This window comes from Ipomoea nil, unplaced genomic scaffold, assembly GCF_001879475.1.
Source record: "Ipomoea nil cultivar Tokyo-kokei standard unplaced genomic scaffold, Asagao_1.1 scaffold0100, whole genome shotgun sequence".
Lineage (NCBI taxonomy): Eukaryota > Viridiplantae > Streptophyta > Magnoliopsida > Solanales > Convolvulaceae > Ipomoea > Ipomoea nil.
In genome coordinates this window covers 208,545-280,633 of record NW_017616528.1, presented here as the reverse complement: position 1 = coordinate 280,633, position 72,089 = coordinate 208,545, and positions in this window count along the sequence as shown.

Here is a 72,089-nt window from a genome sequence, read left to right as displayed (position 1 = left end):
TTCGAAGGAACCACTCATTGTGGTCATTCAATGATGTCGGGCTATGGAAGTTAGTGGTGAGTTTCTCTATCCTGTTTAGTCTACTGTCTATTACTCAGTTCAGTTATCTAATATATCTATGGCTTTTTTTTTTTTTTTTTTTTTTTTTTTTTTTTTTTTTTAAATTTTATGACTGCCACAAATTACTACAGGTAAAAGATTACACAACAACAATATATGATAAAATTCAACTATAAAACACAAGTCAAGGAGATAAATTCTATAGGCTTTCCTAAGAAAATGTTTCACTTAAAGAGTTTCCTTTCTTTAAAAGACCCTGCCAATGTTATTGATAAGGAACTTATTGGTACTATCTCTAAATTTTCTAAGATTTTTAATCTCTCACTAAACAGAACTGCTAACATCTTAGTCTATTTACTTCTAACTTTGCAGATGTTATTGGTCGTGTGGTTGAGATCTATAATCCTATGGAAAAGATTATAGCTGGAAAGGCAACACGACTTATTGTATTTCAAATTGCAGACAAAGCGTAAGTTTTAAATAAATTTACTTTGGTTCAATTACCCCAAGTACTGTATTTAGTTTTAATGTACTGATTGTATCACAGTGATAACATCCTAACCTGCACACTGTGGAATGAACATGTATCTTCTATTATCCCGTACTACAATAGTTATTCGAAGGAACCACTCATTGTAGTCATTCAATGCTGTCGGGCTAAGAAGGTTAGTGGTGAGTTTCTCTATCCTGTTTAGTCTATTGTCTATTACTTAGTTCAGTTACCTAATATATCTATGTCTTTTTTTTTAAATGAGGTGAGAATCACCAGCTCATACGGGTTTGAAATTAAAGATTTCATGGCTGCCACGAACTACAACCTGTACAAGATTACACAACAACAGTATATGATAAAATTCAAATTTAAAACACAAGTCAAGGAGATAAATTTTGTAGGCTTTCCTTTGAAAATGTTTCGCTTAAAGAATTTCATTTCTTTAAAAGACCCTGCCGATGTTAATGATAAGGAACTTATTGGTACTATCTCTAAATTTTCTAAGATTTTTAATCTCTCACTAAACTGAACTGCTAACATCTCAGTCTATTTACTTCTAACTTTGCAGATGTTATTGGTCGTGTGGTTGAGATCTATAATCCTATGGAAAAGATTATAGCTGGAAAGACAACACGACTTATTGACTTTCAAATTGCAGACAAAGCGTAAGTTTTAAATAAATTTACTTTGGTTCAATTACCCCAATTACTGTATTTAGTTTTTAATGTACTGATTGTATCAAAGTGATCACACCCTGACCTGCACACTGTGGAATGAACATGTATCTTCTCTTATCCCGTACTACAATAGTGATTCGAAGGAACCACTCATTGTGGTCATTCAATGCTGTCGGGCGAAGGAAGTTAGTGGTGAGTTTCTCTATCCTGTATAGTCTACTGTCTATTACTCAGTTCAGTTACCTAATATATCTATGGCTTTTTTTTTTGTTTTTTTTTTTTTTTTTGTTTTTTTAGGTGAGGTGAGAATCACCAGCTCATACGGGTTTGAAATTAAAAATTTCATGGCTGCCAAAAATTACTACATGTACAAGATTACACAACAACAGTATATGATAAAATTCAAATTTAAAACACAAGTCAAGGAGATAAATTTTGTAGGCTTTCCTTTGAAAATGTTTCGCTTAAAGAATTTCATTTCTTTAAAAGACCCTGCCGATGTTAATGATAAGGAACTTATTGGTACTATCTCTAAATTTTCTAAGATTTTTAATCTCTCACTAAACTGAACTGCTAACATCTCAGTCTATTTATTTCAAAGTTTGCAGATGATATTGGTCGTGTGGTTGAGATCTGTAATCCTGTGGAAAAGATTATAGCTGGAAAGGCAACACGACTTATTGACTTTCAAATTGCAGACAAAGCGTAAGTTTTAAATAAATTTACTTTGGTTTAATTACCCCAATTACTGTATTTAGTTTTTAATGCACTGATTGTATCAAAGTGATAACACCCTGACCTTCACACTGTGGAATGAACATGTATCTTCTCTTATCCCGTACTACAATAGTGATTCGAAGGAACCACTCATTGTGGTCATTCAATGATGTCGGGCTAAGGAAGTTAGTGGTGAGTTTCTCTATCCTGTTTAGTCTACTGTCTATTACTCAGTTCAGTTATCTAATATATCTATGGCTTTTTTTTTTTTTTTTTTTAGGAGAGGTGAGAATCACCAGCTTATACGGGTTTGAAATTAAAAATTTCATGACTGCCACAAATTACTACAGGTAAAAGATTACACAACAATAGTATATTATAAAAATTTAAAATTTGAGTTAATTTCAGCAATGGTCCTCCGACTATAGTGATTTTCCAAAATTAGTCCCCGACTTTTAATTTGGACACTTTAGGTCCCTTGACTTTTAATTTCTTTCCAATTGAGGTCCTTTCGTTAGAATACGGTTCATTAGATTTTAAATGAAGGGGTAAACTCGTCTTTTCACCTGCCTATGGATTATTCTTCGTATTTTCCCCTTCGTATTTCGTTGTTATACCTTGTAAACATCTCAATAATAGAGGAACGCACACACGCGTAGTCAGCAAATTGGGAACAACGAGGAACATTTTAGGGTTTCAGCTAAGATTATCTTCATATATATCGCGTATACAATGGAGAAATACTAAGAATAATACATAGGCAGGTGAAATGATGAGTTTACCCCTTCATTTAAAATTCAATTAACCGTATTCTGACGAAAGGACCTCAATTGGAAAGAAATTGAAAGTCAAGGGACTTAAGGTGTCCAAATTAAAAGTCAAGGACTAATTTTGGAAAATCAATATAGTCAGAGGACCATTGCTGGAATTAACTCTTCAAATTTAAAACACAAGTCAAGAAGAAAAATTTTGTAGGCTTTCCTTTGAAAATGTTTCGCATAAAATGTTTCCTTTCATTAAAAGACCCTGCCGATGTTAATGATAAGGAACTTATTGGAACTATCTCTAAATTTTCTAAGATTTTTTAAACTCTCACTAAACTCAAATGCTAACATCTCAGTCTATTTATTTCTAACTTTTCAGATGTTATTGGTCGTGTGGTTGAGATCTATAATCCTGTGGAAAAGATTATAGCTAGAAAGGCAACACGACTTATTGACTTTCAAATTGCAGACAAAGCGTAAGTTTTAAATAAATTTACTTTGGTTCAATTACCCCAATTACTGTATTTAGTTTTTAATGTACTGATTGTATCACAGTGATAACACCCTGACCTGCACACTGTGGAATGAACATGTATCTTCTCTTATCCTGTACTACAATAGTGATTCAAAGGAACCACTCATTGTAGTCATTAATTGTTGTCGGGCTAAGGTAGTTAGTGGTGAGTTTCTCTATCCTGTTTAGTCTACTCTCGATTACTCAGTTCAGTTACCTAATATATCTATGGCTTTTTTTTTTTTTTAGGTGAGGTGAGAATCACCAGCTCATACGGGTTTGAAATTAAAAATTTCATGGCTGCCACAATTTGCTACATGTACAAGATTACACAACAAGAGTATATGATAAAATTCAAATTTAAAACACATGTCAAGGAGATAAATTTTGTTGGCTTTCCTTTGAAAATGTTTCGCTTAAAAAGTTTCCTTTCTTTAAAAGACCCTGCCGATGTTAATGATAAGGAACTTATTGGTACTATCTCTAAATTTTCTAAGATTTTTTAAACTCTCACTAAACTCAACTGCTAACATCTCAGTCTATTTATTTCTAACTTTTCAGATGTTATTGGTCGTGTGGTTGAGATCTATAATCCTGTGGAAAAGATTATAGCTGGAAAGGCAACACGACTTATTGACTTTCAAATTGCAGACAAAGCGTAAGTTTTAAATAAATTTACTTTGGTTCAATTACCCCAATTACTGTATTTAGTTTTTAATGTACTGATTGTATCACAGTGATAACACCCTGACCTGCAAACTGTGGAATGAACATGTATCTTCTCTTATCCCGTACTACAATAGTGATTCAAAGGAACAACTCATTGTAGTCATTCAATGCTGTCGGGCTGAGGTAGTTAGTGGTGAGTTTCTCTATCCTGTTTAGTCTACTGTCTATTACTCAGTTCAGTTACCTAATATATCTATGGCTTTTTTTTAGGTGAGGTGAGAATCACCAGCTCATACGGGTTTGAAATTAAAAATTTCATGGCTGCCACAATTTGCTACATGTACAAGATTACACAACAAGAGTATATGATAAAATTCAAATTTAAAACACATGTCAAGGAGATAAATTTTGTAGGCTTTCCTTTGAAAATGTTTCGCTTAAAGAGTTTCTTTTCTTTAAAAGACCCTGCCGATGTTAATGACACGGAACTTATTGGTACTATCTCTAAATTTTCTAAGATTTTTAATCTCTCACTAAACTGAACTGCTAACATCTTAGTCTATTTATTTCTGACATTGCAGATGTTATTGGTCGTGTGAGATCTATAATCCTGTGGAAAAGATTATAGCTGGAAAGGCAACACGACTTATTGACTTTCAAATTGCAAACAAAGCGTAAGTTTTAAATAAATTTACTTTGGTTCAATTACCCCAATTACTGTATTTAGTTTTTAATGTACTGATTGTATCACAGTGATAACACCCTGACCTGCACACTGTGGAATGAACATGTATCTTCTCTTATCCCGTACTACAACAGTGATTTGAAGGAACCACTCATTGTAGTCATTCAATGCTGTCGGGCTAAGGTAGTTAGTGGTGAGTTTCTCTATCCTGTTTAGTCTACTGTCTATTACTCAGTTCAGTTACCTAATATATCTATGGATTTTTTTTTTTTGGGTGAGGTGAGAATCACCAGCTCATACGGGTTTGAAATTAAAAATTTCATGGCTGCCACAATTTACTACATGTACAAGATTACACAACAACAGTATATCATAAAATTCAAATTTAAAACACATGTCAAGGAGATAAATTTTGTATGCTTTCCTTTGAAAATGTTTCGCTTAAAGAGTTTCTTTTCTTTAAAAGACCCTGCCGATGTTAATGACAAGGAACTTATTGGTACTATCTCTAAATTTTCTAAGATTTTTAATCTCTCACTAAACTGAACTGCTAACATCTCAGTCTATTTATTTCTAACTTTGCAGATGTTATTGGTCGTGTGAGATCAATAATCCGGTGGAAAAGACTATAGCTGGAATGGCGACACGACTTATTGACTTTCAAATTGCAGACAAAGCGTAAGTTTTAAATAAATTTACTTTGGTTAAATTACCCCAATTACTGTATTTAGTTTTTAATGTACTGATTGTATCACTATGTTTAACACCCTGACCTGGACAGTGTGGAATGAACATGTATATTCTATTATCCCGTACTACAATAGTAATTCGAAGGAACCACTCATTGTAGTCATTCAATGCTGTCGGGCTTAGTTGGTTAGTGGTGGGTTTCTCTATCCTGTTTAGTCTACTGTCTATTACTCAGTTCAGTTACCTAATATATCTATGTTTTTTTTTTTTTTTTTTTTTTTTTTTTTTTTTTTGGGTGAGGTGAGAATTACCAGCTCATAAGGGTTTGAAATTAAAAATTTCATGGCTGCCACAAATTACTACCTGTACAAGATTACAAAACACCAATATATTATAAAATTTAACTATAAAACACAAGTCATGAGGATAAATTCTATAGGCTTTCCTTTGAAAACGTTTCGCTTAAAGAGTTTCCTTTCTTTAAAAGACCCTGCCGATGTTAATGACAAGGAACTTATTGGTACTATCTCTAAATTTTCAATGATTTTTAATCGCTCACTAAACTGAACTGCTAACATCTCAGTCTATTTATTTCTAACTTTGCATATGTTATTGGTCGTGTGGTTGAGATCTATAATCCTTTGGAAAAGATTATAGCTGGAAAGGCAACACGACTTATAGACTTTCAAATTTCAGACAAAGCGTAAGTTTTAAATAAATTTACTTTGTTTCAATTACCCCAATTACTGTATTTAGTTTTTAATGTACTGATTGTATCACAGTGATAACACCCTGACCTGCACACTGTGAAATGTACATGTATCTTCTCTTATCCCGTACTACAATAGTGATTCGAATGAACCACTCATTGTAGTCATTCCATGCTGTCGGGCTAAGGTGGTTAGTGGTGAGTTTCTATATCCTGTTTAGTCTACTGTCAATTACTCAGTTCAGTTACCTAATATATCTATGGCTTTTTTTTTTTTTTTTTTTTTTTTTTTTTGGTGAAGTGAGAATCACCAGCTCATACGGGTTTGAAATTAAAAATTTCGTAGCTGCCACAAATTACTACCTGTACAAGATTACACAACACCAATATATGATAAAATTCAACTATAAAACACAAGTCAAGGAGATAAATTCTATAGGCTTTCTTTTGAAAATGTTTCGCTTAAAGAGTTTCTTTTCTTTAAAAGACCCTGCCGATGTTAACGACAAGGAACTTATTGGTACTATCTCTAAATTTTCTAAGATTTTTAATCTCTCACTAAACTGATCTGCTAACATCTCAATCTATTTATTTCTATCTTTGCAGATGTTATTGGTCGTGTGGTTGAGATCTATAATCCTGTGGAAAAGATTGTAGCTGGAAAGGCAACACGACTTTTTGACTTTCAAATTGCAGACAAAGCGTAAGTTTTAAATAAATTTACTTTGGTTCAATTACCCCAATTACTGTATTTAGTTTTTAATGCACTGATTGTATCAAAGTGATAACACCCTGACCTTCACACTGTGGAATGGACATGTATCTTCTCTTATCCCGTACTACAATAGTGATTCGAAGGAACCACTCATTGTGGTCATTCAATGATGTCGGGCTAAGGAAGTTAGTGGTGAGTTTCTCTATCCTGTTTAGTCTACTGTCTATTACTCAGTTCAGTTATCTAATATATCTATGGCTTTTTTTTTTGTTTTTTTTTTTAGGAGAGGTGAGAATCACCAGCTCATACGGGTTTGAAATTAAAAATTTCATGGCTACCACAATTTACTACATGTACAAGATTACACAACAACAGTATATGATAAAATTCAAATTTAAAACACATGTCAAGGAGATAAATTTTGTAGGCTTTCTTTTGAAAATGTTTCGCTTAAAGAGTTTCTTTTCTTTAAAAGACCCTGTCGATGTTAATGACAAGGAACTTATTGGTACTATCTCTAAATTTTCTAAGATTTTTAATCTCTCACTAAACTGAACTGCTAACATCTCAGTCTATTTATTTCTAACATTGCAAATGTTATTGGTCGTGTGAGATCTATAATCCGGTGGAAAAGACTATAGCTGGAAAGACAACACGACTTATTGACTTTCAAATTGCAGACAAAGCGTAAGTTTTAAATAAATTTACTTTGGTTCAATTACCCCAATTACTGTATTTAGTTTTTAATGTACTGATTGTATCACAGTGATAACACCCTGACATGCACATTGTGGAATGAACATGTATATTCTCTTATCCCTTACTACAATAGTGATTCGAATGAACCACTCATTGTAGTCATTCAATGCTGTCGGGCTAAGGTGGTTAGTGGTGAGTTTCTCTATCCTGTTTAGTCTACTGTCTATTACTCAGTTCATTTACCTAATATATCTATGGATTTTTTTTATTGGGTGAGGTAAGAATCACCAACTCATACGGGTTTGAAATTAAAAATTTCATGACTGCCACAAATTACTACCTGTACAAGATTACACAATACCAGTATATGATAAAATTCAACTATAAAACACAAGTCAAGGAGATAAATTCTATAGGCTTTCCCTTGAAAATGTTTCGCTTAATGAGTTTCCTTTCTTTAAAAGACCCTGCCGATGTTAATGACAAGGAACTTATTGGTACTATCTCTAAATTTTCTAAGATTTTTAATATCTCAGTCTATTTATTTCTAACTTTGCAGATGTTATTGGTCGCGTGGTTGAGATCTATAATTATAGTTGGAAAGGCAACACGACTTATTGACTTTCAAATTGCAGACAGTGCGTAAGTTTTAAATAAATTTACTTTGGTTCAATTACCCCAATTACTGTATTTAGTTTTTAATGTACTGATTGTATCACAGTGATAACACCCTGACTTGCACACTGTGGAATGAACATGTATCTTCTCTTATCCCGTACTACAATAGTGATTTGAAGGAACCACTCATTGTAGTCATTCAGTGCTGTCGGGCTAAGGTGGTTAGCGGTAAGTTTCTCTATCCTGTTTAGTCTACTGTCTATTACCCAGTTTAGTTACCTAATATATCTTTGGCTTTTTTTATTTTATTTTATTTTATTTTATTTTTTAGGTGAGGTGAGAATCACTCGCTCATACGGTGCTACCAAGCTTTGGTTCAATGAGGATTTTGCTGAATTCCTAGAGTTCAAGTCAAAGTAAGTAAACCTAATTTAAGTCTTATTAAATTTTAAACATAGAAAGAATTAATCAGATAAAAAATGCACTCATCTACTGTAAACTTTAAAATTTTTTTGAAGGTTAAAATCTGAAAATACTCCCATGAGAAGTCTTAGTACTGGCACTCTTCACTCACAGTCTACAGGCATTAGTGAATTTAAAAATGCTTCTGTCATTGTCACTACCTGCTATGATCTTAAGAAGATTCAAGAGGTAAGAAAAAAAATGTAGTATTTGTTCATACTTAAATTATACCTCACTTTCTCTATTTCTTTTACACCTTAATTAATCTATGTGTATACTATAGGATGGGGAATACTATGTTGCTGTAGAGATTTAGTTGATGATGACAATGAATAAAAAATTTGATCATCATTTTTTCTACCCATTATAGGTTAGGCCTATAATAGGTTTTTTTGCAGGTAAAGAAGGCACAAACAACAACTTGCATTTTTGTATATGGAGAGGAAACAACAACTTGCATTTTTGTAGTTTTATAGCAAGTTCAAATAGACAATATTCAGAACTGTCATTTGTCCTGTGTTGACATCTAAATCATTATTTTGGACTGTGATTTTGGGCCTAAGTGACAAATTAGGTCAAAGTTTGAACTATTGGTTTCTATGGGACAGTTTTATATTACCTATCTTGCATTTTTCTCGATTTTTTCTTCTGGTATAGTCTCAAGAAAGATGGTGAGGCAATGGAATAAACAAAGATTCAAAAAACATGCTGAAAAGACATCATGTGTACAGATTCTACATAGGATTACTATTTAGAGACAATGTGTAACTACTGCTAATTAATTGCTCTTGACAATGTAGATAACGAAATTATTCAATAAGAGCATTGTACCTTTTTGGTAGATTTAAGGACATTCCACATTCCACAGTTTAATGAAATAAGTTTGGGACACCTTAAACTCAACTTAAGTTGTGAAAACGAGTTGAATCCTCCAAATTTGGAAAATAATTTCATTAAGTCAGACTGATATTACAATAAAGAAAACCATTAAAAATTAAAATGATAATAACTGCTTAGTCAGAATAATACCTGCCTAAGAGAAGACACTTTCTAATTATCTTCGATTATTGAGATGAATTTAAACATAGAAAATTGGTAATTAATTAGATGAAATACAAACTATATTAACACTACAGTAAAGTAGATCTTATAACTTACAACTATTGAATTCAAAACAACATAGTACCTTAAGTTGTTTGCCTTCACCATTGTTCACTTCAATTGCAACATATATCCACCACTAGCAGAAAAAACAGACAACCTGTATAATAAAATCACAAATCAAGTAACTACACTATAGTATGATAGTTAAATTGAATGCCACACATGCTACTTTGCAAATTTGCATTTGAGTTAAGAACATCTTTAAAAAATAGCATAACCTAATGTTTACAATGTTAACTAACAAAGTGTGAGCTTTTTATTTTTATTTTTATTTTTTAAAACTGAGGACGTATATTGAATTCAAAAAATTCTGTACAAAGGTGACCCAAAAGTGACCACCCAAACAAGTATGTACAAGCTTAGAGCCAAAAAGTGGCTCTAAGCAACTCAAAACCTCAAAAAAAAAAAGGCCAAAAGGCTAAACAAAGAGGCCAAATTAGGCCTAAATAATCTGAAAATCTTTACCCCAAATGGCCATGATAAAAACACAGGCCATGCAGCCTTAAGCTTCATCAAAATCACCATAGGATCACCAAGCTTGGTGGTCCCCCTTTAAAACTCAACTAATTAACTCCCAGAATAAAATTTCAGGCCATTCGGCCATAAGCTATGGCCTTAAGGTCCCATGACATTTCACAAACAACCACAAACACCCAACTTCTTCAAGACCCCAATAATAGCCATGATCAAGATCAGTGTAGCCACATTCCAGCTCCAAATTCAGCTCCACAGATCAGCTGCAACCCTCTTGCAGACCAATCTGCAGTTGCAGTGCCCAGAAACTTGGAGCTGCTAAAGTACACAACAAATATATAAAACCTGAATCTATTTTGGTAAAATGACAACTCAGGAATAGAGAAATCTGCTAAATTTTTAGTGTTCATACATAATTAGTGAACAGAACTCATTCAATATGTCAACAGAAGTTAAGACTATTTACAACATACTGTTAAAATACTACGATGGCATGTGAATTGACCAAAGCAATCATTAGTATGCAAAAAAACACGGCTATTTCCACTGACAGAAATAAATAACACAAGCATATTAATGCATTATAGAATATAGTATGATGCCAATTTGAGAGTTGGAAGTGAATGCAACCAAACAAATTAAACTAAGCATTGCTTAGCAAATTTAAGAATTAAAGACAACTTTATTTTGCATAATACAATTAACTCAAACACATTGAATCTCATATAAATGATTTCAAATTTATATTGGTCCCACAATCAGGAACCAGCACTCAGTATGTAACAAACTTAAGCTGTAATCTCATCTTAAATTGCATAACAATTTAAAATTATAAACCGAAATATATAAAGAAAGTTTAACAAAGACAGAATAAAGTCAATAGATATATTTAGCACTAACATACATCATTACATAAAAGAAATAACAGTATTTAGAAGGAAGAGTGCAAAATTAGTTTGAAATAATATATTTTTTAAAATTAAATAAAAGTTTTCAGCAGCTATCATTACAGCTACAAAAAATCCTTCAGTTCCAATGAAAATCTCAAAAGCCCAAACGTTATAAATATGCTAAAATTAACACAAGTACTTGCAATTATTCTACTAAATTCAAATGGGCTAAAACAAGTTTAAAAACTCTTATAGCACAGCCAAATGAAGAATTGAATGATATTTTTTAACATTCAACATTGCAATGAAGAAAATTACAAAGGAAACAAAATGCAGAAAATAAAGGTAAATTCGTAAACTAATCTCTTAGCCTTCATATTAGCCTTCGTTGTCTTCTACATGCTTGCTTAGGTATCATTGTCTGCTCTCCCATTAAATTATGCAATTTACGCCCTATCAAAAAACATGGAAAAAAGACATTAGAGGTTTAAAATTCTCTGAATAATATAAGTATTGGAGCATTTAGAACATGTACATTAGCCATTAAACAAAGATTTAGTTAGGGGTTTCTAAATTAACAGTGTAAGGACATATATTTCGTACTGAAAATAAGCATATATTAGCATTTCACAATCAGGAATGCAATGTGTATAAATCTTAGAAATAAATATGCAGACCTTAGATCTATGAAAATAAAAGCAACAATTGTTGGTGATAATGAACCAAAATCGATTTAATATCGCAAAATAATATCTATATACACACACACAAAAGTATATAAAATATTATTCGATATATGTATCCGAAATATATATATATATATATATATATGTATATATATATATACATACACACACACACACAAATATATATAAAACGGACCCAAAGGTTATATATACATATATATCTACGAAAAAGATATACCAATATATATCAACCAAAAATTGAAACTAATAATCCTCAGATTATAAATCCAATCCACTGACAAAACCAAATATGGAGAACGGATTTTTGCTTAGAAGCATAATCCAAACCGAAAGAAGAAGAAGATTGGCTCGTGTATGGGTATAGAGTTTTTAGCGCGAGTCAAGAGATCACTCTTTCCTTAAAACCTTATTTGCCACCTCCCAAAAGTGTTAGGAGCGTTGTGGCCTAGGTTTCCCAGGATAAAACGTGCTACGGTTCGACATTTGAGCACCCAAACGAGCAAACCCGGCGAACTAGAGCAAAAACCTTGAACACAGTTAGGCAAAGAAAGGAGTAGAAGTAGAGGTTTTGGAGCTGGAAAAATGTGCAAGTGTGTATCTCTCTTGTTGTGTTCTTGTTTCACTGTGTGTCAAAAAATCTGTTGTGCTACTCCCTTCTTATATAGGGTTATGGAATTTAATAGCATTAAACAAGGTCATTACACTTGGCTTTGTAACATCTGAAACAGCAAACTGTTACATGGATTTAAATTCAAACTTGAAATTGGAATTAATTCCGTAGTTCCACGTTCAGCCTCTCCCAGTTTCGGCCCAAGGCCGAAACTTCCGGCCATCCAAACCGCAAGAAGAAGAAGATTGGCTCGTGTTTGGGTATAGTGTTTTTAGCGCGAGTTAAGAGATCAGTCTTTCTATTTGTTTTGTACCACAAAATAGCTACTTAAAAGAGTTAATTCCACTTTTGGTCCTACATTTATTGGGCATTGGACACATTTTGACCGGTTTAATTAATTTACCCACATTGAACCCAGACTTTCCTAAAGGTGGATAATTTAGGTCCATCGTTACATTAGCTGTTAGATAGCCGTGAAGTCGAAGGGCATTTACGTCCTTTCAAGTTTTATGGGTGAGGATGGCAAAGGCCCCACTTTTGTCATCTTACACGGGAGACTTTGACTTTTCTCATTTCTCTTGCGACGAAAACCTAGGAAGGGGAATGGTGGATCGGAGCTTATCAGTGTCAGGGATGGACTTCTTCGCATCCTTGCCGGAAGGCTTCATATCCGACATCATTTCGCTCACGTCGGCAGTCGATGCCGCAAGATTATCGGTGATCTCGAAGGTATTCAAGGCGGCGGTCGAGTCGGACTCTGTTTGGGGCAGATTTCTTCCGCAAGATCTGAACGATATCCTCTTAAGATCGAGGTCTCCGGTGGTGTTTTCCAACAAGAAAGAGCTTTACTTCACCCTCTGCAACTCTCCCATTCTCCTCGACGACGGAAGTAAACTGGTGCGCCGCCCTTTTTCTTTCCCCCCCATTAATTTCATTTATAATTATCACCATATCTTGACTGGAATGTGAATTATATATATATATATATATATATATATATATATATATATATTTATATATGAATATGAATCAAACAGAGCTTTTCACTTGATAAAAGGAGTGGGAAGAAGTGCTTCGTGATAGCAACAAGAGAGCTGGATATTACACTTGGGATGGCGATTGATGTTGGGAGTAAGTTTGGTTCCGGCAGCCATATTAGCGGTCGGCGTTCTCTCCATGCCGGAGTCGTCGCGGTGGCTGGTGATGCAGGGCCGCCTCCGAGACACCAAGAAAGTTTTGGACAAAACTTCTGATTCCTTGGAAGAATCCAACAGAGATTAGCGGATATTAAAGAAGCGGCGGGCATTCCGGCGGACTGCAAAGACGACGTCGTGGAAATCAAGAAGGAGATGAGCGGCGGCAAGGGGGTTTGGAAGGAGCTTTTCGTCCATCCGACCCCGAAAATCCTGCACATTCTGTTGGCCGGCATCCTGCACATTTGTTAATTCTTGAAATAAAAGTCAACAAATGAAGGCTATGGAAGACTAACACTTGAAAGGACGTAAATGCCCTTTGACTTCACGGCTATCTAACAGCTAATGTAACGATGGACCTAAATTGTCCACCTTTAGAAAAGTCTGGGTTCAATGTGGGTAAATTAATTAAACCGGTCAAAATGTGTCCAATGCCCAATAAATGTAGGACCAAAAGTGGAATTAACTCCTACTTAAAATGTCATTTTAATGCTATATTTCCAAAAACAACGTCTAAAAATTGAAGTGCATGCATATTTTTAAAAAACTAATAAGCTTAATCAAGAAAAGTTGAAGTAATTTGAAACAGCTATGAGGTTTGGAGATGATGAATACAATGAGACATAAAAAAAACCCTAAATTAAATGTAGAAATTAAAATTATACTAACATGTAACTATGAACTGAGCTTTAGTTTAGTAAGATTTCCACCTCAAAGTGAGAGAGTCAGAGAGATAGCAACAGGAATGTCCATAAATGAAGAAGATCGAGATGAAGTTGTGATAGACGGAGGATAAGGATCTATACCCTTATTCCTCATCAGTTCTAGGTTGTAAGAGCGAGAGATGAAGCCGAGACGTAGAGAGGAGAAGGGTCTAGACCCATCTTCCTCATGTGTTCTAGATTATGGGATAGAGAGAGGGCTACGAAGAACGACAGAAATGAAATGGGGTGGCTGAGATCTGTTGAGACAGAGAAAGGATAAGGGACCCCTTCATCCTCATCTCGTTATTTTTTTTAAATAAATAAACAATATATATATATATATATATATATATATATATATATATATATATATAATGTTAATTTATATAATAAATATAGATAAATATTTAAATCTATATTCAACTATAGTGCTAGATGTTTTATACTCCGGTATAATGTATAAACTTTAGCTATAAGGATCTTTTATTACATGTACCTTACTTACGAAAATAATGCACTTTTAATATATTAAAAATGTTCCTGATATTCATGATCCACACAATTGTGTGTACCATGGTCCCCCCAATAATTTGCCTTATAATGTTGCCCTTATTTTTAGCACTTACAAAATTAGGTTGTACAATAGTCTAATTAATTTTGTTATGTGTACTATATTAATAAGATTGTTACTTATGTTATTTTGTTTTAAATTATAATGTTATTTTGTATATCGTAGAGAATTTAGAAAATTCATCATCAACAAATAATGATGCTCAAGGTACAGAGCAAAGTATTGCAAGTATTCGTAGAAGATTTTCTATTGGAGGGTGTTTTACTCAAAATATTACACCAATAACTAACATCACTAACGGTAAAACTCCTACAATTTAGCGATATACATTTTATGTGTCTTTAAATATCCATAACAACATATTGCTTAACTGGTAACTTTTTATACTCATATCTTATATAATTTTGAATATTATCAAGTAAAAGATAATTGATTATTTTATTATTGTGTTCAATATAGGTTGTAGCGCACAAGATAAAGTAGCCATGCGTCAACCTTTACATAACATAAGTAATGTTATAACTGGAGGCAACAAAAATTACTTAACAATTCCTCAGGAAACTACTAAAGAAGATCATGTCGTAAATAGAGACTTGCTATCGGTGTTTGAAGAAGAATCTATCCCTTCACTTATCGAAACAGCCACTAATGGCACAACAGGTAATAATATCAACTGTGTTATGTATAAACGAATGCTAGCAAAGTAATTGTCAAATACCTTGCCCAATTAATACTAACATTAACTTTAGTCAATTCAGATTTGGGTCTAACGATTGAGGATGGACATCGACACTGCGATATTGCAACATCCTTTATATTTTCACATGGTATGTATAAAAATTTCATACCTAATATTGTTGCCAGCATTATATGGACGCCTATTAAAACATCCTTTTAATGCAGATGAGTATTGTGATTTGGGTGATGCAACAAATATTTGCGACCATTGTGGGGCGTTGTTTTGGTTCGAAGAAAGAAAAAAAAATTATTCCACTAAAGGTTCTCTGATGTTTTCACTGTGCTACAACAATAGGAAGATTAAGTTGCCGGCAATTACGTTGCCACTAAAAGGTATATATGATCTATTTTTCGGCAATGACAAATTATCAAGAAAATTCCTCCAAAACATCAGAGCGTACAACAACATGTTCTGCTTCACATCAATGGGCGGTAAAATAGACACCAGCGTGAACAAGGGCGGTGGACCTCCTATTTTCCGATTAAGTGGACAAAATTATCATCTAATGGGCAGTCTACCTTCCAGAAGAAGGCAAACCACCACATTTTGCACAGTTGTACATATACGACACAGCAAATGAAAAAAACAACCGTATAAATGCTGTCAGGTAAACAAACTGCGCTTTTTACAATCAAATTACGTATTGTTATTGAGATCCTTATCAATGCATATTTTATATTCTTTTAGGGGTGTTGGTGAGCAAGATGACATTCATGTAGAAATAGTGAATGTCATTCAGAGGGAGCTAGATAATAATAATGTTTTGGTTAAGTCATTCGGATGGCTATGTCTGAGCTTGATAGTAATCCATGCGCTGAAGTGAAGATTAAGTTGTTGGGAAAGCGCACTAAATATGCCAGGACATACAATCTACCGCAAGTGTCTGAAGTAGCAGCTTTGATAGTTGGAGATCTTGATACCAGTATTGGTGAGCGCGTGATATTGTGGTTCAAACTAAGGGTGGGCAACTGCAGAGAGTTAGTGATTTAAATCCTTCCTACTTGCCACTGCAATACCTGTTGTTGTTTCCGTATGGTGAGGATGGTTATCGAGAAGACATTGCATTCTCCAACCTACTAGGCAACCGTTCAGCTGGTGGTAGACACAAGATTAGCCCCAGGGAGTTTTTTTGCTATCGCATACAGTCTAGACATTCTGTTCAGAGTACCATTCTATATGCAAAGCGGTTATTCCAACAATTCGTTGTCGATGGATACACAATGGTTGAGTTAGGAAGACTCATTTATATCAGGACACACTAAAAAAGCCTAAGGTGTGAAACATACAGTGGGTTGACCGATGCTTTAACCAGGGGCGAAGTAGACCCGTCAACACAAGGTCGTAGAATAATTCTACCTTCAAGTTTTACAGGCGGAGCTCGGTACATGATACAAAACTACCAGGATGTCATGGCAATATGTAGATGGATTTAGTGATGTCAATACGGGCTGGCGGGGCGGGGCGGGCCAAAGCCCGGCGGGCCGCGGGCCTAAACGGGGCGGGCTAAAAAAGCCCGCTCCTAAACGGGCCTGGGTTTGATAGGCCCGGACCGCCCCGCCAGTGGCCCGCGGGCTAGGCGGGCCCCCGCCGAAACCCCTTTTTAAAAAAAAAATTTGTTCATCAAACATCTAACTAATTAAAATAAATTGATACATAAGTCAAAACTCACATAAAACATAATAATCAAACATTAAATATTACATAAAGTTCAAAGTTCATAGTTTATCAAACATCAAACTAGTCACAACTACAAAGTCCAAAAATATTACACATAACAATAATTTTAAAGTGCATATTTTATATAAAAATATTTTATATAAAATAAAATATAATAATGGCGGGCAACCCGCGGGCCCGGCGGGGCGGGCCTAAGCGGGGCGGGCCAAAAAAGCCCGCTCCTAAACGGTCCTCTATTTTCAAAACCCGCCCCCTACCTAAGTAGGGGCGGGGCGGGCCGGCCCGGCGGGCTAAGCCCGTTTTGACGGCTCTAGATGGATTGGATACCCAGATTTATTTATAACGCTTACATGCAACCCAAAGTGGCCAGAGGTGCAACGTTTTTTACAGAATTGAAGGTTGAAAGCAGAAGACCGACCTGACATAATTTGCCAATTATTCAAGATGAAGTTGGATTCCTTGATAGCGGATTGTCGAAAGAATAAACTATTTGGCTCTGTGGTTGGAGGTAATCTTTTTGTTTAGTCTTACACCTATTTCTTTAAAATTAGCATAAATTCCCTTCCCTTTATTGGTTATTGCTATTATGTTGCAGTTATATATACCATTGAGTTCGAAAAGAGAGGTCTTCTGCATGCTCATATACTGCTTTTTTTTGGAGAAAAATAAAGATGTTAGTCAAGTGGTTACTCTAGACAAAATCATTTCAGCTGAGATACCAGATGAAAATACAGATGTAGAATACTACAAAGCTGTAGAGGAATTTATGATGCATGATCCATGTGGAAAAGCAAGTTACAATTCTCCATGTATGGTAAATGGACGATGTTCAAAACATTTTCCAAAGAGATTTGCAGATGACGATCCTGTTGAGAACATTGTTAATAGACCCACTATAGCACAGAGCATGTTCTTGGAATGGTTTGAGGCTAATAAGACATTCCCAGATGCAAGAAAGCTTACTTATGTCGAGATGCCAACAAGATTCGTGTGGAAGAAAGACCTTAGAAAATGGAAGCCACGAAAAAAAAAGGGTTCTCAATCGGAAGGATCTTCTATGTCCCGCTTGCAACTGGAAAAATCTTTTATTTGAGATGTTTGTTGAATAAAATACGTGGCCATACAAGTTATCCAGATATCAGGACTGTAAACGGTGTCCATTATGCTTTATTTCGAGATGCGTATTATGCTAGAGGTTTAGTTGATAATGACAACAAATATGTTGATGCAATAAATGAAGCCAGTCATTGGGCGTCGGGAGATCAGTTAAGGAGATTGTTTGTTACATTGCTAATGAGCAGTTGTATGGGTAAACCGGAAACAGTTTGGAATGCGGTGTGGCCACAATTGTCTGATGATGCACAATTCCAGATCCGTAAACAGTTGCCAAATAGAGGTACACATACATTCTAAAGAGTATTTTTGTTATATTGCTATCAAAATATCAAATGATCTATAACGTAGTTAACTTAATTAGTATATTTTGATATAAACATATGCAGATTTGGTGTTGAATGACTCTCAAAAGATGAACTTTGCTTTAGTGGAGATTGAAAAGCTGTTATCAATTCTTGGTAAGAGTTTGAAGGACTTTCCTGAAATGCCAACAACCAATTTTGAGGCCTTTAATGTTATATCAAACAGGCTTATACAAGAAGAATTGTCATATGACTGTGTGGCTCAAGAGAAAGAGAACCAAGAATTGGTAAGCCAGTTAACAGAAGAGCAAAATGTCATATACGATGACGTGTTAATAGATGTTGATCGCAAAGCTGGAGGGTTATTCTTCGTTTATGGTTATGGAGGGACTGGTAAGACGTTTTTGTGGCGAGCATTGTCCTCCCACTAGTACAGAAACAGTCATTCACGTCCAAAGTAAAGCATAATTCGCGTCCAAAGTTGCTGGGACGCAGATGTCGGGGACGCTGATTGTATATACAATCAGCGTCCGAAGTAACTTTGGACGCGAAAAATGATAATTCGCGTCCAAAGTTGAAGAACTTTGGACGCGTAAAGTATCTTTTTATTAAAAAAATAAACACTATACGTGTCCAAAGTTCATGAACTTTGGATGCGTATAGTGTTTTTATTTAAAAAAAAAATACTATACGCCTACAAAGTATAATATACGCGTATTATATATATATATATATATATATATATATATATATATATATATATTATATTTAAGATAAAAAAAAAAACTGAAATCAGCACTAATACATAATATGACAAAATATGTGTTGAGATGGCTTCTAAATCTTACAATTGCACACATACACTAAAGAAAGCAATGAAATTAAGCAGGCAAGTGAAGCTACTCACAGATAATTAATCAAAATCATGTCATTGATGGAATAAGGAAGACTTCCGCTTAAATTATTATATGCAAGATTCCTGAACACACAAACGAAAACACTACTACTTAGAGAACTAAACAAAAACATAAATACAAAATAAAAGTAGACCAGACAGTTCACTAATAATCAAATGGACATAAACTCACCGTAAGCCAGGTGGTTAACCATTGGACCATAAGAGAGTTTAGGTGATGGGAAGAGATCTGTCCCACGGGATGTATCACAATATGAGAACGATAGGGGAGAATCAACAGGTGATTTCCATGTCCCTGTACATTGCAGAACGAGAGTTAGACAAGATATAAAATCATACAGAACTAGAGGGCACTAGAAGAGAAGTCTTCATACCTAGCGCAGAAAATTCAGATACCGATGGACGTAAATTTGCTGGGTGTGCACGCTTGTTCCTTTGTGGAGGCTGGAGCGTTTGAGGTGTCGAAGTGACAAGTGCTTCTATCTCCCATGGTGAAACCCTATCAGGACGCACAATTGAAGATGGTTCATCCCATTGAACTTGAACAAACAAATAACAATATAGGTGTGCTATGATCCACTACTATTCTTGCAACCCTTAAAATGCTCTAGAAGATAATATCCCAAATCACAAAACACCCACCACCCCTCCAGTCACATAAAAGGAATCACTTCGATGACAGAAGATTTATTACAAGCTCTAGAAATAACAATTAATTTTATTGAGAATGAAATTGCATGGCCTATAAATAAAACATTAATGTCTTCACTGTAAAAGGACAAAATTGTCCAATGAAATGCAAAAGAAAAAGAGCAAACCTTGGCCTGTAAAAAACAGAGAAAAGAGTCCTAGTATTTATGGCATGCGATGCAGTAGCAAGAACTCCCAGATGCATACTGTGACTTGATATAATAGAAGATGGCATATTGTTCAGCTGTCTCATTAGCCTTCTGACTCCAACTCATTACATCATTTCTCTTCAGAATGATACTATAACTATTCCAAGGTTTATCAAACAAAAGAAAGCCTTACCGTAACTCTTTCAGCATATAATGGATTGCCAGCAAGGGTTCTGATTCTACCATTTGTTTGTGGTAGGCTTTCTGTTAGTGAACCGTTAGATTTCTGGGATGAACCATTAGCACTCTGGGATGAAAGAAAACATAAGTTTATACTAAATAACCTTCAATATAAATTACACCTAAATAGGTCACAGATTCCATTCTAAAAACAAGCTAAAAAAATTTAGAAACAATATAATAAAGTTCGGAGACATGCTTCTATTACACAAACTCAAACAATCAAATGAAAAAAAATAATTCCGAATATCCTATCAGCTAGACAATAAGAGAAAATAATACAGTTCAAAGAGCTCCAGCATTTCGAAACAAACCTGAGAAACATGGAGCCTTCCTCTATCGCCGTCGAAATGATGCATGTATGGCTTTCCTGGTTTCAATTCAACTCCTGGACGAAAGTTTAGAGAGATTCATGCTTTAAAATGCAACATTTCTATTTTGTACATAGATTTCTTATCAAATGGAATTGAATTGACTTAGGTAGAATAGATACCAAATTAAAAGAAACATCAAAAACAAAAAACTGACCCCATAACCCTCAATAAGATTCTTAAACTATTGTTAGAATAAGAGCCTATTTTCCAACAAAGGCAGAAGTACCTTTAATGTAATTTGAATGTTATTTTGAACCAGGGTCCACAATGCAAGGTGGATCCTGGTACTTGGTATTATTTGCCCAATCAGAGAGTTGGAAAATCTTCAGTATTCATTTATTCAGCTGAAGGGAGAGGGCAGCAGGCATAAGAGGCAAATGCCAAAAATAAATATTTTCCCTCATACCATTTTGAATTTTTTTTCCAACTTAGCAAACAAAGGAAAATGAATATCTCCATTTTCTATGCTTCCAACCACCAAGCATGGAAAATGAGATTTTCCCCTTCATAGGGTGAAAATCCAATCATTAGACTACTTTATTTTTAATTTTTTTAATAGAGAATTCTTGTACTAATTCATGGAAGAAATTTCTTCTTGTGCTTGTCAGCTCTAGGAGGCTTGAGGTAAGCAGAGTGGAATTACTGCTGCAGGTTGGGGCATTTTGTGTAGCTATTGGTGCTCTGGTATCAGGTAATCCATCAGCCAAACTATTAATGTTTATATGTGGCTAGAATCTACCTTTAAGTGTTAGTTCATTAGTAATGCGTGGGAACTATGAAAACCAAATGCAAGGCTTCATTGTAAATAACAAAATAAATAAACAACAATAAAAATAACAAAATATAATTTAAACAATTACTGAATTTAAAATTTTAATTCTTACCTTTTTGGAGAGCGTACAGCGGCGTCCGTACTGCGATGGCGAGCTGAGCTTGTAGAGCGGAGGCGTCGCGGCGGCGACCTTGGGCGGCAGTGGCGGGGACGTCGATCGGCAGTGGCGGGGACGTAGATCGGCGATGGAAGACGGAATGGTGATGGACGGGAAGATGGAGAGCGTGGACGGCGAGGATGATGGAGACTGATGGACGGCGTCGGACGGCGGAGACTGATGGACGGCGTCGGACGGCGGTGCTAATGGAGATGACGGGGAAGATCGGAGCTGCTGATGGAGATGACCTTTACGATCTCATCTCGATCTGCTCGTAAAAAAGCCCTAGCTTTTTTATCCCAAAAACCGGGCTTTTGGGATAAAAAAATAAATAAATCGCGTCCAAAGTGGGCCACTTTGGACGCGATTTATTATTATTCGCGTCCAAAGTACTGAGCTTTGGACGCCAATACTGTTTTAAAATTAAAAAAAAAAAGAAAAGTATTTATATAGTGGCATTTTAATTACAAAAATGTCACCGCATTACACTTTAGGCGTCCAAAGTTCTAACTTTGGACGCGAATTAATCGATTTTATTGATGTTTTTTGTACTAGTGTCCGCTTTAAGGTCTAAGAGGGAAATAGTATTAAATGTTGCATCTAGCGGCATAGCTTCGGTTTTATTATCAGGTGGAAGAACTGCACATTCTCGGTTTGCCATACCGATATCTGTTAATGAAGATTCCACTCCAATGATGCACAAATTTTGTTTTGAAGCCCTCGACCGAACTATGAGGGATTTGTTGCGCTGCAAAAATCCAAGTAGTTATGAAATGACATTTGGTGGTAAAATAGTTGTTTTTTGTGGCAATTTCAGGCAGATTCTACCAATAATTTCAAAGGGTACAAGACAGGATATCGTTCGGGCGAGCATAAATTCCTCATATCTTTGGAAATCATGTAAAGTATTTAGGCTAACTAAGAATCTACGGCTAAGAAGTGTACAATCACAAATTGAGGCTAATGAGATTGAGGAGTTTGCAAACTGGATAACTAATATAGGTGACGAAACTGTTGGTAGTTCAAGTGATGGTGAGGCAGATATTACAATTCCAGATCACTTAATGCTGAAGTGCGAGGATGATCATATTGCTACAATTGTTGATAGCACCTTCCCTCTTTTTAGACGTGGTATTGGGGATCTGTCATATCTTAATGATAATGCTATTTTGGCTCCAACATTGGATGTGGTAGATAGCATTAACCAATACATGAATGATCATAATCCGGCTGCGGGTAAGACTTACTTGAGTTGTGATTCTGTTTGTAAGTCAGATTCAAATGTAGATATGTTAGCGGATTTGCACACTCCCGAATTCTTGAATGGGCTGAGATGTTCTGGAGTACCAAATCATGCTTTGACATTGAAAGTTGGGTCACCTGTTATGCTCTTGAGTAATATTGATCACACACTTGAATTATACAACGGTACAAGGTTGATTGTTACTAGGTTAGCTGATCACGTGTTGGAAGCCAAGATCATGTGCGGTACAAATGCAGGAACAAGAGTATTAATTCCTAGAATGTCACTTACACTGTCAGATCCAAGATTGCCTTTTAAATTTCAACGGAAGCAATTTCCGTTGATGCTATCCTATGCCATGACAATCAACAAAAGCCAAGGACAAACACTTTCAAAAGTGGGATTGCTGTTGAAAAGACCTGTCTTTAACCATGGCCAATTTTACGTAGCTGTTTCAAGAGTTAGTAACCCAAGGGGTTTTAAAATTTTGATTTGTGGCGAAAATGTATCATATCTAAGTACAACTAAAAATGTTGTGTACAACGAAGTCTTCAACAATGTGTAATAAAATTCCACAATTTATCATTTCAAATCTATTAAGGGCTTTTAAAATGTATATTTCTTCATCTTATTATATTATATAGAATATTCTATGTACTATATATATATATATATATATATATATATATATATATATATATATATATATATATATATAGTCGCGCATCGCATGGGTTCAACAAAGAAGTCTTCAACAATGTGTAATAAAATTACTAAATTCATCATTTCAATTTTATTAAGTTTTGAAAATGTATATTTTTCATCTTATTATATTATACTGAATATAATATAAACTATATGTATAGCCGTGCATCGCACAGGTGCAACTACTAGTGATTTATTAAAAGTATAAAAATTTACCTACATAATTAAACACTTAATAAAATATTAACAGTAAAAAAAAATAAAAACAACATATTAGTAATGTATTATATTACCTGACTGGGCGTATTGGCCAACTGGCTGAGGGCAATTTGGGGTCACCGGCGCCCGGCGAAGCTGAGGATAGGTGAGAGGACTGAGGAGTGAGGGCGTCGGCCGGAGGATCAGTCAGAGTGTGAGGGAGACAGGGAGACCGGAGGGCGTGAGGCGTAGAGGGTGGAGAACCGCCTGACCGGAGTGTCGCCGAGGGTGGAGGCCGGAGGGCGTGAGGGGTAGAGGGTGGAGAACCATCGTGGAACTGTGAAAGTGTGGTGTGTGGAAGAGTGGAAGACTGAAAGTGACAAAGTATGGAGTGGAGTTTGGAGAAGCCGAGAACTGCGTTTATGCGATATGCGAGAAGGAATGAGGCAAATTATTATGTGGACCAGGTTCCACATAGTGTTGTATGGACCATAAAAGAAAGAACATCTTTAATATATTAAAAGTACATTATTTTTGTACCGAATGTAGATTATAAAAAATGATATACTTTTAGTATTTAAATAATGTAATTTCTCTGAATACAAAGTACATTTTTAATATTCTAAAAGTACATTATTTTTGTACTAAATGTACATTATTTAATAACATAAAAAATATGATCCACATAGCTTGTATGGACCATGGTCCACACTATAATAATTGAAGGAATGAAGGATTGGTTGATTAAGGGATTTTCTGAACCGTATACCCTACACCACGGCCCCGCGCCTCCCAAAACGACGTCATTTTGGGAGGCACGGAAGGGAGTCGACGTGATTATGTGTATTTATTTATATCATTATGTGTATTTGTTCATACAATTATGTGTATTTTTTATACAGTTATGTGTGTTTGTTTATACAATTATGTGTATTTGTTTATACAATTATGTGTATTTTTTATACAGTTACGTAAAACGACGTCGTTTTGCATCAGGGTGCATAATGCAATGCGCGTCCTGGTACACGATATAAATTGGGCCGAGATTTTGCGTTGTTTTGTATTGGGCTAATGGGCTAACATAAACATTAAATCATTAGTATGACTAAACGGGCTTACTGCCTGCAAATTATATCGTACGACAAATTATGCTGTGCAATCGTGTGCACCATGCATGGTGCATACGGTTGCAAAAACGATGTCGTTTTGACTAAAAACGCTCGTCCCCCACTTAAAAAAAATAAATTTAGTTTCGATTTCCGGCAACAGCATTATGTTGTGAATAATTTGAACTATATATCTAGAATGAATGAACTAAAAATCAAAAATGAATGAACTAAATATCCAGAATGAATGAACTAAATATCCAGCATGAATGAAAAAAAAAAATCAGTTTCGATTTCCGTCTAAATATCCAAAATGAATGAACTAAAAATCCAGAATAAGTGAACTAACTTGAAAATTTCTTCAGTAAGAGTCAGTTTACTAACTTGAAAATTTCTTCAGTTTTTTTTTTAAAAAAAAAAATTAGAGAATTGGAGAACAGAAAACATATTTACTTGCACAATTTTCCATTTTGAAAACATGAAACAATTTTCGGAAAACTTTTAAAAACTGTTTTCTAAATAAATAAAAAAATCATCTATCACCTATTTGACTATATGTCACTATAATCACATTCTCACAATTATCTACTTATTTATTTATTAATATGATTACATTCATTATCGTCTTCTTTTACTTATCACCATTTTCTATCTTTTCCACTTGCATTACTTATTTAAACATAACTTATTTGCTTACGCTTAAAGTTAGATATTATTCACATAATCAAAATTAAAAATTGAACTCTATTCCAAGTTTTATATTTTGATTGAACTCAATTGATTATTGATTAAGATATTTTTAATTATGTTATACCATAATACAAGTTTGGTCCGAATATCGAATATTGAAATTTCAGATATATTAGAATTCAAAGTAAAAATTATATATTTATTTACATGCAATTCAAATGAATATATCTAAAAGTATTTTAAATATTAGCTAAAAGAATATTAATATTATCTAATCTAAATTTTAGGTGAACTTAATAAGTTATTGGTTCAGATATATTTTTAGTTATGTTATATACATATATAAATTTGGTTCGGATATCAAATGTAAATTCTTACATATATTAGATTTTAACGTAAGAATTATATTTATTCAATTTAAACCAAACATATCTAAAATATTTTAAATATAAGGTCTAAAAATCACTGGAAATTAAACTTGTGTTAATTTTATAACGTTAACCTTAAAAAAATAAATTTGAAAAATTAAGTGTTAGTAAATAAGTTTTTTAAACAGAAAACAGAGGATGAGTGATATGTTCTTTACTATTAGAATTGATTTAGTTCCTTTAGAGATAGCAAATAATTATGGTAAGGAGCTTTAATGATTCTCCTTTCCTTTTATGTTTTAGTTAGCCTTTGTTTCCTTTTTCTAGATCAGTTTAGGTAGTTTCTATATTAGCTTATTTAGTCTAAGTTTCCTTTTGTTAACTTTAGGAAAGTGTAACTCTTTGCTATAAGAAGAGAGGTTTGTGTTGCTAATGAATTAAGCCAGAATTTATAAGAAAACAAGGAGAAGGAAACTCCATAAAATCCTCTTTATCTTTTCTGTTCTTCTGCTTCCAATGCCTCTCCCACCATAGGCAAACCAGTTCCAACCAAAACATCTCTCTTTCGCCCCTTGACGTGTGCTTTTGCATGGGAACACAACATTTTGATTCCGTTGCCGGCCGTCAATATGGGCGAATTGAAGAAGCTCCAAGACGAGATGCGGGACATTCACTTATCTCTGCAGAAACTGGAACACCTGCCAGCCACCGTGCAAAAACTGGAAGAATTACCTGCTATCGTTCATACTTTGTCTGAAGCCGTCGCACACCTCACGGCGGTTGTGAACTCCTTTGTCGCGAACCCTCATCTCCCAACGACCTCCATTGCTGTCACGCACTCTACCGCTAGCCACGCCACTCCAGAAATTGTCGTCCTAACACCGCTAGATCCCACTCCATCCACTCGTGTCACCCGACTTGAGTTTCCGAAGTTTTCAGGCAAAGAAGACCCACTCGTGTGGTTACATCGCTGTGAATTGTTCTTTGACAAATCCCCCCTCAGCGACCATGAGAAAGTCTCCACAGCAGCCTACTATATGTTTGATGTGGCGCAGCTCTGGTTCAAAAAACGCCTCCAGGATGGCCAACAGTTTTCTTGGGCGCAATTCAAAGAGGCTTGTACACTTCGCTTTGGACCTCCTCGCAGCATCAACCCCCTGGGGTAATGATATGTTCTTTACTATTAGAATTGATTTAGTTCCTTTAGAGATAGCAAATAATTATGGTAAGGAGCTTTAATGATTCTCCTTTCTTTTTATGTTTTAGTTAGTCTTTGTTTCCTTTTTCTAGATCAGTTTAGGTAGTTTCAATATTAGCTTATTTAGTCTAAGTTTCCTTTTGCCAAGCACCTTGTGCTTAGATGGCATGTAGTGACCTCTCCCATGTGGGAAGTCATGAGATCGAGCCTCAGTGGAGGCGTTGTTGACTCTTTGTGCTTCATTAGGTTGAGAAAGTATATTTGAACAGATACTACAATGTAATAGAGTCAGTAGCATTCAAAAAAAAAAAAAAAGTCTAAGTTTCCTTTTGTTAACTTTAGGAAAGTGTAACTCTCTGCTATAAGAGAGGTTTGTGTTGCTAATGAATTAAGCCAGAATTTATAAGAAAACAAGGAGAAGGAAACTCCATAAAACCCTCTTTATCTTTTATGTTCTTCTGCTTCCAACGCCTCTCCCACCATAGGCAAACCAGTTCCAACCAAAACACCTCTCTTTCGCCCCTTGACGCGTGCTTTTGCCCGGGAACACAACAATGAGAAACATAGAATGAAAATTAAAAAATTAGAAAACAGAAAACAGTTTCTCGTTAGTAAACGGGCCATAAGTATTCCAATCACAATTCATCTAAACGGTCTTTCTTTCAAAAAGTGTTTTTCAAGCGCTCCCTCAAACTTGTTGAACATATAATATATATAAATATAAATGTGCAATCCAACTATCAGCTTATGCTTTTAGTTGAGATGACGAATATACTTCAATTTAGTAGCTAACTCCATGTAAGAGGTCATGATGAGTTCAAATATCTTCGTCATCCGATAAAAAAGAGACGACTATGATCCACGTGTTGCTTGAACCTTGTCAAAAGTAATTAAAACCTCCTTAAAGAGTGACTCTCATGTTAGACGGGTTAGGTCAATATGAAAATGTAATACTTGTACTGAAAAATGTAATATTAACTAGTGAGACGGGTCAAGTTAATATGAAAATGTAATACTAATCACCAAGGACCTTATGGTTCAATGGTATTTGGTTGCTCCCCTAAGTGGGAGGTGATAGGTTTAAGCCTCAATAGAGGCAATTAGTAGTTTGAGTATTCCTTTTCCTTTATAATAAAAAAATGTAATACTAATGTTATAATTATTTATTTATTTATTTATTTATAATTATAAGAGAAAACCTTCTCACATGAGAATATATCTGAATCGTTCATCAAAGATATTTTAATGGATCATATTTATCTTTATTTTTGGTATCCTTGTTTATATTTTTTTTTGAAGGAAAATTTGCATGCATTACTATATCAAAGTAGAAATAGAGTCTGGAGGGACCATGTCCCAGTACATAGAACTAGCCTGAGTGTAGGCCGTTGTAGCTAGAGTGTGCGCAAGTAAAGTTGTCGATCTAGGCACTAAATTAACAAACACAATGAATAAAAGAAGATAAAGCGATCCTGCATTTGTCAACAGCGAATCCAACATAGGAGCGAATTGCAGCACATGAGGTAGATAAACAACTTCGAAGTTCTTGAAAGGTTTTGAACTGAACAAGTTTATTGATGAAAACAATCAGACTTAAATACCATACAAGGGAGAGAAGATAGCAGGTAGTTAGCAGGATGTTGTAACAACTAGTCCAACACTGCTTGTCAACAGGAGCATAACTAGAACTAAACCAGAGACAAAAGATGTCAGCCACAGATATTCTTAACATTCCCCGCAAGATGGAGGATTCGTCGGAGACTCCAATTTTGGAACGGAACAGAAGAAGCATCGAGCGGCCCAACGACTTCGTAAGAAAATCAGCGAGCTAGGACGATGAAGGAATGTGCCGAACCACCAGTGAGCCAATAGAAACCAGGTCACGAACAAAGAAATAGTCAAGCGCGAGGTGCTTCATATGGGAATGAAACATCGGATTCTTGCACACATACGTAACTCTAAGGTTATCACAAAGCAGAACCGGAGGCTCCAATAGCTGCAACTGCAGCTCATGCAACAGATTCTTTACCCACAGAACTTCTGCAGCAGCGTTCGCCAAGGCACGATACTCGGCTTCTGTGGACGAGCGCGAAACTGATTTCTGACGAGTGGACTTCCAAGAGACGAGGTTGGTCCCAAGATACAATAGGTAAGTAGTAGTGGACCGCCCTCTAGAAGTGCAGCCACCCCAATCAGCATTTGTATACACACTTAGCGAGAGAGGTTGCCCAGCACGAACGTACAGCCCATGGCACACCATACCCTTCAAGTAGCGCAACAACCGCTTGGCAGCCTGCCAGTGCACCTCCGTAAGCATATGCATGAACTGCAAAAGCCAATTAACTACGTAGGACACGTCAGGTCTAGTAATGACCAGGTACTGCAGCAGACCAAGAAGACGCTGGAATTGAGTTACATCTACCGTAACAGTATCAGATTGCGCAGGGAAGCACTTGTCTGTAGTTTCCAGTGGTGTTGAAATAGACTTTGCACCATCCATCTTGAAACGAACCAGTATGTTTGTGATATATTGACTCTGAGACAGGAACACACCACTTGGTGTTGAAACCACTTCAACACCCAAAAACTGATGCAAGGAACCAAGGTCCTTAAGGCCAAATCGAGCTGACAGAGTTTCAAAAAATTTATCAAGCCATGCAACATTGTTTCCTGTTAGTATAATTTCATCCACATACACTAGGAAATAAACAATAACATCATTAGCAGAATAAATGAATAAAGATGCATCTGCCTGTGACTTCAAAAACCCACAACGCACTAAGAACTGGGAAAGTTCCAAGTACCAAGCCCTAGGGGCCTGCTTAAGACCGTATAAAGCTTTGGTCAGTTTACAAACATGAGTTGGAAACGAAGGGTCAACAAAGCCTGGTGGCTGCTCCATAAACACCTCCTCATTCAACATTCCATGAAGGAACGCGTTATTAATGTCTAGTTGGCACAAGCCCCAGCGATTACTTAAAGCAATTGTCAAACCACACGGATAGTCACTGGTTTCATAATCGGACTATATGCCTCAAAATAATCCCAGCCAGCAGTCTGCAAGAATCCCTTAGCGACTCACCGCGCTTTAAACCTATCAACCAACCCATCTGATTTGCGCTTGACACGGAAGACCCACTTGCAGCCAATCAGAACAACCGCTCCGCGGGGACTAGTTGCCAAGTTTTGTTAAGCTGCAGCACTTCGAATTCCTCATCCATTGCTTTCTTCCACCGAGCGTCTTTAAGAGCCTGAGCAACGGTAGACGGTTCTAAGGTAGGAGGCAAGGGATATGACGTGATTTGGTTGATAACATAGTTAGAGTACCTGAGATTAGGACGACGGTCTCGGGTAGATCGTCTTAGATTATACTGCGTGTGAATTTTCGGAGGTGCTAACTGGCTGGGAATCAGACCCAGACTGGCTGGGAAGTTGGTCACTGTCTGGAACTGTGGGTGGTAAGTACCTAGAAGGTGATGACGAACTGGAGTTAGCAGACGGTGTTGGAACCGGAGTTGCAACACCCACTGGAGCAGATTGCGGGGAGTCGACTACAATAGGGAGAGACGAAGACGCAAACATTGAAGCTGGTGATTGAGTGGCTAAGGAACTGGTCAAAAACTGTGGGGCCACAGAGGACGACTTGAACACAACATTTCCTGAACCACAATCATGTAAAGCAGGCAGGAATCTGGTAAACGTTTGCTGCAAATCCCTATAAGGAAACACATGAGGCACAAACCGAACATGTCTAGATATATAAACGCGATTAGAGTTGAAGTCTAGGCATTTATAACCGGACTGAGTGGGCAAATAGCCAAGAAAGATACACGGACGTTGTGACACCCCGTATTTTCCTAAAATAAAGTATAGTCCCGATATTAAATATTTTTATTACAAATATTTATATATCTATTTTGTAAAATGGGCTCGGGTCTATTTAGTATTGAGAACCTGTATCTTTGTACCCCAAATACTCTGAGCCCAAAATGGTTTTAAATCCTAAAATCCTAGTAATCATCTTTAAGCCCAAAATGTATGTAGTGGGTATATGTATATGTAACCCAAAAACTGAATGCCTTATCCAATTCTTAATCCTAAGCCCAATATAAGTATATATGTGCATAAATATTTTATAGTCTATGATTTGTCTTGGATCCAAACTATCTAAACCAAGTTGAGCCCATAGCAACCCTATCTACCTTTAGCCTTTGGATGTAGCACTTGCGTAGCTTTTCCTTCAATCTTCATACTCACGAGTAGCAGCCAAGCACCCCTTTTCATTTCTTCCTCCCTCACCGTTACCCTCAACCAAGCATCTCTATGGATGAGGAGCTAAAGACTCCTCCCACCTTCAGTTCATCACCCCTTCCCTAACATGGCAGAGGCCTCCGCAGCGGTGAGCTCGGCGATGCATGGTAACGGCGGAGCTGCACGACGTGGTGGTTTCTCCCTTCCCCCGGCGTCAACATTGGACAGAAACAACAGAGCTTAGTCGGCGAAGTGGATATCTCGGACTGGTCTAGGCAGCAGCGATGCCCGGTGAGCTCTTCTCTCTCTCGTCGATGGTAGTAAAGCAGCGGCGGAGTTTGCGAAGCAACCGGAAGCTACTCTTCTTTCCCCGGTGATGCGGTGCTGATGACGTGGGAGGTCTTCCGGCATGATCGGAGTCTCCGGCGAAGCAGAGCATGTCACGGGTGGAGGTGCTTCCCAGGCTCTACCCGCGGGTTAGGCAGCGTGAAGAAGACGAAGTGGTGAGCTTTGGCTTTGGTTGTTGTTATTTAATTTAGTTTAATTAGTTTATTGTTAAGTAAGGTTATTAAGTGTAGTGTTAGTTTAATGGTAAGACGGGTGGTCGTGTTTGTGGGTGGTTAGGGTTTGATTCCCTTTGTTGGCTTAATTAATTAAGCTTTAATTATTAGTTTTACCTTAATACTTGGTTATGAGCTTATCTACTAGTGCTTTAGTGTTGTGATTAAGTTAGTAATAGAATACCTAACTTAGATGGTTGGACTTGTGGGTAATTTAGGGAGGGATTAAAGTTCAATTCCCCTCATGAGCTTATTTAGTTTTAATTAGCTTATTTGTTAATTAGTAAAGATCCGGTTTAATCCACAGGTTCCGGGTAGCACGGTTTATGAGTTGAGCCTATGTTGGCGTTGTTTTTGGATGGTTAAGCGAAGGAGGTAACCCATGCTATACAAAACCTATTTTCTTACCTAAATGATGATTATTGGCTTCTATTTGATGTTCTTGATGTGATTTGTGAGATTTGATGCATGATCTTGTGATGATGCATGTTTAGAGCTTGTTTTTAGGTTTCTTGAATGCCATTGTTTGGCTATTTCTTGGGTTCAAGTCATATCATTGTTGTGTGTGAGATTTTGGGTGTTTTGGACTTGAACTTGGCCTTGTTGTTGATTTTCTCCGAAGGGAAATTGTGGAGTATGAAGTGTACCCCGCGGGTGGAACGGCGGGCAGTGGCCTACCCGCCGCCCCACCCGCGGGGAACATCATGGTGGGTTACTGGGATTTGTTCCCCGTGATCCTTTTCTTCTTGGTGTTGATGTTTTGACCTCCCGTTGTTGGATTATTGAGCTATTTGTGAGTCTTTTGATGTTTTGTATGTCTAGAACGATGTGTTAGGAATCCATGTTAGGATTTGGTGTCTTGAATCGTGCTAAGGGTCCAACTTTGTGATTCGTTGGGCTAATATGAGTCTTGAAGGTTCGTTTGGACCATTTTGGTTTACCCGCTTGTTGAGCATGCTAGTTTGATGTTGTTATACTAATATGTGTTGTTTGTTCCTTCTTATTGGGATTGACAACTTGTGTTGTTAATCATTTGGTGTTGGATTGTATCCTTCGTTGTTGAGTAACGTCTCATGTCTTTGTTGTGATCTCTTGATTGATTCTTATGGTGTGATCTTGTACAAATCATTGTACCCTTTGTTAATACTTGATTGGGGCCATTGATGGGCCTTAATCTTCTTGATGATGATGATAACTATGTGTGGCTATGAATGAGATTGGTGGTGTATGACTTGAGCTTTGCTCACATGATCGGTGGTGTGTGATTATGATATTTAATGGTACCCTCGTGTACTGAGAGTTCGGCGGTGTAGGTGGGGGACGACGGTCCCAGGCGGAATAAGGTTGGACTCAGAAGTACAAGGTGGCACTAGGAGGTAACGGTTGGAACTGTGATAAGGTCGGGGGTAGCCATAAGGTTGGAACAGGGCATAAGGTTGGAACTTGGAACTATGAAACGTGACACATGAATGTGTCATTATGTGATTGTATGATTCCCTTGCTTATGAGCATGTCTTGATGTACTCTACCTTGTGAATGGTAGGTTGCATCCTGAGTTGTGTTGTCTATGATGTTTGTGGTCTTGTTGTTGTTGTGAGGTTGATGATCCTCGTTCTTATTGAGAGTGTGATGAGTCTTTGGTGTTGACTTCCTTCCTTGGTTTTAAAATGATATATACTGTATTCCTCAGTTCCAAATGGCTTTGATTATATTTACCTATACTATGCTATTTAATGCGTATTTGATGGGTTACTGGCATTATTCGCTGACCGGGTGTTATCCCTTGATTTTACAGGTCTTGAGTAGATGATGAGCGCGCTAGTCGTTGTGGTAGCTAGTGTAGTTCCCTCCTTTCTAGTTGCTTTGTTTTGGGCCTGTGAGCCTTAGTTGGACATGGCATGTAACACCCCTGATTTTCAAGACATTTAAAACTTAATAATAAAGGTAACATCTCATTAAATCCCAAAGCGTAACATAAGTGTACGGGGTGCTATGCCACACCTGGGCTAGAAAACCCAGGTGCACAGGCTGTCTAACTACTATCCTCCGAAATATAAATGCATAACGTGGCACGCAGGCCGAGAGGGAAACTATACTACTTCTACGCTCCAGTTCTAGCGCGCTCCAGTGCTCTAATCCTCTGTGCCTGAAAGCCAAATATATCTGTTCAGCGAGAGATGCTGGTAACCCACTCCAACGCGTTGAAATACAATACATATAGCAATATATATATAGATATACAAAAACCATTTTGAGCATGAGAATATATCCTACGAACTCTAGCTTTAAAACCGGGAATGACTCGACAGATAAGGTCAGACACAAGCAGCAGTTATAACGAGCATATGTAGTTCACAACAGATAAGACATATAAGGCAGAGCATAAACAATGATCATAACCCAACATGAACAATCCCCAATATAAATCTCGTAGTCACATCCCCCAAGACACTCATGATCGCAACTCGTCCATGTCACAACACATAACGCACGTTGTTGGCGCCACAGGACCACTCGCATGCCCATACATGCGGGTCAGCGCATATAGCTCTGACACGGCCCCACAGCACCATGCCCCGTATCGCAACACGGGGAGGTCGATCGCAACCGACCGATGAACCGCAGCTCATCATAATGTTTGATCGCAACCAAACAGTGGACCGCAGCCCAAGAGAGTGTGTCATCTGACTGTAGCCAGGAATTCCCATCTGACTACAGCCAGCCTCTGAACCGCAGCTCAGGAAAATGTCATCTGATTGCAGTCAGGAATTCCCATCTGACTACAACCAGCTTCCGGACCGCAGCCCAGGATACCGTCATCCGACTGCAGCCAGGAATTCCCATCTGACTGTAGCCGGCTTCTGAACCGCAGCTCAGGATAACCAATCCGATCGCAACCGAATTGGGGCAACACGCACACATAACACATAGCAAGCACATGCAACCCACATTACACGTTGGGAAGGGGGATAAAGCGTATAACAACCTTATGCGTGATTCATCACGTACTAAGAATGGTCCTAAGGGGTTCATACTTCTTCCACCTAGGTCAACGGGATACCAATTCAACTAGCATGCAATATAATAGACTCATAAACCTACGAACTGTACCCGACATATCAAACTAGTCATAGGCACGACAAACGGGGTCCGTTGGGACACCACAAGGATCGGGGAAACATCAAACGGGGAAGCCGGGGTCCCGAGGGGGGGAATTTCCAGCGGGTAGCCGGTGGGTGGGGGTCCACCCGCCGGCTGCCCGCCGGCCATCACTGTTCCGGGCAGCGGGTGCCCGGCGGGCAGCTGCCTCCCCGCCGGCTGCCCGCTGCCGGAACTGTCCGGAGTTGCCACGGGTAGGTGGCGGGTCCCCTACCCCCACCTACCCCCCACTGACTCTTTTCATCACTTTTCGCCCCGGGAACCATTGTGGAACTCGAAACCATGCTTAGACACTTTGCAACGCAATTAACGACAACACGTAGACAATTAACGGATCAAATACGAGAAACGAACGGCACATAACCTATCATGCTTTTCTAAACATAATCAACACCCAAACATGCGATTTCCCCGCCCGATAATCCAAGAATAATATCACACGATACAACCTAGGGTTCTAATCACTTTTATATCAACAAGAATACAATTCGTCTTCTAATTGCAAGATTCGGTAGGAACAACACATAATCATCAAGGATACCAATTAATCATCAAGAACATCATAATCATCAAGAACAACACATAATCATCAAAATCCCAATTAATCATCAAGAACATCATAATTATCAAGAAACTCCCGACATCAAGATTATCAAGATTCCCCATGGAATCATTAAATCAATATCAATAATAATCATAGTAATTCGCCATTTACAATCATATGGGGGAAACCCTAAGGGGAATCATAGCTATAAAAATAGGTTTTGTTGAGACATGGGTTACCTCTTAGCCTTAATTAGTTCCTTGGCTATGAAGGATCTTTCTTTAAGCTTTCTTGCTTTCTTGATTTCTTCTAAGGGAATTCTTGGAGCTCTCCTGGGGTGATGGGGCGTCTAGGCGTGTGGGGGTTCTGGGTGTCTCCTAAGTTCCCTATTTATATATTTAAGACTCCTAATTAGGGCCTGAATGGTATGGGTTTACTAATTCTATTCCTTATAGGACTCAGGGACTTGCTTTAGGGATAAGGGTCCATATTAATTAAAGCGGATCCTAATCACAATCTGAATAGTAAAAGGCCTACTTCCTTTATTCCTAATAGATAACTAGGTCTAGGATTCCTAATTAGGATCTGAATAGTAAAAGGTTTACTATCTTTATTCCTAATAGGCTTAAGCCTCTAATTTAGGGAAGGGTCCACGGTTCATGGTGGACCCTATTAATTAATTAAAGGGGAACCTAACATAATTAATCATATTTAATTATTATTAGCGGGATTAATTAAATAATTAATCCAGGATTAAAGGCCGTAACACGGGGTGTTACATGGCATGTGTTCCTTAGACTTGATATTGTCTTGTTGAATAGTTGTAGACTTAGCCTGTGCGCCCATGGTTTATGGGTGTGGCATAACGCTTCCCGGTTTTTAATTAGCTTCCGCTTTTGATTGCTTGATGATTAGATGTTTAATGTTGAATTTTTAAGTTTTCAAAATGTTGGTAAATCGGGGGTGTTACAGACGTGACTTCGGTTGTATTTTCGTGGTGTTATAGGGACGCAACTAGGGGAAACACAGACAACCAAAAGGTTGTAACTTAACATAATTAGGCAATTGTCGAAACAAGACATAAAATGGAGACTGATTACCTAAAACCGGAGTAGGGAGCTGGTTAATGAGATAGATGGCTGTTTGAAAGGCATAGGTCCAGTACGAGGATGGCAAAAATGCGGAGTGAAGAAGAGACATGTCAGTTTCCACGACATGCTTATTGATAAGTGTTAAAGACATACACTTTTAAGGTCCATTTGAGGTGATTTCTAAACTAAAAACAATCCTTTTTGTAACCATTTGATGCCAATTAGCTAGGTTTTGCATTTTATTATAAATTACCACCACATTTTGTGATTTATATGTTTTTAGGTAAGTTTCGGGCTTAAACGAGGCAAAGTGGCACAACCCGGAGGAAAGCGGGACAAAGAGGCAAGCCGAAGGAGCCACGCAGGCCACAACGTCACATTGTAACGTGCGTTGTGGAAAGGCGGAAGCAGAGCTGATTTCCCGAAAGATCAACATGTATCACAATGTGCGTTGGCCAGGATAAGTTCCCGAACAACGCCTAGTCGCGTGGATGAGCTGCGAAAGTGGATTGAAAGGGGAGGCTATTTAATAGCTTTTAGATAAGATTTTAGAGAGGATTTTTGGAAGAACTTTTAGCATATTTTTTAGAGAGTGTTCTTAGAATCTAGCATTGTGAGAATTGAGAGGAAAAACACTTTGTAGTGAGATTTTGGTAGATCCATGCTTGGATTTCTTATGAGATTCATTGAAGGAAGAGATTGACAACCTCCAATTCAAGAAATCTTGCAAGACTTCTTCTTATTTTCTAATCTACTTGTTTGGTATAATCTCTACCCTTTTCATTTCCATTTGCTTGATTAGATTTAGATTCATGAATGCTTTTATGTTTCTTATGGTTATTGTAGGCTAGATTAGTTAGGGTTTGAATTGTGAAAGTGTGTGATGATGATGTCATTGTGACTTAGTTCTTGAATTTGGGATTGATTGATTGCTATACTTCTATGTCTTGTTGTTGGGGATTGATTTGTTTGCATCTAAAGAGCTTGATCACCTCCTATGATTGTGTTGAGGGATTGACCTTTGCTAGGTCAATATAAGCTCCCATCCTTAGCACTTCCTAGCTCAAGGAATCCTACGGGACTTGGTTGGGAAGGAATTGTAGACAAGGTATGTAACACCCCCCCCCCCCCAAAACAACAAGACTTAAAACGAGTCTTAACACATGCAGGTTAACAACAAACACTAGCACAGCGGAAGATAAAAAGGTAACTGTATAAAAGGAATCCAAAACGGGGTGTTATGCCACGTATACCACACTTGGCATACGCTACGGCGACAATCTGCAAGTGTAACACTATCCCAAAAACAACAAACTAAAACAATCTAGAGACATTGGCACACAGGCCTCAACAACACTGTCTAAAGACACTAGTGCTAAGCTACCGGCTCTAGACATCGCGCTCGACTACGCATCACCTGAAAGATACAAAGATAAACATCGGGGCGACGCCCGGTCAGCGAGAGATGCTGGTAACCCACCAATACCGTTAAGTATCATAAATAGGTAGATATATAATATGAAAACCATTTTCGAAACGGAATACATATATATAAGTCAAAAGTCAAGATCAAAAGACAACACAAGACTCACCACTCACAAGGATAAAACCGGGAACACGTCCCAACCACAAAGGTTAACCACACACAAGGATAAAGACTCACCCAACGGCAACACATGCCAAAACACCACACCACAAGCCTCCGTGACTACACACGTCACGAGAGAAGAGAACTCACCACAACAACGGCTTCACAAGTCCTCGTGACATCACACATCACGAGTTGATATGCCTTCCTTATGTCCTGTTCCAACCTTATGGCTACCCCCAACCTTGTACCTTCGGTGCCAACCATTACCTCCAGAAAGCCCCTGTACAGCCAAGTCCAACCTTATTCCTCCGGGACCGTCGCCCCCCACCTATAACCACCAACGAAAACCCACCAATTCACGGCAACACATGCCCGGATAACACAATGTTATCCCCCAAACACGTGAACTCAGCCACAACTCCATAAAATCACGTCACGGCACTACGAGGACCGCTGCAATACCTTGGTGACTAGCGTCCCATACCACTAATCGTGCAATCCAGGTAAAGCCACACACGCACCACCACTCACACGAAACAAGCAACGAATTGCAAAAGAGGTACGAAACATACTCAAACAAGAGACAGGTCACCACCCATCGACAACAACGACGCTAGCATTAAGATAATAACTAGCAAGCTCAACAACGAGGAAACTCAAGATAGTTCCGAGGAACACACAAGACACCACACGGTTCAACGAAACACAATGTTGAACACTTAGCACGATTCACAACACCAAAGATCCTACATGAATACCTACCATAAAGCTCTAGACCTACGAAACATCAAGAAGACGCTCAAATAGTTCCACAAAAGAACAACGGGAGGCCAAAAGATCAAAGACCGAGACAAACGAAACACGGGGAACAAATCCCACTCCAACCTCACTGTGTTCCCCGCGGGTGGACCCACGGGTAGTGCCCCACCCATGGTCCCGCCCGCGGGTACAACACCCACAAGGCATACGTTCCCGCGGGTAGGCCGGCGGGTGGTGCCCCGCCCGCCGTTCCGCCCGCGGGTACGTCGCTGTACCACAACAAATCCCTTCGGGGATTTTCTCCTCCAAACACAAATTCAAGTCCAAAACATGCCAAATCTCACCAATCACAACAAAATGACTTGAACCAAGGAAAATGCCAAGCAATGGCACAAAGGAAACCTAAACACAAGCTCTAGATATGCAATATCACAAGATAAATGCATAAACACTCACATTTCATAGCAAAACACATGTAGAAGCCAAGAAATCATATATAGGTAAGCAAAATAGGTTTTGTAGAGCATGGGTTACCTCTTGAAGACCAAAAGACTCTTCTTACACCACAACAAGCTCTCCACTAAGCTCACTAGCCAAACCCACTTCAAGATCAAACCAAAAGATCATAAAGATCCAACCTTTAAGAAAAAGACAACTAAGATGGAACCAAAAAGACTAGACAAACTTAGATCTTACCCTTCTAGACACCAAAATAGAGGAAAGGTTGAATCTTGGGAGCAAAACTTGGAATCTTGACAAAGGCTTCTTTTGGCTTGAAGAACAAGCTACTCTTGTTTTCTAGAGAGAAGGTAGAGATATTTTCTAGGAAATGTAAGGGATGAAAAATGAAGAAGTCTTCTAGGTTTAGGTTACAAAACTAGCTCTTGGTGAAAAGACAAGGATACCCTTACTAACTCTTAGAAAGTGTAAGGAACAAGGGAACTCCTCTCAAAGCACAAGGTACAACACAACTTAAAGATTGACTAGTCAAATACTAGTCCTTGAGTATCAAAAATCAGGATTTTAGGAATCAATTCCTCAAGAGAAATAGAATTAATTACTCAATTAATTCATGGTTTGGAGTGTGGATTTTTGGGGTGTCACATCCTCTCCCCCTTCAAATAAGTTTCGTCCCCGAAACTTGGGTACAACGAATTAAGAACGAAAGGTAACAAGGAAACAAAATTGTGACAAGAATTTTCAAGAATATCCCTTTTGGTCAAAAACTCCAAAAGTTCTCACAAGGTTCCAAGGCAATGAGAAAGACATTACGAATTCAAGGATCAGCAAGAGGTCAACAAACGGATAGATTGGCATCAAGAACTCTAACCTCAACACAACAACCAACTTCTAGACAACAACCAAGAACTCAACAACTAACCCAAACACTAACCAACAAACTAGCTAAACAACAAGGCAACAAACAAAGCAAGCAAGCACACAAAGCACACAACAACCAAACACCAAGCTACAAAGGCTAAGAAACAACAAGGAAAAAGCGAACGGGGTTACCACAACACCACTAGAACTCTTCACTCTCCGACTCTTCGGCCTCTTCAGACTTTTCTTCTTCGGCTTCAACTCTGTGACTAGAACTAGCTTCAAACCGATCCAGCCTCTGATGCACTGCGGCAAACTGAGACCTCACAAACGCAAAACTTTCGGCGATCAAACTGTTCTGCTGACGAAGCAAAGAGGCGACATCCTGCCCTCTCTTGGTGCGAACTTCTTCCCTTCTACGGCGTTCCTCACCGTCTAATTCACTTACTTCAGCTTCAGCGGTCTCTGGTGCTCCTTCCTCTTCTTCCTGATCTGTTTCTTCCTCAACTTCTTCGTCACCACCCAAACTCTGAACTGCAAGGCTCAACTTCCTGGCATGAATCTCAAGCTCAGCAGCTAACTCTGCTCTCTCAACAGGTGCTTTCCTAGCAACCTCTTCAAGCGTGATGTACTCACCACTATCCAACTGAAAAAGATTACAACTCCGGAGATTGGCGGTATCCAACACCATCTTTCCCACAGCCTTCGAGGGACAACCATCCACACTAACACCTTTCTTAACCAAGATCCAACTTAACACCATTCCATACGGCAAACTCTTCCGGTTGTGATCCCGGCAAAACACCATGTGTTGCATCATCAAAGCAGGCAGATTGAACTTAATCATATTCTTCAAACAGAAAGCAAAGGTACATTCCAACTTACCCAACAAACTGCTCTTGTTGTTGTTAGGAAACAAACAATCTGACACCAACATAACCAAGATCCTTTGTTCCGCAGACAACCACTTCCTTTCCGGCCTCGAAGCTTGAGTGAAACCACTCGCACGGCCAAACAGATAACTCAAATAGTCACGGTACCCCATGGTATCCGTACTAACCCAAGAATGGCCACTGTACTGAGCCACTCCAGTAGCAGACAAACTTAACAACTGAGCTAACCTCTTCTCAGACAACACAACCTTCACACCTCTCACCTTAGAGGTGATCTCAAGCCTTTCACCTTCCTTCGTCACAACCATGTGACGGTAAAACTCTTTCACCAAACTCGGGTAAGTCTCGGCCCTTATGGCGAGAAAACCATCCAACAAACCTTGAAACTTAAGCAAATCCAACAAGGAACTTGAAAAAGATTCCGGGTCAAAAGCTTTACCTTCAAGCACAAGGTAGTGGGCATCCACCCATTCCGCTTTTCTAGCCAAGCTTGACCTTCTAGGCATGGTGAAAGATGATCCAAAGCTCAACAAACAAAACCCACAACTTCTTCTTCTTCTTCTACCACACTCTCGCGGCTCTCTCTCTCTCTCTCTCTCTCTCTCGAGCTCTCTCTCTCGCTGATCAGCGGCACGGCACACAGCAGCACGGCGGCGGCGACGGGACGGCGAAACTCCGGCGGCGAGGCGGCGGCGAACGTCGACGGGCAGGTTGGTGGTGGCGGGTTGCGAAGGAGCGACGGGGTGGGGTGGTGTGTCGGGTAGCTCACCGGTAGGGAGAAAGAAAAAGATGAAGAGAATTTTGGGAAAAGAAATTAGGGATTTGGGTGAGATTGGGGAAAAAGATGATTAAATTTGGGGATTTTGAACAAAGTGGAATTTAAGGTTTAGAAAGAATTAAAATGGGTTAGGTTTCACGAAAGATAATTGGCTCAAGTGGTTTAGAGGTTGGGTAGAAAAGAAATAAGCTAAGGTTTAAAACTCAAAGGTTACAAAGAAACATTAGGCTCAACTTTTAGGCTACACAAGGAAAGATTTTGGTAGGGATTGGCTATTTTTTCCAAATCAAAGAATACTTGGAAAATTTAGGGAAAAGCACAAGGAATTGTTGTAAAAACAACCAAGTCCAAAGGTGAAAGAATTGGGCTAAGCACAAGATAATTCAAGGATAGATGGCTACCACAAACAAGATGCCAACTAAAGAAAATACTTAGCAAGAAAAGAGTCTATACTAAGCATCCAACGAAAAACAAGCAAGGGAAACAAGCCAAGGATTGCCAAACAAAGACAACTACGAAACACAAGATAGCACCCAAGGCAACAAAGAACACAAAGACAACTACAAAACACAAGATAGCACCCAAGGCAACAAAGAACACAAAGCTCTCGGGGACACAAGGATAGACTCAAAACAAGGGTTACCTGCTAACTCCTTGATAGGCATATTTTACACTCATATTTTAGGTACATATTTATAATAATTTTGCATTCATTAGTTAATATTATTTAATAATTAGTTCTTTTTGGAGTTTAACCACTAATAAGCTAAATATAGTAGTAAATATATATAATATACATACTAGTATACATATAGTACGTACTAGTATATATATATATATATATATATGCTTTTTAAATATATAAATGTGGTCCACCTCTTGATTTTGTTGATTAAGATGCATGTATAAAACTTTAATTACATGCTTCCTTCTTTTTCTCACATACGTGCAGCACATTTTGTCAAAGATGAACGGCATTCTCGGCAGTCTTCGGACGTGCGGAGGAAAATTAGGAGATGGATGGTGGAGACGTTTAGAATTTATTTTTAGAAGTAGTATAAATAGTGTAGGTTTCCTATTGAAAATCGTTCATTCTTCCCCTCTCAATTATTCTGTAAAGCTGTTATCAATGTCCATTCATTGCTAATTTCTTTAGCTTGGTTTAGTGAATTGAAGCCCCGGAATTGATTATGCTGTAAGATTATTTATTTATTTTTATTATATAATTTTTATGCATTTGGGTATTAAATATTCTTCTAAGTTATTTGAATAGTTGTATCATTTAATTGCTAGGGAGGCCTACTAGTTATTTATTTGATATAATTATTTGCTATATTAGATAATGTTGTGCTACAAATTATTCTAACATTCAGTAGCAACTGGGTTAATTATTGACGGCTTAGTGATAATTGGACTCGGGTATAATATTTTTCTAAGTTAAATGCAACCGCTTGTGCTAGTTCCTAGTTCCTATTGCTGCTATTAAATTAAATCTGTAGCGCTTGTCTTAGATTATTTAGTAGTTAGGGGTAATTAAACCGCTTGTGCTTTATTTACCTACAAGTAAGGGAAAACGGAAATGAAATAATTTCACGACAAATATTCAATTGCATATTAATTACTTTATAAATCAATGACCAGTGTTAAATTCCGGTGGTGGATCTTTACTAACCAAGTTTCTTATTATAAGTGTTTTCGATATATTATTTTCATTGTTTTATTCGTTCAGTTAAATTACTTGTTTATTTAAATTCTCTTTTAATTTATCTTTATTCTCGATATATTCCAAACCCCCTTCCTTTAATTTGAGCACATATTTTAAACTAGTTACTCCTCGTGGGATCGATCCTTACTCCTGCTACTACGTTTGTAAGGTTTTAATTTGGGAGCCTACGACAGCTCACCACTCCTCCTCCACCAGACCCTCCGACTCCGCTTGCGAACGCGCCATCACGAAAACTCTCCCAGGCAGCCTAACTCCAACAGCTCCACGACTCGAACTCACTCCTGGCGCTCCTCCGACTCCCGGGGGTGGCGGCAACGCTCTCTGACCGACAAGCTGAGGACACTCCGCAACTCTATGACCAACAACCCCACAGCAAAAACACTTAAACACCTGGCCATAACAAACTTGGCCCGGATGCACCTTCCCACACTTGCGACAACCAACCGACTTAGCTTGAACCGGAGGCTCCATCCTAACTGGTCCTTGAGAAGAAGATGACACAACTCTAGCCGAAAAACTCGGTCGGGGCTTCTTGAAAGCAAAAGAACCACCACTCTCAACTCTCTTCCTAGCCAACTCAAGTGAACTCTTCTGAAGCTGCTGAACACAAAATAGATCCGCGGCACACAGATACGCATCCTTGAGGGAACTGGTCTACTCACCGTCAACGCTTTTCGTGCCTCATAATTCAGACCGACAACGAAACGCTCAACTTTGGCAAGCTCTGTAGGCACCAACACCCTCGCGAAGCGTGCCAACTCTAAAAACTTCTTGTGGTACTCCACCACAGACAGGGGTCCTTGCTGCAGATGAAGGAACTCATCAAACATGGCGGCTCGCACATGCGCTGGGTAGAACCTTTCGCGCATCCTGTCCTTGAGCGCGGTCCAATCAAACCCAGGCTCTTCAAGAAAGGCCGGACTCTCGTGAACCCACCACAGATCAGCTTCTTGGCAGAAGTAGAACGTTGCCAGTTCTACTCTCCTCTCTTCGGGACAACCCACCACGGTAAAAATCTTATCAAACACCCGTAGCCACTCTTCAAGGACTACAGGGTCTTCTTCACCAGCAAAGGAAGGCGGCCGATGCCCTGACACTAAACGACCCACATCGCGGTGCCCAACCGGAGGCGGAGGCGGTGCAGTTTGATTGTTGTTCAACAGAGCTTCACTGAGAGACTGCATCGTCTGCGTCAACTGATGGAGATTCTGGGCGAGCTGCTCGTTGGTCGGGGTCTCTGGGGAGCGGGCGCGAGGACGAGGAAGCATCGCACTTATGCTACAACAACAAGGTTACCACAAAAACCAAGCAAGCAAGACAGAAAACAACACACATCTCACCGCGCAACCTAGAGTCCTAAGCCTAACACTTAGCTTCTTAAGGTCGCTTAGAGGTCTCAAAACACACTTAAACACTTAGAAAGTCTAGACTCAACCCTTCCTAGGCTCTAAACCAAGGTTCAAACCTAGGCTCTGATACCAACTGTAACACCCCCCCCCCCCCCCCAAAACAACAAGACTTAAAACGAGTCTTAACACATGCAGATTAACAACAAACACTAGCACAACGGAAGATAAAAAGGTTACTGGATAAAAGGAATCCAAAACGGGGTGTTATGCCACGTATATCACACTTGGCATACGCTACGGCGACAATCTGCAAGTGTAACACTATCCCAAAAACAACAAACTAAAACAATCTAGAGACATTGGCACACAGGCCTCAACAACACTGTCTAAAGACACTGGTGCTAAGCTACCGGCTCTAGACATCGCGCTCGACTACGCATCACCTGAAAGATACAAAGATAAACATCGGGGCGACGCCCGGTCAGCGAGAGATGCTGGTAACCCACCAATACCGTTAAGTATCATAAATAGGTAGATATATAATATGAAAACCATTTTCGAAACGGAATACATATATATAAGTCAAAAGCCAAGATCAAAAGACAACACAAGACTCACCACTCACAAGGATAAAACCGGGAACACGTCCCAACCACAAAGGTTAACCACACACAAGGATAAAGACTCACCCTGTAACACCCTGTGTTACGAATCCTAAAACCAACTGATTAATTAATTAATTAATAACCCAGGAGAAAGAATAAATTATAATGATTAATTAGGGAAAAAAAGGCCACCATAGCCCATGGGCCCAAATATATAAACCCAACCCCTAACCCCAATAGGATTAAACTCTAAATAAACCCTTGGATCTATAAATAGGGAACTTAGGGAGCACCTAGAACCCCCACACGCCTAGACGCCCCACCACCCCAGTAGAGCTCCAAGAATTCCCTTAGAAGAAATCAAGAAAGCAAGAAAGCTTAAAGAAAGATCCTTCATAGCCAAGGAATTAATTAAGGCTAAGAGGTAACCCATGTCTCAACAAAACCTATTTTCATAGCTATGATTTCCACTTAGGGTTCCCCCCCCCCCCCCCCCCGTATGATTGTGAATGGCGAATTACTATGATTATTATTGATGTTGATTTAATGATTCCATGGGGAATCTTGGTAATCTTGATATGGGGAGTTTCTTGATAATTGTGAGGTTCTTGATGATTAATTGGGATTCTTGATGATTATGTGTTGTTCTTGATGATTATGATGTTCTTGATGATTAATTGGTATCCTTGATGATTATGTGTTGTTCCTACCGAATCTTGCAATTAGAAGACGAATCGTATTCTTGTTGATATAAAAGTGATTAGAACCCTAGGTTGTACCGTATGCTTGATTCTTGGATTATCGGGTGGGAAATCGCATGTTTGGGTGTTGATTACGTTTAGAAAAGCATGATAGGCCATGTACCGTTCGTTTCCCGTATTTGATCCGTTAATTGTCTACTTGTTGTTGTTAATTGCGTTGTAAAGTGTCTAAGCATGGTTTCGGGTTCCACAACGGTTCCCGGGGCGAAAAGTGATGAAAAGAGTCAGTGGGGGGTAGGTGGGGGTAGGGGACCCGCCACCTACCCGCGGCATTCTCGGGCAGCTCCGGCAGCGGGCAGCCGGCGGGCGGGCAGCTGCCCGCCGGGCACCCGCTGCCCGGAACAGTGGCAGCCGGCGGGTGGACCCCCACCCACCGGCTACCCGCTGGAAATTACACTACCTCGGGCTCCCGGTTTCTCCGTTTGATGTTTCCCCGATCCCCGTGGTGTCCCAACGGACCCCGTTTGTCGTGCCTATGTCTAGTTTGATGTTTCGGGTACCGTTCGTAGGGTTATGAGTCTGTTATATCCCATGCTAGTTGAATTGGTATCCCGTTGACCTAGGTGAAAGAAGTATGAACCCCTTAGGGCTATCCTTAGTATGTGATGGATCACGCATAGGTTTGTTATACGCTTTGTCCCCCTTCCCAATGTGTAACGTGGGTTGCATGTGCTTGCTATGTGTTATGTGTGTGTGCTACCCCAATTCGGTTGCGATCGGATTGGTTATCCTGAGCTGCGGTTTAGAAGCTGGCTGCGGTCAGATTGGTATTCCTGGCTGCGGTCAGATGACATTCTCTTGGGCTGCGGTCCACCGTTTGGTTGCGATCAAACGTTTCTATACGAGCTGCGGTTCGTCCTTTATCCTGGCTGCGGTCAGATGACACTCTCTTGGGCTGCGGTCCACTGTTTGGTTGCGATCAAACATTATGATGAGCTGCGGTTCATCGGTCGGTTGCGATCGACCTCCCCGTGTTGCGATACGGGGCATGGTGCTGCGGGGCTGTGTCAGAGCTATATGCGCTGACCCTCATGTATGGGCATGCGATCGGTCCCGTGGCGCCAACAATGTGTGTTATGTGTGTGATATGGACGAGTTGTGACTATGAGTGCCTTGGGATGTGACTATGGGTTTCATATTGGGGATTGTCTATGATGGGATTATGATTACCGTTTGTGCCTTGTCGTAACTGCTTTATCTATTGTGAAATGCATATGCTTGCTATGTCTACTGCTGGTGTCTAGCCTTAACTGTTGAGTCACCCCCGGTTTTAAAAGCTAGAGTTCGTAGGATATATCTTCATGTTCATAATGGTTTTCGTATATCTATATATATATATCTCTCTATATGTATTGTATTTCAACGCGTTGGGGTGGGTTACCAGCATCTCTCGCTGAACAGATATATTTGGCTTTCAGGCACAGAAGAATAAGTCACTGGAGCGCGCTAGAACTCGGAGCGTAGAAGTAAATAGTTCCCTTTTTCGGCCTACGTGCCATATTATGCATTTATATTATTGAGGATATTAGTTAGTTAGCCTGTGCACCTGGGTTCTCTAGCTCAGGTGTGGCATAGCACCCCGTACACTTGTATTACGTTTGGGGATTTAATGAGATAATACCTTTATTTTATAAGTTTTAAATGTCTTAAAAATCTGGGGTGTTACAGTTGGTATCAGAGCCTAAGTTTGACCCTAGGAAAAGACTCTTAAGACCGGGCTTTAGGACATTAGGCTTGAACTCCAGGTATCTAGGAACATAGGCTTCAGGAATCGTAGGATGCGCAGTGAGATTGTGAAACCTACACATCACCCCGCACTTCATCCCTCTCTAATATTAGAAATCTCTTCCCCACTTATTATATCAATTTGAAACACAAAATAACATCAACCTTTAATCACCAGGATGGCACCCAAGAAGAAACAGTCAGGAACACCGAGACACCCCTCTCAAGAAATCTTGACTCAAACCCTACAACGCCTGACCCAAATTGCCCAGGCACTAAGTACTATCGTTCCCCAACCTCTGCCAACAGACGAGAACTTGGAAATCCACCACCAAGTCTCGGCACATCAACCACCCACCCTCTCGGGAGACGAAGACCCCACAACCCTCGAGGAATGGATTGAGACATTCGACAAGGTGTTCAGGACGACCCAATGCCCCGAACGCCACCGGGTCAGGATAGCCTCCTTCTACTTCAGGCACGAGGCTGACAGCTGGTGGGCCCGCGAGGGGCCTATGTACGAACAAGACCCCGAATTCAACTGGGAGGGTTTAAAGACGCAGTTACGAGAACAGTTCTACCCCAACCACCTGAAAGCCGCCATGTGCGAGGAATTTCTCAATCTAAGACAGGGGACGGCCCCGGTCTCAGAATACTACCAACGATTCTGCCGACTGGCTCGCCTCGCCCCCGAGCTAGTACCCACCGAAGGGATCAAAGTCAGGAAATTCCTAACAGTCCTTAAGCCCGAACACCAGAGGGCCTTGGCCACCCAAGAACCGAAGACCCTCGGAGAGGCCTATGCCAAGGCATGTCAGCTACAACAGGTAGCGAACCCGCCTCCAGTGACGCAACTAGGGTATAAAAGGAAACCCGAAGAAAGTCGTCCAATTCTCGCCAAGGAACCTAAGAACCCCAAAACCGCCCCACTTGACCAAACCATCGCGCCGACTACCCGGGGAAGGATCCTCACCCTAAGCAAGGCCAGGATCGGAGATAGCAACATAGTCTCCGGAACCTTCCTAGTACACGCCACCCCAGCCATCATATTATTTGACTCAGGGGCTACCAACTCGTTTATAGCAACCGAGTTCGCCGCCCAGCTCGGCCTTAACGCCACCACCAAGGTCCGACTCCCAAGTCAAGGTGGCCTCAGGCGAGGTCATAAAATGTGATCGCATGTACAAGCATGTAATGATCAGGGAGTGGAATTTCCCAGTAACCTGATCCAGTTTCAATTAGATGGGATGCAAGTAATCTTGGGCATGGATTGGCTAGGGAAGTTCCAAGCGCAAATCCTGTGCGGAGAGCAGAAAGTGGTCCTACGAGGGCCAAACGGTAAGAGGGTGTCGTACCGCAGTGCCCGCCAGAATCCAGGGATCAAGCTGATAAACATGATGAAAATTAAGAAGTGTCTGGGCCAAGGAAACGAGGCCTTCTTATGCTCAGTCGAAGACCTCAACGCCAAAACACCCGAACCACAAGCCATCCCAGTGGTAAACGAGTTCACCGACGTCTTCCCAGACGAAATTCCCGGGGCACCCCCGGCCAGAGAAGTCGAGTTCACCATAGACCTCATACCGGGCGCCGCCCCGATCTCTAAACCACCCTACAGGCTAGCACCAAAGGAAATGAAGGAACTGAAAACGCAACTCAAAGAACTGCTAGATAAAGGTTACATCCGACCCAGCACCTCCCCATGGGGAGCACCGGTACTATTCGTTAAGAAGAAGGATGGGAGCATGCGCCTGTGCATCGACTACCGAGAACTCAACCAAGTTACTATAAAGAATAGGTACCCCCTTCCCCGAATAGATGACTTATTTGACCAACTCAAAGGGGCAGGGGTATTCTCAAAGATCGACCTAAGATCCGGGTATCACCAAATCCAAGTGGCCAAACCAGACATCCCGAAAACGGCCTTCCGGACACGTTACGGCCACTACGAGTTTACCGTAATGCCTTTCGGCCTCACTAACGCGCCTGCCATATTCATGGACCTCATGAATCGAGTATTCCGACCTCACCTGGATGACTTCGTCATCGTGTTCATTGACGACATCCTAGTCTACTCCCGAAATAAAGAAGAACATGAGAAGCACCTTCGCATATCTCTGCAAACCCTCAGGGAGAACCAACTCTACGCTAAATTCTCCAAGTGCGAATTCTGGCAAGACAGCGTGGCCTTCTTGGGCCACGTGATAACCAAAGAAGGGATTAGGGTGGACCCCGCTAAGGTTCGCGCCGTTAAAGAATGGACCACGCCGAACTCACTCTCGGAAGTCCGAAGCTTCCTAGGTCTAGCGGGCTACTACAGGAGGTTCGTACCCGACTTCACCAAGATAGCCCAACCCCTCATTAAGCTCATGAAAAAGGAAACCCCCTTCCGTTGGGACAACGGCTGCATCTCGGCCTTCCAAGAATTAAAGGATAAACTAACCACTGCACCCGTGCTAGCCATACCCTCCGGATCGGAAGGGTTTGAAGTCTACAGCGACGCATCCAAGAAGGGGTTAGGATGCGTACTAATGCAAAATGGCAAGGTAATAGCTTACGCATCCAGGCAACTCAAAACCCACGAAGAGAATTACCCCACCCATGACCTCGAGCTAGCCGCTATCGTATTCGCACTGAAAATCTGGAGGCACTACCTGTATGGGGTACAATGCAAGATCTACACCGACCATAAGAGCCTGAAGTACATCTTTACTCAAAAAGACCTAAAGATGAGACAACGAAGATGGCTGGAACTCATAAAAGACTACGACCTAGACATTCAATACCACGAGGGAAAAGCCAACGTGGTGGCGAACGCCCTAAGCCGAAAGACGAATCATTCCCTTAACACCACGTGGGTCCTACCGGACCATCTGTACAGGGACTTCCAAAGGCTACACTTGGAAATAATAGAGCAGGGACAAACTCGCCCCAATGCATATCTACTCAACACACAGGCCGTGCCCACCCTCTTCGAGGAAATCAAATCGGGACAACAATAGGACCCGGAACTAGATAAAATCCGCCACGACCTAACTCGAGGGAAAGAAGGCCCCTTCGAAGCACACCCAGACGGCAGCCTCCGCTACAAAGGGAGGTGGTGTGTACCCTCAACGCACCCCCACTTGAAACAGCGGATCTTGGAGGAAGGACACAACTCCCCTTACTCCGTCCACCCAGGCGGTGACAAATTATACCAAGACGTAAAGAAATCGTTTTGGTGGCCGAATATGAAAAAGGAAATCGCAGACTTTGTGGCCAAGTGTCTGAATTGCCAAAGGGTAAAAGCCGAACGATGCAAACCCAAGGGACTCGTACAACCCCTTGAAATACCACAAGGAAAATGGGATTCCATATCCATGGACTTCGTCGGAGGGCTACCCCCAACGAAAACCGGTAAGGATAAAATCTGGGTCATAGTGGATCGACTGACCAAGACAGCGCGATTCATTGCCATGAAAGAAACATGGACGATGACGCAACTAGCCCAAGCTTACGTAAACCGGGTAGTGAAATACCACGGAGTTCCCCGAAACATTGTGTCCGACCGAGATTCCAGGTTCCTCTCGCAATTCTGAAAATCACTACAAGCGGCGTTGGGGACGCAACTAAAGCTAAGCACAGCCTTTCACCCCACCACAGACGGCCAAACCGAAAGAACCATCCAAACCCTCGAAGACATGCTAAGAGCCTGCACGCTCGACTTCCGAGGGACGTGGGAAGAACACCTAGACCTCATCGAGTTCTCGTACAACAACAGCTACCACGCGAGCATTCGCATGGCACCCTACGAAGCACTGTATGGTCAGAAATGTAGAACCCCATTATGTTGGGAAGATATGGTCAACCCGGTAACACTGGGCCCCCAATACCTACAAGACACCATAGCTAAGGTCAAACACATCCAGGAAAGGATGAAGGCCGCCCAAGACCGCCAGAAGTCTTACGCCGACCTAAAGAGGAAGCAAGCCGAATTCAACCTCGGGGACAAGGTCTGGCTAAGGATCTCACCCACACGAGGGGTAATGAGGTTCGGGAGAAAAGGAAAACTCAGCCCCCGGTTCATCGGCCCTTACGAAATCGTGGAGAGAATCGGAGACTTGGCCTACCGTCTCGCCTTACCCGTGGAGCTAGAACGAGTACACAACGTGTTCCACGTATCTCAGCTAAAGAAATACATACACGATCTAAGCCACGTACTCCAACACGAGACCGTGGACCTCGACGAGTCACTAGTATACGAAGAGAAACCCGTAAGAATCCTGGACACCAAAACAAGAAATACCCGGAACCGAGTCATGGAAATGGTGAAGGTCCTCTGGACCAACCACGAGACCGAGGAAGCCACATGGGAACTTAAGGACACGATGAAGGAGCGGTACCCCGAGCTGTTCACTCCAGGTAACTAAGAGAAAACTTTCTTTTTTTTTCACCCGGGGCCAAGCTTCGGGGACGAAGCTTCCTGTTAAGGGGGGGAGACTGTAACACCCCGTGTTACGAATCCTAAAACCAACTGATTAATTAATTAATTAATAACCCAGGAGAAAGAATAAATTATAATGATTAATTAGGGAAAAAAAGGCCACCATAGCCCATGGGCCCAAATATATAAACCCAACCCCTAACCCCAATAGGATTAAACTCTAAATAAACCCTTGGATCTATAAATAGGGAACTTAGGGAACACCTAGAACCCCCACACGCCTAGACGCCCCACCACCCTAGGAGAGCTCCAAGAATTCCCTTAGAAGAAATCAAGAAAGCAAGAAAGCTTAAAGAAAGATCCTTCATAGCCAAGGAATTAATTAAGGCTAAGAGGTAACCCATGTCTCAACAAAACCTATTTTCATAGCTATGATTTCCCCTTAGGGTTCCCCCCCCCCCCCCCGTATGATTGTGAATGGCGAATTACTATGATTATTATTGATGTTGATTTAATGATTCCATGGGGAATCTTGGTAATCTTGATATGGGGAGTTTCTTGATAATTGTGAGGTTCTTGATGATTAATTGGGATTCTTGATGATTATGTGTTGATCTTGATGATTATGATGTTCTTGATGATTAATTGGTATCCTTGATGATTATGTGTTGTTCCTACCGAATCTTGCAATTAGAAGACGAATCGTATTCTTGTTGATATAAAAGTGATTAGAACCCTAGGTTGTACCGTATGCTTGATTCTTGGATTATCGGGTGGGAAATCGCATGTTTGGGTGTTGATTACGTTTAGAAAAGCATGATAGGCCATGTACCGTTCGTTTCCCGTATTTGATCCGTTAATTGTCTACTTGTTGTTGTTAATTGCGTTGTAAAGTGTCTAAGCATGGTTTCGGGTTCCACAACGGTTCCCGGGGCGAAAAGTGATGAAAAGAGTCAGTGGGGGGTAGGTGGGGGTAGGAACCCGCCACCTACCCGCGGCATTCTCGGGCAGCTCCGGCAGCGGGCAGCCGGCGGGCGGGCAGCTGCCCGCCGGGCACCCGCTGCCCGGAACAGTGGCAGCCGGCGGGTGGACCCCCACCCACCGGCTACCCGCTGGAAATTACACTACCTCGGGCTCCCGGTTTCCCCGTTTGATGTTTCCCCGATCCCCGTGGTGTCCCAACGGACCCCGTTTGTCGTGCCTATGTCTAGTTTGATGTTTCGGGTACCGTTCGTAGGGTTATGAGTCTGTTATATCGCATGCTAGTTGAATTGGTATCCCGTTGACCTAGGTGAAAGAAGTATGAACCCCTTAGGGCTATCCTTAGTATGTGATGGATCACGCATAGGTTTGTTATACGCTTTGTCCCCCTTCCCAATGTGTAACGTGGGGTGCATGTGCTTGCTATGTGTTATGTGTGTGTGCTACCCCAATTCGGTTGCGATCGGATTGGTTATCCTGAGCTGCGGTTCAGAAGCTGGCTGCGGTCAGATTGGTATTCCTGGCTGCGGTCAGATGACATTCTCTTGGGCTGCGGTCCACCGTTTGGCTGCGGTCAGATGACACTCTCTTGGGCTGCGGTCCACTGTTTGGTTGCGATCAAACATTATGATGAGCTGCGGTTCATCGGTCGGTTGCGATCGACCTCCCCGTGTTGCGATACGGGGCATGGTGCTGTGGGGCTGTGTCAGAGCTATATGCGCTGACCCTCATGTATGGGCATGCGATCGGTCCCGTGGCGCCAACAATGTGTGTTATGTGTGTGATATGGACGAGTTGTGACTATGAGTGCCTTGGGATGTGACTATGGGTTTCATATTGGGGATTGTCTATGATGGGATTATGATTACCGTTTGTGCCTTGTCGTAACTGCTTTATCTATTGTGAAATGCATATGCTTGCTATGTCTACTGCTGGTGTCTAGCCTTAACTGTTGAGTCACCCCCGGTTTTAAAAGCTAGAGTTCGTAGGATATATCTTCATGTTCATAATGGTTTTCGTATATCTGTATATATATCTCTATATGTATTGTATTTCAACGCGTTGGGGTGGGTTACCAGCATCTCTCGCTGAACAGATATATTTGGCTTTCAGACACAGAAGAATAAGTCACTGGAGCGCGCTAGAACTCGGAGCGTAGAAGTAGATAGTTCCCTTTTTCGGCCTGCGTGCCATATTATGCATTTACATTATTGAGGATATTAGTTAGTTAGCCTATGCACCTGGGTTCTCTAGCTCAGGTGTGGCATAGCACCCCGTACACTTGTATTACGTTTGGGGATTTAATGAGATAATACCTTTATTTTATAAGTTTTAAATGTCTTAAAAATCTGGGGTGTTACAGTTGGTATCAGAGCCTAAGTTTGACCCTAGGAAAAGACTCTTAAGACCGGGCTTTAGTAAATAGAAATAATTGATAGGCCAAAGTATTTTTCCACTAGCTGTTTGAACTGACTGAAAATCATAAATACATCCGATTTACGTTTCATGGGGTACAACCATATGTATTTTGACAAGTGGTCTACAAAAATTACATAATAGCGCAAATCATCAACAGAGTTCTCAGTAGGTCCCCATACATCAGTATAAATTAGTTGTAGTGGTTTAGTGCTAACAAGTGAAGTTTTTGAAAAATGCAGTTTATGGTTTTTATGAACATTGCAGGAAGAACAATAAAATTTTCACAAAGACAACATAGAAACTGGAACATTACAGCGTTGCAACACCTTATTAGACAGATGGCCAAGCTGTTGGTGCCATTGAGACATACGAGACAACTGCGTAGCATGAATTGTTGGGTGAGAGGCAACTGGTCCAAAGTAGACACCATTAATAATTGTCCCCCCCCACCCCCACCCGTAGCAATGGAATCCACGTTCGAAGTTCCTTGACAAGAAAATGAGAATCAAAGAATTCAACAGTCACACGATTAGTCTTGCATAATTGGGAAATGGAAACTAAATTAGTGTGTAACTGAGGGACACGCAAGACATTGTCTACAGTGAGGACATTAGAGGGAGTGGGAATGACTGACTGGCCAACATGGGATATGTGTAAGGAATTACCGTCACCCAAGCGTATTTCATTCGTCCCACTGTACTCGGAGAAAGTCTGCAGAGGAGCGAGGCTTGGTGTCGCATGGTGCGACACACCGCTTTCAAACATCCAGGGAGGAGAAGCCCCAGTCATCGAATTGGCTATAGGAGATGTAGCGGACTGGACGGGAGAAACATTATGCTCCTTTAGAAACCGGGCTAGCTTGTGACACACCCTCGTTTCATGACCTGTAAGATGACAGAACTTACAAATGATACTGGAGCGATTGTGATCCCTTGTTGCCAATTCTGTCTATTGGAGCCGTAATGATTGTTATTGTTGCGAGCCCTCCGGGTGAAATTGGACGGCTGGTTGTGCCGTGGGGGTGGTGAGGTGCGTTGAGTAGCATTGGTAGTAGCCAATAAGGATTGCCACAGATCATCTGCGTCCTTCAATTGACGTTCATGGTCAGTCAGCACATCTACCAACTCGCCAAAAGAGATAGGCTTCTTATGAACACGAACAACCGATATGATGGAGTTGTAATCCTCCCCTAACTGAGTCAAGATATAAATGGTTAGATCTTCATCAGACACGGGACACTGAGCCAACGCCAGATCATCAGTTATGGCCCCCGCATGTCATTGAGATAGGTGGTGATGGACCGAGACCATCTCGGATTTCTCGTGAGCTTGGTCTTGAGGGATATGATACGTCCTCGAGAGGCACTGGCGTAACTAGCAACAAGGCGTTGCCATGCATCATGGGCGGTCGTAGCCGAGGAGATGAGAGGTTGAATGGTGTCAGTACAGCTTCCAAGTAGAGCATTGACAATAACTTGGTCTTGACGATACCAAGTTAAATGTTCCTGGTTGACAACCGTTTGAGCGGGATCAGTGAACTTGGCTGGTTCCTTGGTTGTACCATCAATATAGCCAAAAAGATTGAACCTGACAAGTGTGGCATGAACTTGACGTCGCCACACCGGGAAGTTCATGGTAGTGAGTTTAATTGGGAAGTGCGTGGGGGCATTTAATTGGATTATTGTATTTGTGCCTTTGTGGTTGTAGTAGTTGAAGCCATTTAGATAGAAGTGGAGAAAAAAAAAAAACTTGGTAGGAGAAACTAGGCTCTTGATACCATGAAAGGTATGAACTGAACAAGTTTATTGATGAAAAATCAGACTTAAATAGCATACAAGGGAGAGAAGATAGCAGGTAGTTAGCAGGATGTTGTAACAACCAGTCCAACACTGTTAGTCAACAAGAGCATAACTAGAACTAAACCAGAGACAAAAGATGTCAGCCAGATATATTCTTAACAGTTCTGAACAGTCGATGTGCCCCGAATGTCGCATCTCCTGTGTTCGAACAAAAGATGTCAAACAGTCGATGTGCCCCGAATGTCGCCTCTCTTGTGAACAAAAGATGTCAGCCACATGTATTAATTTTAATGCATATCTTTTGCTTGATTATAGGAGTTTTAATTATAGTAAAATGACTCTGTTAGAATGTTGTTCATAACTACTTTCTCAACCTATTGAAGTACAAAGAGTCAATATCGCCTCCAATAAGGCTCGAACTCACAACCTCCCATTATGGGAGAGCAATTTGGTGCCACTCGACCACAAGGTCCTTGGTTAAAATTACAGTTTATTTAGTAAGATTTTGACGTTGTAACTTGTAAGGATGCACAGAAATGACCACATGAGTGCATACAACAAACAACAACGAAGCACATGTCCAAAAGTTGATAAAATATAATGTATGAATAAATGCATGTCATCCCATGTAGAACACACACACACAAAAGGCCACGTGAGTGCACACAACCGCAAACAGCATATGTGTGCACAACACAAGTACACAAACGGGTAATTAATAGTGTGTATTCGTTCGAAGCATACTAAAATGCACACGATAGAGCATAAAAGTACACACACCGTACTACCGTTGACGCAAAGTCAACCATCGAAATAATTACTGAGTGAACAAACTCGAAATAAATAAATAATACAAGCATAATAAATAGAATGAGGGAATCTAAGATTTTCCATATGTAGATGGACTTTTCATACACACAAAGGACTAATTTAATTTGTTCCTAAATGATAATTATTTCTTTTTTTTTATTGCTAATTACATGAGATTAATGATGATCATTGATCTTTTAATTTGTTTTATATGGCTTAGATCTGTTCTCATTTTTATGGAAATGACGGGCTCATTTTTTTATTTGATTTCTTATCCATCGGATACGGTAAATAGATGGTTTAAATTTGTTCACAAGTTTTGTGGGAGACCGGATTATATATGTGTGTGTTAATTATTCCTAGCCACACATTATTTTGTTAAAGAGAATCTTGTTATTTAAGTTAGGACGAAGATGGGCGAGGTCGAACTTTACGAGGTTTGGAGGTCTGAGGTCTCCCACATGCAGTGTGGATTTGAAGTGAAATGTGATGTCAAAGTCGTACCCTAAAGTCGCAAAGACCGTGCCACCGTCTTCTGCGCAACTACACAATCATTTCGCACAATATATATATAATGCAAACACATCACTACAAATGGAACAAAACCTGGGCGATGCAACATGACAAACCACAACCAAAATATAAGGGGAAAAGTGATTGAATGATTTGGATATAGAATTAGCAAGATTCATGAACCCAAGTGGATCCATGACTTGACAACAAAACAATACCAGATAGCAAGTCACATTTTCTTTTCTTTTCTTTTTTTTTTCCATTTTTTTTTTTAAAAATTTCTAGTTTGGACAGCTATATATATATATGTGCTTGTTGTTTTATTGACAACAGACAGGTTTAATTTGGAGATGGCCCATGATCAGACCTTCAATCAAGTATTGTATTCCTTATTTCAACCTACCTATAATATAATACACATTGCTTCAGATGGCTCTAGTGATGAAGAATGTGATTAATTAGGTTAATGTTTGGGTCAAATCCGCTACACTTAATTTAGAAACTGTGTGACGACTTGTGTTTAAAATGCATAATATTTTAACTCCAAGTATGTGTATAATATATCATGTACCTATAAATAAACTAAACTACAAGTACATAATCTGGACATGGTCTACAATGCGTATGGTGAACTGTGGTCCACAATATAATAATTGGTTTCAAGTTGAACTCCCCGTCCCCAATTTGGGAGCTTACCTCCTTAGGTAGGCTTTATCTAGAGTGCATCTTCATATAATGACTGTAGACTTTCTCCTAAATCAAAGATAATGTATTTATGGCCTTACGAGAAGATTTTTGTTGAAAAAATTAGTTAACATACTTTGTGTTACGCTGAAAACATAAATACTGAGTAAAAAAATTATTTTAAGCATTTGATTTATTTAAATTTTTTAAAGAAAATATTTTATAATAATAACATATAGACTTAACAATTTTCAATTTTCCTACAATGTTGATACTCCAAAAAGTTTATATTATAAATATTTATTACAAGATATACACTTACATAAGCACTGTGCCTTGCGTTGGAGGGACACTAGCCTATATTAAAGGCTCAAAAGGTAACTACTTTCCTTTAAACTAAGGTTTCCTAGGATAATAATGGGCTCATCATCATAAACATGTTTGCTGATCTTTGGCCACTAATTTGCATGATTAGCTTTGTGCCTAACTGCTACTCATGCAGCAAGCTAAGCTAAGCTATAGAACGAACATCTAGCAATATAACCCGGCTTTCATACATAGTTAATTATTAATTTATATATTAGTCAGTCCAAAACTCCAATAAAAATCATACGCAAAAACATGACTATTAAATATTAGACCGAATATAAAAAGTTTAAATGTTAACCTAATGGTATGAATATTGACCAGTATACTTAATGGCCCTGTTTGGTAAAATGGCAGTTAGCTGATGGCTGTTAGCTGATAGCTGTTTGCTGTTAGCTGATTGTGTTAATTAAAGGGTATAAATAGTTGATAACATTAGATAATTGTAGAAAAGTGTTTGATAAATTAGCTGTTAGCTGATAGCTGTTTGGTATAATTTCTTTTCTTAAAAAGCTAATTGAAAAAGTTGCTTGGAGTAGCTTTTTGAATTTTAGCCTTTTGAAGTTGCAAAAAGCTAATTAACCAAACATTTCTATTGATATTTTAACTAAATCAAACAATTAATAGTGGTCAAATAAGCCAAAATTGGCCTATAAGCCAATTTTTTACCAAACACGGCCAATATAATTTTTGATTTATGGAAAAGCTGAGCAGTCACTACTTGAAAATGTGTTCTTTGTGGAGCTCGCATTGTGACTTAGCCGTTAAGGATTACAAAGGGGTAAACCAACTTAAATTGTCCAAGATCAATAGATAACTTTCACAGGGATTCAAATTTGATATTTGTGGTTGCGAAATCAATTGTCCGACTAACTCGGCTGAGGTTGCAATACTATGATGGGTAAGGACGATGAGACTATCCTCATCCATTGTACATTTGATATGCTAACATAGATCAATCTTGATTCAGGGGACGACAACACATGTATGGTGTTATGCGAATGGGGTGACGGCGATCAATATTTGACCGCCAACAGCTAAGGGGGTGTTTGGTAAATAGTTTATAGTTGTTAGCAGATTGGGTTAGTGAGTTTGACTCGTTGATAGCATTAGTTGTTTGTAGAAAGATGTTTGGTAAATTAGCTATCAGCTGATAGCTGATTACATGCAAAATGACTTTTTCAAAAAAATGTATTGAGAAGCTTTTTGAATTTTAGCGTTTTAAAGCAATAAGTTGCTACAAAAAACTAATTAATCAAACACTTATATTGGTTATTTAACCAAATCAAACAACTAATAGTGATTAAATAAGTCAAAATTAACTGATAGGCTAACTATGTTACCGGTGCAACAGTCATAAAACAAACATACTCAATGATATATCCTCAATTATCCTATTCCATAAGATCAGAAGAACAGCAAATTAAAGTTGGATTTACTTGGGAGGTAGTGTAATATATAGTGTTAGGTTAGAGTATCTTAGGAGGGTCTTGTAGTTGCACTTTTGAGTTCTGACCAACCAACGAAATTAAGTTGCATTTTCTTCATGTTTCCCACCAAACACGTCTTTAGATTGTTTAAGACGTTTTGCTCCTTGGTATGTTAATGTAATTACTATATTGCACATGGTATGAGGATGACATGTCCTCCCTAGACAAATACAACTCAACCCACTTTTGATGGAGCATCCTCGTTAATTTTTTGTTACGCTTTGGTCGGGAGAAGTTATGTCGTATAATCCTTCAAATTTTCAAAATTACGGTCTCAATTATATTTTGTGGCCGAGCCAAGATGATAAAGCATTATATTATTATTATTACTAGTATTTGCGCCCGTGCGTTGCACGGAATGAATTTGTTATAATATTTTTAAAATATTTATATTGATATACAATTGTATAAATTATAACATCGAATATTATATAATATAATTGAAGAATTGAGTTGCACCGATTATGTTTTCTGATGTTATCAATGTTCGAATTCGAGTAAATAATTTCTCAATTAACAGCTAACGTGTACATTTTTTTTTTTTTTAAAGAAGCTAACGTGTAGATATACACATTCGTTGCTGCAACTCTAGAGATTTTATATATCAGTGTTTATAATTTGTATTAATTGGGCTAATTAGCTCGTTGTCTGGCAACTCAGTTATAGAAATTATTTATACGAAAGTTATATTTTCTATGTAGATATATAGCAATTTTGTCATTTTTGTATATTAAAAAAAAAAACATAATATCAATGGCTTGAATTATACATGAAAATCTCTTTGTAGACGACATTGGTAGTAGTAACGAAATTTTATCCGTCCTCGTCGAGAGTTAAAACAATCAGACCATCAGGATGGGTGACTCAGGAAAAAGTCACATACAATTAACCGTGATTAAAGACTGATTTTTTCAGTAATAACTCAACGTGAATTAGTGTTTGACCCTGACTTTTGTTGATAGTCATGGCATATGCGAACATCAACGTGAATTGTTTTCGTTAGAACTTGAAGGGCAATTTCGTATCAGAAGGGTGAAGGACATTTTAATTGAAGATTTTACATTTATTAATAGTATAGATATAGATTGGTGTAAATAATAATTAATAAATTATTATTTCCTTATAAAATTACATAGAATTTCAAGTGGATTTTCTCATTTATTACGCAGAATTTGTTTCTGTTATTCTCACAATTATAATAGTTTAATTATTCTCTGAATTTGATAACCATTTTTCATTTTTAAGTACATATTAACTTTAATTTGTGATAAAAATTCATTAGATATTAGTTAATTTTCATATAAAATTTTGTTACTGATTAAGCTTTATTGATTTTTTTTATACCAATTAATTAATATTCATATTAATTTGGACGGAATGTTGAAGATGAGGATTTGATTTTTATTAATAGTATAAATTGGTGTAAATAATAATTAATAAATTATTAGTTCTTTATAAAATTACGCAGAATTTCAAACGAATTTTCTCATTTGTTACGCATAATTTGTATCAATTATTTTTACAATTATAATAATTTAATTATTCTCAGAATTTGGTAACTATTTTCCATTTTTATGTACATATTGACTTTAATCTGTAGTAACAATTCATTAGATATTAGTTAATTTTCATATAAAATTGTGTTACCAATTAAGCTTTATTAATTTTTTTACTAATTAATTAATATTCATATTAATTTGGGCTGGAATGTTATAAATGAGGATTTTACTTTTATTAAAGTCATTTATTAAAGAAATTAAAGTAAATCTAATCCTGTTATATTTCTTTGTAATTGTTTATTAATTTCATTTTGAAATCATTGGTTCACATATTTGAATTATTTATTTTTTTCTTTAATTATTCTCGTTGTAAACATAAATGATATTGCAATAATTAATTTAAGATATTTATCAAATTGTGTTTTTTTAAATATAAAATTTTCTCATGTTTAGGGATTAAAAAATATTTTAAAAATTTTTTTATTAAGTATTTTTATTTTTAAAATATTTTTCAACAACTCAAAAACACCCTTAGTCTCTAATAAAAAACTGAAAAATAAAAGTCATTTCATTAAAAAAATAAAACTAATTAAAATAAATCTAACCATACTATATTTATTTGTAACTGTATATTAATTTCATTTTGAAATCATTGATTCACATCTTTGAATTATTTTTTTATTTAATTATTATAAACAGAAATTACTATATTTATCGAATTGTATTTTTTAAAAAAAAATAATATAACATTTACACATGTTATGAGGGGCTAAAAAAAATTTTAAAATTATTTTTTATTAGTATGTAATTTTATTTTAAAATATTTTTCAGCAATCCAAACAATCACTTAGCCCTTCATAAAAAATTGGTAAAGAAAAGTCATTTCATTAAGAAAAGTAAAACTAATTAAAGTAAATCTAATCATGCTATATTTATTTGTAACTGTATATAAATTTCATTTTGAAATCATTGGTTCACATATTTAATTTTTTTAATTATTATAATTTATAAACAGAAATGATATTGTACTAATTAATTTATGATACTTATCAAATTGTATTTATAAAAAATATAAGATTTACACATGTTATGAGGGGTTAAAAATATTTTAAAATTATTTTTTATTAGTAAGTATTTTTTAAAAAAAAATAATTTCCAACAACCCAAACACTCCCTTAGTCTCCCACAAAAAATTGATAAAGAAAAGTCATATTATTAATGGATTTAAAACTAATTAAAATAAATATAATCATGCTATATTTATTTGTAACTGTATATTAATTTCATTTTGAAATCATTGATTCACATCTTTGAATTATTTTTTTATTTAATTATTATAAACAGAAATTACTATATTTATCGAATTGTATTTTTTTAAAAAAATAATATAACATTTACACATGTTATGAGGGGTTAAAAAAAATTTTAAAATTATTTTTTATTAGTATGTAATTTTATTTTAAAATATTTTTCAGCAATCCAAACACTCACTTAGCCCTTCATAAAAAACTGGTAAAGAAAAGTCATTTCATTAAGAAAAGTAAAACTAATTAAAGTAAATCTAATCATGCTATATTTATTTGTAACTGTATATAAATTTCATTTTGAAATCATTGGTTCACATATTTAATTTTTTTAATTATTATAATTTATAAACAGAAATGATATTGTACTAATTAATTTATGATACTTATCAAATTGTATTTATAAAAAATATAAGATTTACACATGTTATGAGGGGTTAAAAATATTTTAAAATTATTTTTTATTAGTAAGTATTTTTTTTAAAAAAAAAATAATTTTCAACAGCCCAAACACTCCCTTAGTCTCCCACAAAAAATTGATAAAGAAAAGTCATATTATTAATGGATTTAAAACCAATTAAAATAAATATAATCATGCTATATTTATTTGTAACTGTATATTAATTTCATTTTGAAAATATTGGTTCACATATTTGAATTATTTATTTTTTTATTTAATTATTATAAACATAAATGATATTGTACTAATTAATTTATGATATTTATCAAATTGTATATTTTAAAATATAGTGTTTTACCTGTGCATTGCACGGAAAATTTTTTTGTTATTATGAATTTAAAATAAAAATAGAAAAATAAAAAGATGTTAAAATGTACAATATAATAATATAATTGGACTTTTATATATTTGGTCAAGTATCTATTTTCATAACTTACAAAATTATAATTTAAATTTTGTATGGTTAATATAATCTCTAATCATGTACATATTTAGATAAATTTATAGAAAAAATTCGTATAATTAAGTTGATTTATTCCAAATTGTAATTCATATATAATTCTAAAAATATGAATAATAATAACTAAAAGAATTGAACTTAGAAATCAATAAAAAAAATGTAAATTCTAAATTTTGTATCAGTAAATAAAAACTCTAATCGGACGCATATCATTATATGATTGTATAATACTTTGTATATACACATAATATTTATTAATATGTATATAGAAAAATTCTATAATATAATTTTATTAATTATAATTTATATTGATAGATTTATACTTAAAAATTTATATTTAGAAATTTAAAAAGTGTATATATGTATATTTTAAAATTATAAATATTCATGTTTTGTTAATTTTATAATTTCATTTCTTTAATTATATTTCATATTTTATTAATTATAATTTAATGAAATTTTCATAAATATTTCTACGGAAGAAATCATATATTTCTAAGTTTCATTAATTATATTAATTATAATTACCAAATATTGTGGCAATTGCCATAATAATTTCATTAATTATAACATTTGTCCTTTTCCAATATTTTAAATACATAATCATAAAATTACCATAATAATAACACAAAAGAAGGAAAGAAAAATTATGAGAATAATCTATATTGTGACAATTACCATAATAATTTCATTAATTATAACATTTGTCCTTTTCTAATATCTAAATATATTACCATAAAATTATCATAATAATAACACAACAGAAGGAAAGAAAAATTATGAAAATAATATATATATATATATATATATATATATATATATATATATATATGCATATTTACCATATATGCATATTTCATGTTTATATAGTATATTTTTTGGTATCAAACATTTGAATGGCATTTTGTAATTTGAATGGTAATATATGGGGGAAATGTCAACATACAAATAGTAATTCTTTAATTACTATACTAATTTTAATGGTAATTCATTAATTACTATATTTCACGATGAGTCAGTCTGGTCATGACCATCCTTTTTCAAGAAACATACTATTGAAATAGTCAATTATTATTATCCGTTGATTGTTTTTGTGCTCATTAATAAATCATGTATGGATGTTATTGCATGATCTATTCAAAGGGATTTCCAATGTTTCACTGTCGAAACTTAATTTTAGAAGTCAGTGTCGACTTTTTTTTTTGAAATAGTCAATTATTAAAATTGTTTATGATTTCATTTTTAATTTTTGTCTAAATTTAAAGATATATATTTTCGGGGATTATAACATTTTTTGTATTAATTGAAAATTTGAAAGTTTTACCTCTCTTGAGATCTCTTGTCATTTTATAATTTCAATATTGTACCATTTTGAACTCATTCATGGTGTATAAATACTCTCTATAAGACCATACACAATCCATTGAGGAGACATTTGTACTCAAGAGTAAACTTCTCCTTAAACTAAATTCGGTTGTCAAGAAAATCTCCGTTTTTATTTATAATGATATTCCTATTTCTGAGTCTCCCATCACCATTCGGTACATCAATGATGTCTAGATTTCTGGATCTTCCATTGTTCCTTTTGATCCTTATGATTGTGCCACTGCCAACATGGGGTAACTTGTTCACTCGCAAATTAATACTGATTGTGCCACTGCCAACATGCGGTAACAATGATTGTTCCATTGTTCACTGACAAATTATTACTTTTTTTTTTTTATTTATACTAATATGTGAATGAAGTAACACAATCTAAAATTGTATTTGTTATTTATTTCTTCTTTTTAAAAATCATTATTTTTGTGTTTTATAAAAATTTAGAAAAAATCAAATATAGCGAGATTTTTAATAGGTTAAACAAACACTCTACTCATGTTGTGATATATATATATATATATATATATATATATATATTAATAATTAATTAATTATAAAAATACTGTAAAATTAACTCTGCTTGTTAAAAAAAAAACATAAAAACTTGAGTAGCATGTACAAATCTCGAAGTCAACATACTAACTCTAAGTTTCAAAAAATCTTACAAAATTAGCAAAATTAATTACCGTCGTTATCATCCTCGATCGCATCTCTACAATCTTCCATAAAAACTAAACCATTAGGGTTCTGTTATCAAGGCTCTTCCTCCTCAATTTCTTTTTGTTGAAGCAGAGCCTCGACGATATAAACTGCAAAACATATTGAAGTACGTGAGAATATAGTTAGAAAAATGTAGAAAATTCATACAAAAGAAAGCAAAGAGATGAGTATGAAATTCTTTGATTGAAGAAGCCCTTGTATTTATAGGTAGAAAATACTAATTCAAAAGGAAAGTATAATAATTTATTTATTTAAGGTAATAATAATAATAATAATAATATTATTATTATTATTATTATTATTATTATTATTATTATTAGATTACAGAAATGACCCTAAGTTTTGGGGGAGAAAATTTGGGTAGAAGGATTTTACTTTTATATATATATATATATATATATATATATATATATATATATATATATATATAAAAGTAAAATCCTTCTAACAAATTTTTCCTCCAAAACTTTTGTAGTAAAACTTATTAATTGGTAATATTATATATGGTATTATATATATATATATATATATATATATATAGATAGATTATTATTATTATTATTATTATAAAGTTTGATGATATTATAGTGTAGTTGATCTTTTTTTGAGTGCGTCTACCCCAGCTTTTAAATTTAATTTCGCCTCTACATCACTTAAGCCTTTTTTAATCATATTTTCTCAAATAATATAAATTTTTCAAGTACGTAAAATTAAGAATCTCATAATTTAAACTTAAAGTACCTTGACCAGGACTATGTGGTCTAATGGTACCCGGGTTGGACTTCTATTTGGAAGATTATGAGTTCGAGCCTCAGTGGAGGCGTTATTGGTTCTTTGTGTTTCAGTAGGTTGAGAAAGTATGTGAACAGATATTACAATCTAATAGAGCCAATAGCTTAAAAAAAAAAAAAAAAAAACTTAAAGTACCTTGAATACGTGTGAATATTACATATATTTAATTCTAAAAATACGGAGAATTAAAATTGCAATTTTCTTTTTCGGCGATAATACAAAACATATAAATCACAAAAAATAAACATAACAAATTAAAAGCGATGAATTGACACCACTCGTCACACTATAGATCTGTCCCTATAGGTTCTTAGGTGCAAAACGCTAAAAACAAGAAAGAATAGGATAATCGAGAATTAGTTCCACTGTCAACATCTAACAATAATTAAGATTTTCGTTTTATTTTGACTTAAAAATATATAATTTATTTAATTATAGATTGCATCTTTTATTTATTTATTTATTATTATATTATTATTATTATTATTATTATTATTAATGACAATTGACAAATATAACTACCATAAATACTTGAATGTGTGCACTCAATAAATTATGTATTTATATATAATTCACAAATTACATAAAAGAGATAAAGTACGATACGATAATCGTTTTTCTCAAAAAGTTAAAATATGATAATCATGTTCAACTATGTGGCTAGCTTTTTTTAGGATATTACATATATTTTTTTTTGGAAGAATACTATTAACTCTATTACAAGTAATCTCTGTTCTATACTTTCTCTAATATTACATCTTTAATATTACTAATAAATAAATTAGCTAATATTTAAGTCGGTCAAAATCAAGACCTTAATAATATATTATAGTAACTTTTTGAATTTTAGCATTTTGGAGTTGTAAAAAGCTAATTAATCAAACACATATATTGATATTTTAACCAAATCAAACAATTAACAATGGTCAAATAAGCCAAAATTAACTTATAGATTTTTTTTTACCTTAGTCTTTAATGGTAGCACAAGGCTAGTTTCATCATTCCCGACCTCATTGATCGAATTGAACCGATGAAGTATTTCCCTATTTATCAAAAGCATTTCAATTCAAAATTTGAAAACTTGACAATCAAATTTCTTAGTCTAGTAAATCAGAAAATTATCATTATCAAGAAATGAACAAATATCTTCTCAGATCAGCAGTATCCCATTGCCAAGACAAATAATATGGATTGCTGTGGACAAAAAACAGATTTCTAAAATCAGATATACGTGTGCAAATTTGGTGACGGTTAACTTACGGCCAAATTGCTCTTATTATTTAGGTTTTTATTAACTAACAACAACACATACAAATTCATGGAGTGTGAATGAGATGCCACAATATCGAGGGTAAATTGTCCCTCTATTCTTTTTTATTTTATTTTATTTTTTTTTTATTTTGACATAACTATAGAAATAACTCCAGCCAAGTTAGTCGAATAGTTAACTTGGTAATCGGTCACAAGCTACCAAGTTTGACTCACATGGGAGCTCTCTATTCATCTTTTTGTTTGTCTTGGTTAGTTATGAGCAACCTGTAACATTTTCCATTTAGAAAATGCACTAATGGTGTAAGTTATGAGGGCCCTTAAATGGCCATTAATGGTGCCATTATGTATTGTAATGGTTGTAACGGTAATCGTACAAAGCCTATATTAATGATTAATATGCTATATAAGCTAGGTTCCTCACTGTCAGGTTACTGTCCCTTTTGACAATACATACACAATCTCTATTGAACCAAAGAAAAAGTGGGGGACACTACCAAAATAACTACAGCAACTATTGGGCAAACTCTCAAGAAGAACAACTATGGCTGGATGTTAGTTTCTATTTGTTACATATACAATATGTATAAATGTATATGTGTTTATATTCCGCTTACACAACCTAAACCGATTTATCTCTTTGTAGTACATTTTTTGCCAGTTAAGGTCATCTTAGCTTAGAGCGTACATTTGAATATTGACGGTAAATTTTTCTGTAAATCAAAATATTAAAGTAGGGAGCTGAGTGTATATATATATATATATATATATATATATATATATATATATATATATATAAACATGTTTCTCTAATATATATGTATGTATGTATATTCATTTTTCTTAAATGTGATTTTGACAGATAATAAATTTTAATATGAGAGATGAGAGCACCCATAGAAGTGCATAAAAAATATGAATATAGTAAAGCTAAAGAGAGATTTAGAATGAATTGGAGAAGGACCTCCAAGCTAACACCACGACCTCAATTGTCCAAGTTCACTACTGCAACTTCAATTGGTTGAGAAGATCTTTAAGTGTACCTATCATCCCACTCACACATAAGGACTTCTAATATCTATTGGCATTATTGAAATATCTAACTATTGCGTACGTGTATCATCTATGCATCTACTAGCAATATAATCAATTATTTGTAGAAATTTGATAGAAATTAACCTTAAAGCCTTATGGAAGTAGTAAATACGGATCTTGATCGGTCAGAACCTTTGGTCATGAATTCATCAAGTTTATGTTTTTTTAAGGTGTTATAGTGCATATAATTTATTAATTGTATTCACTCGTAATATTGACTATTGCACAACATAAGAAGTAGAGCTTTTGTTAAATTGTGGTAGATAATGGTGATTAAGTGGTTGATGGTGGGTTGAAGGAGATGATTGGGTAAGATATCCCATGGCTAACTTGTTCATAGCTTGGAAACATGAGTTGAGATGATATATAATAGGAAGTGTGTTTGAAGGTAGCCATATTCAAAATAGGACAGTTGATTTCTTCGTTAATTTTTTTGCCACGTACATTTGATTTTTAAGAATAATTGAGCAACTTCCTTTGCCCCTCCGTTAGATCCTCCATAAAGATTAATGGACATCTTACAGCCTAGGAGAATTGTGGTTTGTTTGTTTGTTTTGTTTTGTTTTGTTTTGTTTTGTTTTTTTTTTTTTTTGGTAGTGTTTTCGGCCAAAGTGAAAGAGAAGAAAATGGTAAGGAGAATAGACCTTGGGTCGATTGAAAAAAAAATATTAATTTTATTGGAGATATTTGCTGAATAGTTCTAATTATAAGTGTAATAGAGGAAATTTCAATTTTGGTCATATGACTATAGGAGTCTTGTTAATTTCAGTCCCTGACTTTTAAAAGTGTCAATTTAGTACTTTAACTATGCAATTTTAGTCACTCCGGCCAAATTGCCGGCCAAATTTCGCCGGAAAATTTTAATAGTTAAAATATTGAAGATATTTTGGTCGTTTCATGCTTTTTTTCTTCTTCTCCAGCGAGTCCATCTCTTTCTCTCCCGTTTTCGGCGTTCTTTCTCCCTCTAAACCCTATCTTTAATATCATCAAACCTCATTTTTCCATCATCTTAGTTCATTGCATTCACCGGAAACAAGAGAGGAAGGGATGGACTCGACTAGGAAGAAGAAAAGAGACGTGAAATGATCAAAATACCCTTATTATTTTAACAATTAAAATTTTCCGGTGAAATTTAGTCGGTAATTTAGCCGGAGTGACCAAAATTCAATTGCATAGTTAAGGTACTAAATTGACACTTTTAAAAGTCAAGTGTTGAACTTAACAAGGCCCCTATAGTCATATGACCAAAATTGAAATTTCCTCAAAGTGTAATATATTGATTTTGAGGAAATTTCAATTTTGGTCATATGACTATATGGTCTTGTCAAATTCAGTCCTTGACTTTTAAAATTGTCAATTTAGTACTTTAACTATGCAATTTTTGTCAATTTTGGTCACTCCGGCCAAATTGTTGGCTAAATATTGCCGAAAAATTTTAATTGTCAAAAGAATGAGGTATTTTGATCATTTCACGTCTCTTTTCTTTTTCTCAGGCGAGTCCATCCATTCCTCTCCCATTTCCGCTGAATGCAATGAACTAAGATGATGGGGAAAGGAGGCTTGATGATATTAAAGATAGGGTTTAGAGGGAGAAAGAACGCCGGAAACGGGAGAGAAAGAGATGGACTCGCCGGAGAAGAAGAAAAGAGGTGTGAAATGATCAAAATACCCTCATTATTTTAACTATTAAAATTTTCTGGCGAAATTTGACCGGCAATTTGGCCGGAGTGGCTAAAATTAACAAAAATTACATGATTAAGGTACTAAATTGACACTTTTGAAAGTCAAGGACTGAAATTAACCAGACCCCTATAGTCATATGACCAAAATTGACTAAAATTGTCAATTTAGTAATAGTGGACGCAATGTGGCAAAAATAATTATGGTGGACTAAAATTGGAATGACCCCTATAACAGTAGGACCAAAAATGAAATTCACTCTTTTTTTTTTAATTAGCTTGGTTGGCGTGGGTGGCCATGAACTCTCGACACTTAAGAGATGTTGGGAGTTTAAACGCCTTATTTTGTCCCTTAATTATTCGGACACCTCGTGATTTGACAAAAAAAAAAATAATTTTTTATTAAAATTTTA